The 72089-nt window shown below is 33.3% G+C and overlaps 4 protein-coding genes across 5 annotated transcripts in view; 2 read left to right on the top strand and 2 right to left on the bottom strand.

The window, feature by feature from the left end:
* The window catches only part of LOC126817762 (growth arrest-specific protein 1), a 2646-nt gene extending 795 nt beyond the window's left edge, over positions 1-1851 (top strand). The window contains exons 1-2 of one of the 2 annotated variants that reach the window (XM_050544907.2): positions 1-445; positions 910-1851. The exon at positions 1-445 is cut by the window's left edge and continues 785 nt beyond it. In XM_050544907.2, coding sequence (XP_050400864.1) covers positions 1-445; positions 910-1082 — 618 coding nt within the window. In that variant the 3' untranslated portion in view covers positions 1083-1851. The other variant, XM_050544908.2, reaches the window with a different exon arrangement.
* Positions 1852-20614: 18763 nt separating this feature from the next.
* On the bottom strand, positions 20615-45721 carry LOC126819060 (serine/threonine-protein kinase ULK3). The gene is made up of 15 exons (XM_050546875.2): positions 45562-45721; positions 44204-44344; positions 43338-43458; positions 41994-42098; positions 41399-41542; positions 40634-40716; positions 37975-38130; positions 33441-33546; positions 32934-32974; positions 32192-32348; positions 31098-31165; positions 30491-30566; positions 29369-29409; positions 28599-28710; positions 20615-21240 (listed from the first exon to the last, which is right to left on the bottom strand). The coding sequence occupies exons 1-15, from the start codon at positions 45673-45675 to the stop codon at positions 21221-21223; spliced, it is 1485 nt and encodes a 494-aa protein (XP_050402832.1). The 5' UTR covers positions 45676-45721; the 3' UTR covers positions 20615-21220.
* Positions 45722-45751: 30 nt separating this feature from the next.
* Positions 45752-59746, top strand: LOC126819059 (zinc finger protein 474). Its single transcript, XM_050546873.2, has 6 exons — positions 45752-46082; positions 46653-47606; positions 48105-48312; positions 51766-51928; positions 52314-52512; positions 56406-59746. The coding sequence occupies exons 2-6, from the start codon at positions 46676-46678 to the stop codon at positions 56561-56563; spliced, it is 1659 nt and encodes a 552-aa protein (XP_050402830.1). The 5' UTR covers positions 45752-46082; positions 46653-46675; the 3' UTR covers positions 56564-59746.
* Positions 59747-60425: 679 nt separating this feature from the next.
* LOC126819061 (NBAS subunit of NRZ tethering complex) lies at positions 60426-69509 on the bottom strand. Its single transcript, XM_050546876.2, has 11 exons — positions 69484-69509; positions 69131-69213; positions 68669-68828; positions 67968-68110; positions 67517-67606; positions 67024-67132; positions 66678-66764; positions 66341-66477; positions 65596-65722; positions 64887-65015; positions 60426-64028 (listed from the first exon to the last, which is right to left on the bottom strand). The coding sequence occupies exons 4-11, from the start codon at positions 68087-68089 to the stop codon at positions 63744-63746; spliced, it is 1086 nt and encodes a 361-aa protein (XP_050402833.1). The 5' UTR covers positions 68090-68110; positions 68669-68828; positions 69131-69213; positions 69484-69509; the 3' UTR covers positions 60426-63743.
* Positions 69510-72089: the final 2580 nt, after the last annotated feature.

Raw genomic sequence — 72089 nt, 5'->3', positions numbered from 1 at the left:
AGCGGTAACAAATTCTGTGAAGAGAGGAAAGTTCGGGTTGAGATCTGTACCAAAGATGTCCTACAAGCCATGGCAAACATGAAAAACAACAACAGACCGGTCAGATGTAACCTGGCCCAATGGATCTGTGAGGCTGACACTTCCTGTTTAACGGCGTTGGATTACTACGCTCGGCATTGTGGACGACTTCTTACCGGGGATACTTGTTCGTCTCGATGTAACAATAGCTTAGAAATTCTGTATCGACAGAAAAATGCCAAAAAATTACCCTCCTGCTACTGTGACGGCACCGAGGATTATAATTGCCAGAAACTCAAATATAATACCGAGAAATTCTGTTTCCTACGTGAACCCCTGGTGCCGTACGTCAGTCTTACACAGAAACCACTTCATCCCAAAGAATCTTGGAATTCAGGGGGAAAGAGTCAATTCCAAACTTTGACAGGTATAGAACTTCTTCTACTAGTAATCTTAGTTCGTCTCACATAGTCTTTCTATTATATATAAATACTTACTTTATATCAACATGGGATTATCTACATTATATTAATATTTTCTTACTTTAATATCAAGATGGGATTAAAGACGGGATAGTATAGAATGTGATAAGCAAAAGATGAACTAATCGATATATAATTATTATTTACATACAAACTATGTATACTTGCATATTGGAAGTTTACATCTGTAAACTGTGACCATTGACATTTATTTTTCTATGTATATATATATGTATGTCAGAAAAAAAAGGAAACGTGTTCTAAAGAGAAGTATAAAATGTGGGATATTAGTGATACATTGTGATAGTGTTTATTATATTGTGCTAATGATGTAGTGATATAGTGATAATAGTGATATAATTCTGATGTAGTGATAGTGAACTAATTCGGCTCCCTTTATCTCCGGCAGGAAACCCACATAAAAGACGCAGGAGGCGTAAGTTTCGAAGTGGTCGTCACCGCCTGAGAAAGTGGGTGAAACAATTATTAAGAGGAAATCGGAAGCGCCGGAGAAGCAACGTCCGTCGACGGAGAGAAAAGTTACAACATCACAAGAAGAAAAGAAGACCAAATAAAGGATGAATCAGAGTTATGAAAGAGAGGGACATTGGTTATACCATATATATTATACATTATACAGTCAAGATACATAATTTTAATCTATTTATATAAATTGTTATGTGGAACATTATTATATCCAAATGTTCATTCTTTAAACATAAAATGTTCATTGAACGAACATAGCCGTTTAACATTGTGATGTAAACCAAGGATTATTACTAAAATGTGGAAACTTAATTTCGAAGAAAAGACCCACCCCACCCCCAATACCACAGAGCAAAAATAAAGACGCTGAATTAACATACCCTTTAATCAACTGATATCTATTTTATTTTGATATTTCTACTGGTTTCTATCTTTGTTGTTGAAATTGCTGATATTGTGAACTCAGTTCGAAAAGCTGTTAATATGTGCTGAAAATAAGATTTTTTTAATGTGTAAAGCTTATATCTATCTAGATACAAGGGGATATAAAAAGAAACGATATATTTATTAGAAAGAAAGTAACGGTACCATTGTTGGCACCCGTAGCTTCTTATATACACCATGACCTCGGTACAAGAGGTCACCACGTGAAAATCCATTCCAGATATTGCAGATTTTTGTTACACGTGATGTGTAAATTCCATGTGTTGTTTGTAATGTTTTATGATGGCGTTTGTATGTCTATACGTCATCAGTTTTTGTGTATAGTGTTGCATAGTTTTGTATGTATAAATATGTACGCAAGACATTGTTTACCTAATGTATGTTGGAAAGATTTTTAATATATAAGTAATATGTTTTGTGAGTCATGGCTTATGTTATTATTGTGTTAATTATTTTGACAATAAGACATATAGAGAATACTTTAGGTAAAAGAGCTGGCTGTTCTCGCTATAATATTTCAAAAAAAGAATATGTTGAAAATTTCATTCAAATTACCTTATTTTGAGCGAAGTTATCAATGGTTGTAGTTTTGACAAGATGTGTGCATTGATCGTAACCACCGTATACTGGCCATTCGAGAGCCTAGCTCGCTTCTCCATTTTTAAATTAAATCATTAAATGGCTGAACCGTTCTAATCTACTTACAGTCGGAGAGGTCAGATGGCATCGATAGTTGATTATGGTCTTGTCATGTTAATAAATGTTTAATTAATAATTTATATAACATTTAAGACCCAAAGAAGACCTGCAATAGGAAGATTTAGCCCTTGGGTCTTACATAATGTCCGTTTAATAGATCAACGATAGCAGTATTTTATACTCACACTGATAGATTTTAGTGACACGATTCGAAAATTCGCGGCCCTTCCACCGTTATGTATACCCATGGACATACTCCGATTGTACAAGACTGTGAGAAATTACACTTGATTATAATTTTAAAAAAATATCTTAAACGAACAAGTGTTTCAGTATCAAGTTACGCAGTGCCCATTTTGAAATGATGTACGCCTATTAAGGCGATGATATTGTAATGGGCTCCGTTTTGGCTGCTGATTATATTTTGACTTTGCAACTCGATGAATGGGGTTTTAATTGATATGGACCATTAAACATTTTCAGTTTTTTTTTTATTCCCTAACTTATAATTGTAGTCTATTCACATTCACACCACGGCAATTGATACACTTTCGTGGTAACTGTTACTATTAACTGTAATTAACCCCTTGTTCATGTGTTCAAACTGATTTTAAAGGCCCTTTTATACGTCTTGTTTCGTAGAAAATTACAAACCTTTAAAGCTTACAAAATACATTCACGTTTGAAAAAAAGGCTGGAATCCGCCTCATAATTGAATACAAAAATATAGACTAAACCATAGAATTAGTGTTATAATTCTTTGCCTAAGCAGATCCTCCCAAATAATTGAGACATGATATCCGGTGTTCTAAAAAGAGTTAGATTACTGACAAGATTTGTTAACTGGTACAATAAACATCCACTTATAGTATAAATAATATTCATTAACAGGATTTGTTAACTGGTACAATAAACATCCACTTATAGTATAAATATTATTCATTAATGGGATTTGTTAACTGCTACAATAAACATTATTAGTATTATCTTGCAAACCCTAATCATTGCCTGTTCTACAATCCAGTTTTTGTGAATAAATATTGTTTAGAAAAAAATTAATAATATTTATTAAATTGGGTGTATTAACCGATACAATACCTTAATATTATGGTGTACACTGTAATTATGAATAATATTCATTAATGGGGTTTGTTAACCGGTACAATAAACATCCACTGCTAGTATAAATATAATTCATTAATGGGGGGTGTTGGTGTTAACAATAAACAATATAAGCACCCACTTGTAGCATTAATAATATTCATTATTTGCCTTTGTTAACGGCTACAATAAACAGCCATCAAGTATTATCTTGTATATTGTAACTATAAACAAGTCAACAAGCATGAACTGTACGTTTCAAGAGGGAAGATCTCGAGTTAAGATGAACTTTTCTTCAAAGACAGCTTTTCAACTATTTTCTTTTCTATTCGTCAACCGTCGTACCAGACGAATTTAAAATCACAAACTAGAATACAAACATCATGATTCAAATACAACGTTTACTTTTATTCAATAATACAAATATTAGTCCAGTCTGTATATTTTCAAAAAAATATATATATAATATACATTATAAGATGTAATATTTGTTTAAAGGCATGTATATATTACCTTTAAAGTATATAACATGCACATGGGATGTTAATACAATAGATAAATCCAATTTATAGATACACGATCATGAAAACAAACATGATAGACCAAAAACCATCTCCACAGTTGTGAGTAATTAAGCTAGTATATCATGACATATTCCATCTTGACTGGTGCAAAAATGTTGTTAGAAACCTGTAATAAGGCCAATATTCATGTGGACATCGTGCGATCATCGATGTCCGGGGGTCACGGTGGCTAAGTGGGTAAGACGCTGGCTCTCTAGCCTGGAGGTCTGGTGTTCGATCCCTGCATTGGCCGAGAAAGTTCATCCAGATTTCCCAGCGTGATTCTCCCTTGTCAGTGATGCAGGACGGAGGGCCTGGCAAGGACAACTGTCTAGTCGTTCGGATGGGACGGAAAACCGAGGTCCCGTGCACACATTGGCGTGTACGTAAATGATCCCTTGACTGTTGGAATTCGATATAAGAGTAGGCCGTAATGCCGCTGCTCGGGCAAAATTTCCCTCATAGGACACTGTATGGCGTATGCCCGTCTTCATTAGCCCAGTACGGAGCAGAACAAACCCCATTTCTTTTCATTTCATCATTACATCGATGTCCATAACCAATCAAACCGCTATATTTCCATAAAGTAAAATACGTCGCGCTTGACCGTCGAATTAAAGGAGATAATCGTGCAAGTGGCAGCATTCACGGGAATATGCAAATCTGGTTTGGTGAAATGAAATGAAATAGAGTATAACGTCCCACTGTTCTGCACCGATTGGGCAAATGAAGACGGGCTTACACCATACAGTTTGCTATGAAATAAATTTTGCCCGGACAGCGGCACTATACGGCCTGCTCTTACATCGAATTCCAATTGTCAAGGGTTTGTTTACAGTTTTTCGTCCGATCCGTACGTCTATACGCTGTCCCTTGCCAGACACTCCGTCCTACACTACTGACAAGGGGGAACCATGACCCCGGAAAATCCCGATGGACTTTGTCGGTCAACACTGGGATTGATCACGGGAGCTCCAGGTTAGCGGACCAACGTGTTATTCACTGAGCCACCGTGGTTTGGTGGTTTATCTGCTATAGTATTTTCGTTTAATCAGACGTTAGCGCATTTACCTGCTTATATACAGAGCAATCAAGGCAAATAAGTACGCGAGACAACTTGATAAATCATTTCGCACTGGTATGCAACGAACAGTCTTAGGACATACTACATCGCTTCAACAGTATGTGATGTATGTTAGACTACTAGTAGATACTACAGAGATAGTAAGATGATTTATAGGATAATCTCTCAGGACACAAACGATTTAATCTCAGGTCAGGAAATAATCTTACAATCACACAGAATATAATTTCGATTTCATTGACATTTCTCCAAAGATCGCTATATAGTTTGCGACTGTTTTGATAATATAATAATGCGCAGAATGCATTCAACAGTATACTTATGAACAGATATATACGTCTGAATTCTATGTAAGGTCTATAGTACCTATTCCTGTCGCTATCGAAAGTTGCTGATGCCACTACTGTGGTGAGAGCCCTTTTCATGGTCTAAGACAAGAAAGTTGTTCTAAACATCACAGGAATTGTATGTTACATTACTTTGTTGATCAATTCAGGCTTCATGTTTTATAAATTTAATGGTACACCCCCTCCCCTAACACACTCGACCAATCCCCGCTTCAAGTACTATAGGTATATTGCAGAAAATCATTCGAAATCAACTTATGGGAAAATATCGCCCCCATCTTGACAATAAAGACCTTCACTGCTTTAACTTTATAGTCTCATGAGAATTGGTGTGTGAAATTAAAACGAAACGAAATAGTAATAATTTCGACTATCATACCACATCAATCTATGAAACTTATTAACTGGCAATATATCAAAATGATGCATTATGATAATTCGCAGTTAATAAATGCTTGAAAAAGCGAAACATAAACTTGTTTTCTCAAAAATTAACATTTAACTGAATTCCATTAACCCGGCTCACTACCTCTGTAAGTTTATAAAGACGGGATAATCGCCAATCTTCATGTATCTTTTCGTGCAGAAACCTAAATTAAAATGGCTGCTAAAGACGTCTGAGCTTCAAAGATTTGAAAAGGATTGAGAACTGTGACCGCCTTTCTACTGATTGACTCGGGTCACATTCTAACAGGTGTAGAACAAGGTGTACTGCTTACTGGTGGAATGTTGTCTATTATTGACAGACGATTTGTCAGCTGTAGAAAGCGTTTATTTGACCGTAAGTTGACAAAGATGCGAATACTTGGGTCAAAATGATTCTTATTGACTATTAGCTTATAGTTTAAAATGACGATATATACAGGATACGATGGGTTGTGGGATATTTCTCTGTCTGTATGCTTAGACACGTTCTTCTCTTTAAAGAGCATTAAACTGATGTCCTTAATTAACTCATTCATTTTCTCATGATCTTGGGTGACTGTTGTTAGATGATTTATGGTTACCGACATTTTGAATCTGTTACGTAAATCGTAATGACATAAAATGGGTGCTTGTAGTTCTGTTGACTGAATGCTCAATATATTATTGCAACGATTATACAACACATTTCTGAATGATAAAGAATAATATCATTACTAATACCTTTCGAGTGACGATGATGTAATTTTTTGCTGAAGATGATGTCGTCGACAATGATAATGGAGATCATTGTGATGATTCGAGGATGTCCAGCCTTGGCAGCCTTGGTTTTTGTGAGTATGCACTGACTCTGTAACCAGGAGGTGCCGGGTTCGATCCCGATGTTGGCTGAAAAAGTTCCTTGGTATTTTCCAGCCTGAATTCCCTATGTCAACGGGAAATATCGTCTAGGCGTTCGGATTGGAAGTAAAACCGAGAGAGAGAGAGAGGGTAGAGAGAGAGAGAGAGAGAGAGAGAGATGGTTTAACGTCCACTCGACACAAACTAGGTCATTTCGGGACTAACACATGGTTCAATTTTTTATTTCAATAATTCGCTTGCGCGTAGGGGTCTTTAGCAGTGGGAGGAAACCGAAGGAAGTAAAACCTAGTTCCCGAGTATATCATTGGCAACACGGTTAAAGGAGCTAAATCGCTAAAATTTGGGACCAAGAAATTGACACAAATGGGTCGCAACACATATAATAATGTAATATGAATGTATATAAACTGATTTACATTCAATCGTTTCTGTTTTTATTGTAATTTCTAATCAGTTATGTTCGGCGAAATGCGCCAGAAGTTTCAATTGAACAACAATCTTTAGCGTCTGGTTATTCCAGTCTACACCGATGGTATTTATTGCGCATGCTCTCCAGATAAGAATTTAGCATCACCATTTGACATGACTTGTGGAATATGTCTAGCCTCGTTCTTTGAGTCCCTTGTTCCTAATGGCACTGAAACGCATTATGGTACACGATTCGTGTACCAATGGTTAAATGTTTATTTTGTCTTGAATATTGGATATCAGAAGCCCATCTTTTCCCTTTAAGATCACAAGACCAATGTTGATTTGAATTGACAAATAAATCTTTTTTTCAATATTGAAGATTTTTGATGATATTGAGTTAGAGACTTAGCTACTTTAAGATTCCCTGACAGTTGGAAAGCGAAAAAAGAGAAGGCAGTCTGTCCATAGTTTCCTTAAAGCGGCATTATTTAAGATTAGATAGAGAGCTGACAGTTCTGGCTATAATAGTTAAACATAGATAATGAAAGGAGAATATGCTGAAAATTTCAGTCAAATTACTTCACTCTGAAGTTAGCGATACAATTATAGCCCAGCCTCGATTGTCATTACTACCGTTGTTACGATAATAAACAAAGTCTCGATTATCCACCTATTCATAGTTTCGTTAATTATCTCGGTTGTTGCAGACATACAAGTAAGACGTTAATCCAGCTATTTCATTTCATTTCGCCTCTGACGTATCAATTCTATTATCTTTATTAGTAAAGCTTTATGTGTATAAAGTATACATCAAGTCTATACAAAATTAGAGTCGAGGGAATACAAAAAAAAAAAAAATAATAAATAATTTATTTATTTACCTAGACAATTTAGTCAATTATATGCTTTGAGAAGATTTGCGTCTAACCAGGTGCTATTAATTACCATAACTATAAATAACTCAATATCATGTTCATGTATTATAGTAAATAGTGAGATAATTGTGGCATTAATTAGTACGGTAATTAGCCGAGGAAACACTTAGAATTCTTGAACTAGAGCCCAATGTGTGTATATAAATTATACAATTTAAGAGATTTCGGCTTACATGTGTATCAGATATATGTTGTGAAGTTTTACTGATAAAAGTCGTATATACCTATATAAAAAGACTTTCTATTTAATTGAGTTTATCAGTCAATATCTATTCATAACATTTTATGATAGGCTACATTCTTGTCATATTTGTATCTGTGCTAGACAAGTATGTCAACTCCACCCCATCCCCACCTCCACCCCACCGCTTGTCTACACTTCACACTTCTGAGACTAACATATATATGGTTAGATCTAAATATTAAGGCCACTTGCAGATTTTGTCAAGGTCACGAGATGTAGGGCTGGCGCTAACCGTTACCTAACCCTAACCCGCAATCCTCGGGAACAATCACGTGCCCTACCCCTGTTTACATCTCGACAGGTGGCCTTAGATACTGTTAGTTTTATTTACTATGGTCACGTGTGTCGATGATAATTTGGCTTGGACAGAATCAAATTTCAAATGTTGGGTTCTTTTACGTGCCGGCATTAAAAACACCAACACATTATTTCAACTGCTTTCGCCTTACTTGTACAGTCGATCGTCTTCATTATCCCGGTTGGTGCAGAAAAGTGGGCCGTTAAACACCGTTTTACATTCGTACAGTCGGCCGTATCCTGCCCGAGAAACCTGTTTGTAACTCGTTTTCGCTGTGTTAAATATCTTTGATTTCATTCTTCAACGTTCTACGGAGGGTCTGACAAGGACAGCTGTCTAGTCGTTCGGATGGGATGGAGAATCTAGGTGCGTGTACACGTTGGCGTGCACGTAAAAGATCCCTTGACAGTTGGAATTCGATATAAGAGTAGCCCGTCCGGGCAAAATTTCCCTCATAGCACACTGTATGGCGTATGCCCGTCTTCATTAGCCTAGCCGGAGCAGAACAGTAGGACGTTAAACCCCATTTCATTTCTCTCTATGACCCCCAACTTTCTGTAACATAACAAGACGATAACTTAAACATAGCTACTACCTAAAGTAATGTAATTTTGATCGAGATTTCATCGTGTAAACTGCGCGTTAAAACGTTTTGACATAAAGTTAAATGGTCCTTACAAAACCATCACAACCACAAGAGGATTAAAAGTTATAAAAAAATGTTTCTCTTGATAATAAATTTTGTAACAGGATCTTATCTTATTATACTTACAATTAACTTACATGTTTATACTTAGGTGATATTTTTATAGTCTGTTTACATTGAAGACTTTCTAAACATTTTTCTGTTTTATGGAAATAAACACACATTAAATTTAAAGAGTCAATAATTCTAAAAACGCTTTAATTAAGTGGTAACTAACTGTAAGTGAATCTGTTTCGAATTCAATCGAGGGTTTATGGAATTTATATTCCTTGATTAGAACAGGGCGTTATATACTTTATGCCCATAGATTCAAACCTGGCGTTGTAGAATTTATATCCTTGGATTCAGTCAGGGCGTAATAGAATTTATATCAATGGATTCAGTCAGGGCGTTATAGAAGCCCCGAATGGTTAACGCGTGCGCGTTGCATCATGAGGTCTGTCATGGAATCAAATGGCGTGTTTCGATTCCCTTGTCCAACCTCGTATGGGTTTTCTCCAGTTTCTTCCCACTGCTAAAGACCCCTTCGCGCAAGTGACTTAATGAAATAATACTGAACCATATATTAATCCCGAAATGACCTAGTTTGTGTCGAGTGGACGTCACCCCCTCCCTCCCTCCCTCTCTCTCTCTCTCTCTCTCTCACTCTCTCTCTCTCCTTTCAATGAACGGGGGCAGGGGGGGGGGGTGGATGGCTGAATGGTTAGCACGTGCGTGCTGTATCATAAAGTCTGTCATTGAGTCAACTGGCGTGGTTTCGAATCCCCGGTTGTACGTGACAAGGAGTAGGGTCGCCTGTCCAACTTCGTGGGTTTTCTCCGGGTCCTCTGGTTTCCCCCCACTGCTAAAGACCCCTACTCGCAAGCGAATTATGAAAATAAAATTGAACCATATGTTAGTCCCGAAATGACCTAGTTTGTGTCGAGTGGACGTTAAACCCCATCTCTCTCTCTCTCTCTCTCTCCCTCTCTCTCTCTCTTCTCTCTCTCTCTCTTTCTCTCTCTCCTTTCAATGACGAGAACTTGAACGCAGATTTGAACGCAGATTCTCTTTATCTCCCATTTCAGACCCATCCATAACTCAAAAATATGAAAATGGTCAAAGTTATAGCAAGTACTCATATTCGCCCAAATGATCTTAATCTACATAATATAACAATAACATAAAGGTATATCTGTTTCTATGATTTTTATTATTATGTAACATGATAAGTATATAATATTAATATACATTTATTCAGTTGACATCTGACAGTGAATTTATATACTTTTATATACATGCTTAACGACAAATCAAATGATATTATGTTTCCCGTGATGTAGTTTTAGCCACGTTGTTTTCATAGGAGTTCATCTTTTATTGAAGATTTGTAAAGATGACGTTTGTGTAAACCGTAATAAATCATAGAGATTTTTAAGGCACACAAAAGATAGATGCTTCATAAATATTTTAAAAATCAAAATCTAATTAGGCAAACACGAGCACAAAAAAGAACACGTATAAAGAGTGGCTGTTTTGTAATGTATGGGATAGGTTTCAGAATTAAGTTTTTTTTTGGTACTCAAACAAATAAAAATGGCGGCATGAAATCAATAGAAAGGAGTTTTTGACTAGTATTTTTTTTTAGTAAAAGTAGCCCACTTGTGTCTCATTTTGTATGATCATAGACTTTATTTTTGACTGTTATTTCACCATGGTGTCTCTTTGAGGGAGCTCAAATGGCTTTTAGGTGAAAAAGTGTATATACATTAACATATTTACGCAGTTTTTTTTCTGATGGAGGATTAATTTCTGGTAACAAAACAGTTATACAAGTCTAAATAATGACTCATTATTAAATATTCAAAACATAAAAACAGAACAAGACACTATGTATGTGTCTAAATATAAAAGTAAGTACTTGAACGGATAATGAGATCTGATTTCATGACGTTTTCATATACGTCTACATGAAAGCTATATTTTCAATAATAATTGGTCTAATAATGTTCTCCAAAACCTCAGCTACCCAAGTGCTTCCCCCACCGTATAATTATTATATGCTAACGCAAAAGCAATTTAGATAATTATGAAACAAACTATCATTTTGAAAAGGATTAATAATAACTTTTAAAAAGTTTGTTTCCCCAATCCATAAAATACACGGTGAACTGTTTAGTGCAGGCAATTATTCGATAAATTAATTATTCTAATGTAAGACTAGCAATGGCTAATCGTTGGCAATGCTCGTAACCATTGCTTGAGGAATAAGTAAACACTGTAATATCATTGGCAAACTTTTTAGTAGCGGAACTTATGTATACATATATACATAGTTTTTGACGACAGGCTGACTACCATACACTTATAACAATTTCCATCTAATTGGTTGCACACGTGTTATAATTCCCTAGATCTATACTAGAGCTTATAATTAATCATTATAACTATATTACAATTTGCTATCTGATTTGTTTTAAATTTAAGAATACAGTAAAGAAATGTTTAACAATTTGTCACATCTTCGCAGTGTACCGGAGATCTAGTGCGAAAATAGCTCGTTCGTTCAAGAATTATTGCTCGGACTACACGACAAAACTTATCATTGGAACTGAAATGGGGTTTAAAGTCCTACTTTTCTGCACCGACTGGTTAATGAAGACGGACTTATCATTGGAGAAATAAATGGTAAACTTTCCCTTCCGTCACACTCAGATTTTTAAACAAGATTTGTTATTTATATAAATAAAATCAAAGATGTGTGCGTGCATTTTCGCCCATCACGCTTCGTCGCCGCGCTCCACCTCCACATATGTGGTATCAAATTAACCAGCATGACCCCATGAATGTTTTAGGCGGATTTGGGCCCCCGGGCGAATTTGGGCCGGGTGTCCTGCTTGTTTAGAATATTTTATAAACATATCTATGCGATGTATATAATATAGAGAAGACACGACCTATATCTGTGCGGTGTATATAATATAGAGAAGACACGACCTATATCTGTGCGATGTATATAATATAGAGAAGACACTACAATCATGTACGTACATATATGTATGCGATGTATATAATATAGAGAAGACACTATTTATATCTATTCGATGTTTATAATATAAAGAAGATGTATATAATATAGAGAAGACACCACCTAGCTAGATGTATATAATATAGAAAAGACACTACCCCTATATATAGGATGTATATAATATAAAGAAGACACTACCCCTATATATAGGATGTATATAATATAAAGAAGACACTACTTATATCTAAACGGGATATTGGTAATTTAATATGTTATAAAACTAAACTAGAAGTTGTGAATATACTGATATTTGGTTTTCTTGGATTAACAGCTGTGAATTGAGATGCTCATTAATTATATCTATGTACATGTAGCTCACATGTTTTTAGTTAACATCAAGACTTAATCTCGGTGTATTTTTACTGTGCTGATTTACCCCTGGCCTTATCTTTAGATTTTCGTACGCCATGTTTGTATGATCTATCGTCTATACTCGGTGCGCTTCCTGGACCCCCGACATCTTAAGTGGTGATTTTAAATGTTGTTCGTCGATGATGTATTTAGAGATGAACTATTTCAAGATGTAAATTTGTAACTTCTGCCCAATGTTTGATATGTTAACTGATTTTATAAATGCTGTATTTGAGGAATGTAATATTTCCCTGGATTTATATATTATATATATATATGACTGCACGAGACACAATAAAACACCAATCACAAAAATGTTTAGTCTTTAGATGGCCAATGTTTTTCAACTCAATTCCTACACAAATTTCCTACAATCGTTCAACTGGAAATGAAATACACATTGTTGGACTTGTTGACAAAAACGTGGGAACTGATAAAAATGTGGACACGGATCAAGATCTTTTATACGGGAAACTAATTCCCACTCCCACTCCAGCCCATCTCACCACGAAGTCGCATACACATAAACGATTAAAAACCCAAAGAAAAAAAATTGCACGCAATGACATATTTAGTAAACTTCCGTTAATTTTCTGTTCGTCTAATTTTATTCTGAACACATGTAGCTAAAGAGGTGCACTTTTATCCAGCAAGGAGAGGGTGGGTTGGGGGCATGCACTGGACTCCACACCGCTACCGCCATCCTCACATCCACCTGGCTTGCGAAGATGTGAATGTGATGTATTGTAATTGATTAATAAGACAATCTCTTTACTTACACATAATTATAATTTATTTACCACCGGGTTTTTTTGGACAATAAAACGAGAATCATGATCATATTTACTTCTACAAACATAGGCTATCGAGTTATCTTCACAGGTTATAAAAAATAAATACAGATAATCATCCTACTCCTGCTCTGATTTCATCTGTCAATCATCTTACTGATTATATAGACGTACAGCTACTCATAATTATATTTTATAAATACAGAAATATGGTATGTATTCCAAAAACTACTTCTTTGATAATTCTTAACTAAAAAAATATACCTCGTACTTTTTTCTATACCTAAGATATATTAATGTCTTAATGAATAACATAAGCACCTAAAACTCTCTTCAATCAGTGCTATATGCTGTTTCCTTTTAGAGAAAAATGTAATCATTTCGAAAAGTTAATTGGCACTTTTGTTTAAATTAATTTTTGGCATTCTTTGGGATATGATTTATTTCATTGTAAACTATTCTTATTAACCTATATTTTTAGCCGACACGTGACTCGAACAATGTAACACTTATTAGAACGGATAAACACAAGAAGACGAAGGAAAATCCACGAACTACCATCAAGAGATACGGCTGGAGGGCTTTCTCTGTGGTTGCCCCGTTCTTGAGGAACGAGCTTCCACGCAGTGTGCGCCAATCACCAAATCTATTGACTTTCAAATCCAGACTAAAAACATTTTATTTTAAAAAACAATTCAATTTATAGCTTAGTCAGTCGTTTGTTTTAATTTGGTTTTAAATGTGTAAACAGTCTTATTTATATTTGTACAGCGCTCTGAAACGAAGTGTAGATCGCTTTAATCAATAAATATTATTAAAATATTATTATATTCCCCAAAAAGTAAAAACAACATACTGGTGATATGAAGTCCTAATAGCCTCCTTGATATTAATGTATTTTGCCATGGCAGCGCCATTTCACTCGAATCTTTATTAGGCTGGAGTTTTGATTGCCCTGCTCTAAGTGTGACTCGGTGATAGTGTCATCGACTCATTTAAAATTTCTCGGGATATACCAACATGGTTTCCCCTGGTCATTCATTGGTGTAGGGCGGAGGGGGAAACGACTAGTCCTTCGGATTAAGAGAAGGCCGTAGCGCCGCTGTTGGGACAAATTTTCCTCATAGCAAACTGCATGGCGCATGGTACATTATACAGCAAAACGTTTAACAACATTAATTTTAATTTCATATTTTGCTAATCCATTTCATGTTTTTTTTATGTGATTATATGTGTAACATAACCATTTCCTATACTTTATTTATTTATTCTTCACAAATCTGTAAATTTAAATACAGTATAATTATAGTGGACGTAATATGCGAAAAAATCTACAGCATATTGAGGTGCAATTACTTTCTTTTATCAAACACCTGGTCCAAAATTCTTCATTTGACATCCTAATAAAAACATGTAAAATTATGTATCGACATTATCTAAAACCATATTTATAGAGGTCAGGGCAATATACTACTTATTTCAACAAGAATTATGCACTTTACATACATACAGAAAAACATAATAAAATTCTAGTTTTAATAATCATACATAATTTGTTGATTTAAGAGAAATGCAATAAGCCAATAGAAACTATGTCAATATGTGTTTAACTTGGTCAACATGGAGTTATTATTATTTTATAACAGGTTAAATAATAAAATCACTAGACTCATACAAGAAAACAGAACACGTGCACAAATAGTTATTTTCAAAGAAAATGCATTTCGTCAATTTACAAGTTCAATTATATTTTACTTTACAATTAATCCCTCTGAAGATGGTAATTCAAAATATAAAAAAAGATGAACTCAAGTGCTTTTCTATTTACGTAACTATGAAGTGAATAATATGTCGAATCCATCCGTAGCAAAATTTAAAAATCAAACAAGTTATTAGAAATAAAGACACCAAGAGGGAACTGTTTAGTTAATCCTGCTGACATTGTTGAATTTATACAGAATTTACAGGTGTGACTTGGGTAGTTATCAGGACCGATGTGTTTTCTTTTCATACGCCCACATTTAATGTGGACGTATGTGCACAGTAACAATTTGCGGTTTGATTGTGGGAATTGGGGATTTCGATAGGAATTTTATCAGAAGCAACGTGAAATGGTCATACTTTTTCTATTAGTGCTTGGTTTCGTTTTCATTTTTCACTAAACAATGACTTTTAGTCCAGATTGGGTCGAAATTTTGTTATTACTCATTGGTGAAATGAAATGAAATGGGGTTTAACGTCCTACTGTTCTGCTCCTAAACTGGGCTAATGAAGACGGGCATACGCCATACAGTGTGCTATGAGGGAAATTTTGCCCGGGCAGCGGCACTACGGCCTACTCTTATATCGAATTCCAACTGACAAGGGATCTTTTACGTGCACGCCAATGTGTACACGGGACCTCGGTTTTTCGTTCCATCCGAACGACTAGTCAGCTGTCATTGCCAGGCCCTCCGTCCTGCATCACTGAGAAGGGGAAACCACGCTGGAAAATCTGGATGAACTTTCTCGGCCAATGCAGGGACCGAACACCCGACCTCCAGGCTAGCAAGTCAGCGACTTAACTCATTGGTAATAATGGATGATTTACAACAGGCTGCTATATATTGACTACCGACAAGTCTGGAAACATAACAGAAAATCTGAAAAATAAAATCCTCCTAGAAATAAATTGAAATGGGGTTTAACGCCCTACTGTTTGGCTCAGAGTGGGCTAATGAAGACGGGCACACGTCATACAGTGTGTTGAGAGAGAAAATTTACCCGGAAAGCGGCGCTAGGGCCTACTTTTATATCGTATTGCCATTGCCAAGGGATCTTTTACATACACATTGCACGCGGGAACCATGCCGGAAAATCACGAATGAACTTTCACGGCCAACGCAGGGATCAAACACGGGACCTCCAGGTTAGCGAAACGTCTTACTCACTGAGCCACCGTGGTTCCCCCAAGAAATAAAGTTTGTAAAATGGTCACAAGACAAGAATTTGTGGACGGAAACGGGTGACGCCAATATATAAAATGATCTAGAGACACGTCTCTACATCAAATCTCTGGTTCCGTGATTACAGTAAAATATTATATTTTTGGAACATTCCTTTAACATAATGTCATGATATTTCAAAAGTTCACGTTATTTAGGTTCAAACAAAAGAAAATATGTCAAATTATTCCGGTTGTCCGAGGTTTCTATATAAGAATAAATACTAGCAGATGTTGGTAATAATAGTACTAAAGTTACTTTGTCAAAGATGAAAAAAAAATCCCCTTTGTTTTTATATTAAAAGAATTAAATGTATCATGTTCTATGAAATGGCCAGCAATAGATTAAACTTTAACCAGGAATTATTCACACCTGTATACAAAATTAGTACAGCTAAAAATATGAACTGAGAGGGGGTTGGAGTGGGGGTACTTTGGAGCGACGGTTCGGGACATCCTTTTCTAGGAACAGGGCATTCAATAAAATAGTGAAATTAAAATCAAGTTTTTTAAAAATTTGAAATTATCACTGTTCAAGGGGCTAAATCTCTATTCTTTGGCACCTACAAATGGACACAAATGGACACAAATGCCTATAATAATGTAATATGAATGCATATAAACTGATTTACATTCAATCGTTTCGGTATTTACTATAATTTCCAATTAGATATGTGCGACGAAATACGCGAAGAGGCCAAATTCTGGCGTGCGATTCTTGTGCCAATTTTAAAATTTTCATTCTGTCTTAAATATTGGATATCAGAAGCTCATCTTTTCACGGTAAGATAACAACACCAATGTTGATTTAAATTGGATGATATTGTGTTAGAGATTTGCCTCCTTTAACTATGGGAGCCACGGTGGACGTGGGTAAGCGTTGGATTTGGAGGTCCGGTGTTTGATCTGTGCGTTGGCCGAGAAAGTTCCTCCTTGTCAGTGGAGCAGCACTGATGGTCTGACAAGGTACAGCGTATAGTCTTTCGGAAGGGTCCAAAACCGAGGTCCCGTGTACACATTGGCATCCCTTGGCAGTTGGAATTAGATATAAGAGTAGGTCGTAGCGCCGCTGTCCGGGCAAATTTCCCTCATGGCAAACTGTATGGCGTATGCCCGTCTTCATTAGCCCAGTCGGAGCAGAACAGTAGGACGTTAAACCCCATTTCATTTCTCTCTGTGACCCCTTGTTCCAACTTTCTGTAACGAAACAAGACGATAACTTAAACATAACTATAGAGTTTTACTATCTAAAGTAATGTAATTTTGATCGAGATTTCATCGTGTAAACTGCGCGTTAAAACGTTTTGACATAAAGTTAAATGGTCCTTAAACCATGGTGTACGACTGTCCTACTTAATTGAATAAAAACAATTATTTCATCTATTCTTACATATTTAAAATGTGTTCCTTTCTCATTTTTTTGAGTACCAATTAAGCCCAGTACTTGAGTCTTGTGAATATAATTAAAGAATTCGCCCCGAGCGTCACCAAACAAATTCTAAATATTATACTTTTTGACATCGTCTAAAGAAAAGAGCAAATACGTCCCGATTGCAGATTTAGGATTTTTGTTTAGTAATATGGAAATTGTTGCCAAATGGCAAGCAAAAGTGGGAAATAATTAATAATTAAGTTCTCCAGATGTGGAAAGTTATGGGAGGAAGGTATTAGTAATTTTTGTGTAGCTCGTTGTGCTTCACATAAGGCGAAAACATGCACTGACCAAAAATAGCATATTCCATGAAACTGACACATCTTGCTCAGAATATTTTGTATTTTTCTTAGCATTTATTTCAACCATGTAATTTTTGAGATATCTTAACTTCTTTTAAAAAGCCGTAATTTTTGGTCATATGGGTGGTTTATTTAAATAACAATGACATTAATGATGTTTGAAGTCTACTATTTGTTACAAATTCAATTCTAACTAAATCCAATAATCTCTAGACCATAAATAAACACCTTAAATCTGGAACTACCAGTCACATCAAATTATAACCCCTCTGATGAGATGTTACGGACGCCCATTTTACAGTTATTGAAGGCTTGTTAAACTCCTTTAATTCAAACATTTAGGTATACATTTAAGCTGAAACATGCATCTGTAATTCTTCAAGTAAACTCAACAACTTTGTGATACATTTCTAAGTCAATTCTTCTATGTAAAATACGAATACCAAGACATCGTGAATCTAAATGACACTAATTAAGGCAGTTTTTAAAAAAAGTTAATAAGCACTGGACTTGTTTTAAAATTCACTTTTACTTTGTTATAGAAATGATTTATTGAAGATAATCGTTATATAAAGATACATAATATGAGCTATAGATTATCGGTGGTAGTACGAAAGCCCAGAAGGCGCATTCCAAATTCCAAATGCGAAATTCCAAATTCATGTCTTACCGATAAAATAGCAAATTGGCAGCCCCCCCAATTAAACAAATTAGAATTTATATAAATTGTAATTTTACACAACTAATTACTTCTAGTTTACCTATCTGGGCCGGATAAATACCCGTTCCAAATTACTAGATTCCAAATTCCAGATTCCAAATGCGAAATTCCAAATTCCAAATCTGATTCGACCAATCGGATCAGGTTTTTGCTTTTGACTAATCAGTTAGAGTATAATAACAATATTCCAGTTCGGGTTTGCTTCGGCAGATGTGAACAGTTTGGGGCAAAGTTCCTCGGCAGTGAGCTACTCTGCTACTCGATATCCTAGGACTGGCTTTTTTTTTTTTGCTACAGCAAATTTGCAATTTGGAATCTGAATTTTGGAATCTGGAATCTGGAATTTGGAATGAGCCTTCTGGGCTTTCGTAGTGGTTGGTATCACATACAACCGGGTCTATTTTATCTCTGTTAAACTTTTGATTTATCGGAGACATGAAATGAAATGGGTTTTAACGTCCTACTGTTCTGCTCAAGCTGGGCTAATGAAGATGGGCATACGTTTATCGGAGACGTATAAAGAAACGAACTATTTGTACTTCAACAATTATTTCATAGTACATGACGTAACAGCATTGTGTGTAATATATCAGAAAGATAAATGCAATAATAACCAACAAAACATACTGTCAAAGATGAGCACACTAACATGTCAGACAGTTGTGCCAAGTTGGGGTGTATATAATATACTAATATTCGATTTGTGATTCGGAAAACTGAAAACAAAAACAGGGCCATTTCTTTCTGACCACAGCCCTTCCTCGGGATAACTATAAAACTGACATTTTGGACTACCTTGCGCACATGTTTTTTTTTCCGCTTGTTGAAGCAACGAGCTGTCGAAATGACGACGAAAGCTAGCTTGCGCGTACCAAACAATTTGCAAGCGACGGTTTAGGGGTTGCCAGTATTACGGCAATCATGCATACATCCCAGACATTTCTGAAAAGCTTAATCGGTGCCCATTTCTAATTTGTATTGGTCGACCAATCAATATAGTTCATACGAGTCTGGTGTTTTTTTTTAATGCTTTATAATTTCTTAAACCTATCATACAAATTAGAAATGGGCATCGATTAAGCTTTTCAGAAATGTTTGAGATTATAAAGCATTAAAAAAACACCAGATTCGTATGAACTATATTGATTGGTCGACCAATAAAAACTATCCTCCATAACTGCAGCCAAAATTTGGTAATGGTAAATAACTTCTGTGCCATTGCTTTGAAATATGGAGTCCATGATGCTGGAGAAACAAACTTGTATAATTTATGTTTTTATTTTAGCACATAGTTTTATGTTTAATATACATAGTTTACACAAATATACAAAATAAAAATATACAATAAAATACATGTCCAGAGAGCTATACAATAAGTAAACTGTGAATAGTACACCAAGGAATGAATATTTATATCAAAAGTAAAGATGATCAACTACAGTTAAAAGTTTCAGTGATTTGATTATCTTGAAACCTAATCCCAGATAGAATGGAGGCCATAAATTTGCCAACATTCATAAAATTATACAAACAAATTGTATTTTAGAAGTTCCATACACACTTGATATATTCATACATATAATGGTACCCAAGATGGTGGACAATATTAATAAAAATTTAACTATTTTTGATGAAATGACATTTTCTTTTTTTTTTGGAGAAAGTTTGACATTTTTTTTACAGAAAAATAGTGTTATTTTATGGGTCACTATGCCATGCACTCAAAGAAAACATAAGGGATATTATTTTGTAAAGCTCTATAGCTGGTCTTATTATAACCTATTAACTCACGGCTTCAAGTACACTCACAGAATGTTCTAATATTTTAAGTAAAGTGGAAGTATTGTATTAAGCTTTTAATAATTTATGGTTTTAATAAACATAATGTAGTGGAGTTTTTTTTATATGGTGCACCCGAAAGTCTTACATGAGGCGTTAAGCCACTAATACAACCCAATAAACTGAATATATAGATGATAGTATATATGATGTTTAACTATTTCAAACTTATTTTTTTTGTCAATAAATAGTTGTTATGATCAGTTCAACATGATCTAGGACTCTAAGACTAGAGAAGAGTTAAGGTAGGTATTTGTACCCTATTTTCCCACTTTTAGACACACCTTTTGCGGATTTCCATGTACTTGTCAACCGCGTGTTTAATACATAATATGATATATGTCAACTTAAAGAAAAAGGGCAAATGGCTTAACATATCAACAAATTATTATTAAACAATTCATATGTGAATCATTTAATCCATCATTATGCATTAAGCTTCTTCTTATCACTGTGAATTATTGAGTGAGTCAACAATTATAAGATCAATATATCTAGTTTCATTCATCCTCTGGTTATGTACTCTTTATAAAACATTATTCTGATTCCAATACTTATAATTAAACAGTCACATGGCAAGATTTACCTGATACAGCCATCATCTATACAGCTGCATAATTACTGTTTTATATTCACTGTACATTACACTGATCTGTAATAGAAAACAACCCAGATTAGTATAGTTTATACACATTATTCCAACATTTATACCCACACCCTTCAAATTAAGTAAATGACTAACATAAATAGTGATCCATCAAATTAAGAAAATGACTAACATAATAGTGATTAGTGACCCTTCAAATTAAATGAATGACTAACATCAATAGTGATTAGTGAAAACAACATTTATACCCACATCTATCAGATTAAATAAATGACTAACATAAATAGTGACTTGTGACCCTTATAATTAGATAAATGACTAACAGAAACATTGATTAGTGAAAACAACATTTCTACCCAGTGACCTGAAATGCAGTGGGGTTTAATGTCCTACTTTTCTGCACCGACTGGTATAATCTAGTCAGGACTAGAGACCCTTAAATGACTAACATAAATAGTGATTTGTGAAAACATTCATACCCAATGTACCCATGCCTCTTAAATTAGATAAATAACTAACATAAATATTGATTAGTGAATACAACACCCCTCAAATTAATTAAATAAATGACTAACATAAATAGTGATTAATGTAAACAACATTTATACCCTCTCAAATGAAATAAATTACTAACATAAAAAGTGATTAGTGAAAACAACATTTGTACCAACACCCCTCAAATTAAATATATGACTAACATAGTGATTAATAAAAACAACATTTATACCCACATCTCTCAAATTAAATAAATGACTAACACAAATAATGATTATTAAAACCAATAATGGCAAATGACAACTTGATACTCAGATATGTACATGAATCTGCCACAGAGTTGGCACAAATAGCAGCATAAAAAAAAAAACAACCCTAAAACATTTTTTGCAGTGTATGGCATTATTAATATCATGACAGCATTCTTTACATATAAAATAAGTTTATTTTACATGTGTTAGTACTTTTCATCAAAAAACCTCTCTACAATAAACTGACTTTTCTACTCTATTTTTGATAGCTTTCACATGACAAATGTAAAAGGCACTTTCTGTGACCCAAGATTCAAACACTAGCCTGGGTTTAGGTTAATAGTTAACACAGGGTTTTTATCCACGGCTAATACTCCAATATGTTGATTCAAAACAACCAAAATATCACTCAATAATTCAAACATACAGTATTAATCATTCTGTCAAATTTCTTTTTCTATTCAAAATGTCGTAAGATGTGCATATCGTTTAGAACAGACCCTTCAAACAATTTGCTGCAACTCAAAACACAATAAAATGAATCTGAAATATTTCAATTCTCAAAAAAACAAACTATTTGTTGAAATTGAAAACAATGAATATTTAAATAGGGGGAAAATATTTGCTTTGACAGGCATTTTCCTGTCTGCAGAATTTCACATATGGCCAGCAATTCTCTACACAAGAGTTGTATATGAAAGCTGGTTATTGTGCATATTGTTCCTTTCCTTTTATTCATATGTTTTGTCTTGGATTTCAAAATGATTGAATATGTCGAGGATTACACAAGAAAGACACAAAACTTTATTGAAAAGGTCAATTTATGGCTTACGCTCTTGATAAAATTAACTGATTTGGCAACCTATTGCCATCTTGGAATACATACAACAATCTAAAAATCAACCAAACAATTATTTTTTTTTGACTTATTTTAAAAAAAATTTGGTTGCTAGCTATATTACTGTTTGTATTATAAATCAACGCAATCTAATGATAACTGTAGCATCTATAGACATGATTAAAAATGGTCAAAAGTTAACCAAAGCTTGTTAAAAATGCATTATGCAAGAGCTAAATCTGCCTATTGCAGGTCTTTTTTCGGCTTCAAATGTTCTATAAATTATTATTTAGACATTTATTCACATGACAAGCCTATAATCAACTCTCTATAGGAACGGATGTCTATGATATTTAATGGATTAGAACATCTACGCCATCTAATAATTTAATGATAAAATGGATAATCGAGACTTTTTTTATTATCGTAGCAATGGTACTTGACAACCATGACTATCTTGTCAAGATTTCAAAGTCATAACTTTGCCCAGAATCAAGTAATTTGAATGAAATTTTCAATATATTCATTTTGGATTATTCTATTTTTGAACTATTATAGCAACAATAGCCAGCTCTTTATCTAAATCTGACATACATAGAAGTACCTTCTTAATTCTTCTAATTATTTTTCATTCCCTGTAGTTCTTTTATCTCTATATATGTTGGACCTTTAAACCACTTCAATAAAATGTTTATCATAAAATGACAAATTTAGTATTCTTAGATAATATCAATATCAAGAGGCTTTGTAACAGTTTGTGCTTGACTGTCAAAAATGTCCAATATCTACCATTTTGACTAAAGAATATAAAACAAGTTTTCCTACTAACTGATATTTTAAAAACTAATGTGGATATGCACTAATGATTGGTATGACCATATACAATGTAACATTACCTTTCTAAAAAGCCACTTTTTATGTCATTTTATGATTAGAAATTTTATGATGATAAGCATTTTCTTAAAGCAGTCTAGAGGGATGTGTGTGGGGGGAGGGGGAGGGGGGGATGCGGCTCTTTAAAGAGAATAAAATAGTCAAAAGGCATCAGAGCTTCTACTCCCTTTACTTATACTACCAGGTTACGCCCGTTTAAAATGGCAAATGAGAATCTAATATTAGCCCAGTTACTCGTTAACATAGTTATTACTCTTATCCAGGGTTAAATAGTTTAGCTCTATACCAGCAACTGATGACATCATAAAATGAGAGCATATATTAATAAAATTATGAAATTTTCTAAATCTGACTAGAGTTACCTTTAATTTGAACATTTGGTGTAGGTAAGTAAGTACTTACAAAGTACAACATATTTAAGTAATTACCTAACTTTCTCAACATCAAAGTACAATCTTAACCATATTTTTTTTTATAAATAATATTTTGTAGCCATATGTTTACCCCATAAATAATGTCACTTGAAGATCTTTAAAGGTGAAATAACAGACTACTGAATTTTGTTTTCAGAAACTACACACGAAATAAAGCTGTGTATGGTAATAAAAATGATGTCTTAGTATATTTCAGGTAAAAAGTTAGCTAATTTCTGATATTTATATTAACAATATTTATAGACATGGAAGCAATTAGTAATCTATCCAAACTTTAACAAGCTAACAAACAATAAGCCTCTAAACACTATATAGGTATTCATGTTCCTTGTTTAGACAAGTGAAAAACACTTTTTCCATGTGTCAGCCATTAGCCCCGCTTGTTACACACACAATGACATTTGGTGCTCTTTATTAAGTTAAAGTTCATTATGTGCCGGTACTTTTTGGCATGATTTAGCTACATGTTACTATTGTTCGTGTAAATATAGTATGACTACATAGTCGTCTACATAACTACCATTTTTATTTCCTTTCTAGCATTTTACACACACCTTACATCAACAATACACGAAACATTTTCTGAAAAACCCTGCATGTACACTCTTCTCACTTCCACATTCAAACAATCATCTGCTTCTACCAAGCATGTACCATAAATATTTTGTTGGAAGGGTGGATGGATTGCTTCTTGCTCAATTTCAAAAGAAAGCAAATTTCTAACATTTTATTGGGCAAAAGAAAACATTAGAGAAATGTATTGCCTGGGTAACATAATGAATGCCATAACCAGGTATCATATAAAACATTTTATTGACAGAAGTTAAAACCAACTGTAAACAATCAAATGACATTGTATTAAAACAATTTACATATGTATTGTCCTTTGGAAATATTTTAAAATGTCACAAAGATTTTAATTTTTTCTTTTTTAAAGCTGCAATTTTTAAGATAATATCTAACTTTTCAGGGCTTTATCCATATAAAATGTACCAAGATTGATTATTTAACATTTGCTTAAAGCTACAATTTCATATTTTTAAGTTATATTTTTAAAATTTATTAAAATAGAGCCTTAAAATAGATGGTATCCATAAACCGTTCTACCTTGTTAAAGAATAATCCTATTAATCCTATAATTCACTATTGCCAGCTGAGAAATTGGCAAAAGTATCATTTTCAACTTCAAATTCCAACGTTTGAAGGTAGCTAATGCATGGAGGCAATAGGAAAACACGGGAGGTAATTGTGTTATTATTTCCTGTGTCAATGATTTTTAAGGGTGGTTAAATAATGCCCATGGTCGTATAATAGTGAGTTGATAACCTATTGAGCAAAGGACAGAAATAATTATGTTTTGACTTTCTTAGAAAATATGAATAATATGAAATTATCGCTTTAAAGAAACCTAAACAAAACTACCGTCGGTAGATAATTTCCCGCCTTGGATGCAATTGGATTTAAAGAGAGGACCATCCAAAGATTTTATCCAACACTTATAGGTGCCCTTGATTTGTTTATACTTTATTCATCATATCTTTCTAATAACAGAATGAAATTATTGAACCACCTTTTGATTGATATTTCTATTAAAGATTCAACTTTCACAATATCGTAGTTTGCAAGAGATTCAAAATACCTCAAATGACATCTAAAGCTTTAATAATGAATATTTTTATTTAAAGATATTTTGAAACAGAGATTGGAGAAGAATCACATGTAAACCCCTCTCCCTTAATTTAATGCAACATTTTTCAGACAAAAATGTTGTTAACCTCCATGCTGTGATGAGTTATCAAGTCAATTAAATATGTCAACTGAACGATAACCAACAGACTGTTAGCATTTTTAAATGAATCTTTATGTATAGACAGTCAATTTGAACAAAAATATTTCATTCATATAACCTCATTTCTCTGGTGAAAATGGAATGTTTGTCTATCAAAACATGCCCAAATGTCAAGGTAATAAAATTTGATTAAAATAAATAGAAGGTAAGTTAATTCTGTATATAAAGTATGTAATAGAGATAATACAGGAGATTAATATGTTATTTAATAGATTTATGGATTAACTTAAAATTTTATTATCACTAATAGTGATAATATCATTATTTTATAATATATAACTATTATCTAATCAAATAAAAAGCACTGATAAAAAAAAAACCCCACCAAAAAAAAAAACCATGCAAAGTTCAAGATATCTTATCAAGTTTTCTAATTTTAACCTGCCATATTTTGATACATATAACTATAAATTAAAGATACACCAAGTTATTTCTAATGTGTGTTTAATCATACTTTGTACTACTTGTCTTGTCTAAATGATTTAGGTACAAACTAATAACTACATGGAGTTTAATTTAAAATAATTATAACGCTACAGGAGTTTAAGTATGGTAATAGTACATTATGTGTGTGGGTATGAAGAGAAAACACAGATGGAGGTTTGTCATGCCAACCACGATCAGATTCGTCCATGCTTGCTCTAAAATCCTCATCCCCAGATCCCACAATCCAGTTTAAAAAAAAAAAGAAAAAAAGAAGAATGTAAATGTTAGGACAACTGTACAAACTGTGTTCAAATTTATGACCCAAAATCAATAGGACTCTTCCTAATATCCCACCAGGTTTTAAGAATGAATAAATGAAATTGAGGTTTAACGTCCTCCTGTTCTGCACCAACCGAGCTAATGAAGATGGGCATATGCCATACAGTGTGCTATGAGGAAAATTTTACACAGACATCAAGGGTTGTTTTACGTGCAGGGCATGGTGTACGCAGGACCTTGGTTTTTTGTACCATCCAAACAACTGTGCACTGTCCTTGCCAGACCCTCTGTCCTGTATCACTGACAAGGGGTAACCACACCAGAAGTTATATCAAGTATTTTATAGGGTCTTCTGTATATCCTAATACACAATTCCACCAAGTATTTGTAGACACACACACCAAACCATTTTTAAAGGGGCATTATGTAAGATTAGAGCTGGCAGTTCTCGCTATATTATTTAAAAAAATAGATGATGTAAAGGGAACATGTTGAAAATTTCGGTCAAATTACTTCACTCTGAGCCGAGATATTCTCATTACAATAACCTGTAGTCTCGATTGTCATTGCTACCGTTTTTACGACAATAAACAAAGTCTCGATTATCCATTTTTACGGTAAATTATCAACAGCCATTGAACCGCAGATCAAATTTAAATCAGTTGAAAATCTAGACTATGCGATGGCATTGAGAGTTGATTATGGTCTTGGTAAGTTGATTAATGTCTAATTAATAATTCATATAACATTTAATGCATAAAGAAAGACCTGCAATACGCAGATTTAGCTCTTGAATAATGCCTGCTTAAATGTGAGTATATAAACAGGGCTGCTAGACAACTAAACATATGCCTAATAGTCGTGCAACTTTGTCTTTCTTGTAACCTGATATTAATTGATGGATCCTGTGTGTCAATCATATCAAAAACAATAGTCAACAAGCCAACAGTGAGGCTGATGTCCCCCACCGAAATCCCAAAATAAATAGATGACACATACTAATTAATCGCACATTTATTTTTTTCAAAAGTATCAAGCAATCAAACTGATTATCAACTATACACTAAGTTTCATCATTCTCTATCAGATAGAATCAAAGTTATCTTGTCCCAAAGCATCGACCAATAAAATTGCTTAGCTCTGTTTAGCTTTAGCTCGAAATGTTAATCAATGAACTCAGTCAAGACACCCACCTAATGAACATCTACATCAAGTTTAAACATTCTACCTCAATTAAAAGCAGAGATGTCATGTTCCAGAGTCTTGACCAATGAAATTGCTTATCGATCCTTAGCCTAGGCCGAAAATTCTCATCATCAAACTTAGTCATGGTAATGATAAAATGTGAAAAGCTTACAATTAGCCATTAATTTTATTCATGTTTGTTTCTTTTATATTATTAATAAAGTGGGGTTTAACATCTTACTCTTCTGCTCCAACCAGATAATGAAGACAGTCATCTGTTAAATAGAATGCTATGAGGGATATTTCTTCCGAACAGTAGAACTACATCTTACTCTTATTTTCATTTCCAAATGTCAGGAGATCTTTAAAGGGCTAATAAAGATAGGCTTTGAGGGCTTTGAGGGTAATTGTGCAGGTCTGCAGTGTTACGATGTAATATTATTCTGATTTCCAACTATTAGGATATCTTTAACATGCTGTCATTGGTATATACAGGACCTCCGTTTTTCATCCTATCCAAACTCCTAGACTATTGAAGAGCTGGTTTATACACATATAGCATGATGTTTGTACTTGATAACAATAAGAGAATACTTGTCGAAACACTGTGCTATATGTGTATAAACCAGTGATTGTTTTCTATATAAATTGTATTGTGTTTTTTAATGTGCTAAATTGCTAAATGCCACTCAAGGATTATATTGAAGAGCTATATGATATTTAAGTTATAAGAATATTAATAAATAACCTACTCATATAACTTTGATGAGTTTCATCCTCTTCTTGTGACGAATTGTTCGTTTTTAATCTTTGAACAGATAAATAGGACTTGATTGATTCAGCTTCTGACATCCACTTCTGTATCTGAAATAACATTCACACAAAATTCACTAACGATTAACTAATGTTTATTGAATAATAAAACAATAGTCAATAATACCAGTATAGTTCAGATATTCAATATTTTACTTCAATCAAATATCCATTAAAGCTGCTAAGAGTTATCAATTGTAGTTTTCAACAATATCTAATTTTTCACAGCCTAATTGATACTAAAATGGACTTACATGTAACATTTAATTAAAAAACCAAAATATCAACAGTCTATCTCCCAGCTTTGATTCGATTAGATTTTAAAAGTCCATCAAAAGATTTTATCCAACAATTATAGGTGGCACTAACTGGTTTAAATGTAGCAGAAGATGCTGATTGTTTCACAATTTTGAATTCATCATATTTTGTACATACAGATTGAAATTGAGCATTTTTTTTACCTATGTTCCTTTTATATTCAACTTTCACAATATAGTAATTTGCAATGGATTCAAAATACCCCAAATGACGATCAGAGATTTTAAGGACAGGATATTTATATATGCACACAATGATAACAGGAACCGTATCTCAACAACAATGTATATACTGTCTATCATGTATGACCAGATATAAATATTACAACTTTGATTTAAAATAAGAAATAAAGTGTTTTGCGTTGATAATTATCAAAATTAACTTAACTGACCTCAATATTTAACATATCTTTTCTAGGACCAGCAGCTTCACCTGTATTATATATATAGAAAATAAAATATTATATATACAACAAAATATACTCTTTCTGGTTTACAGACATTACAATAGTTAGTCTATTAATTATCAAATTTGATCCAATATAGAGGACCAATAGGTCAGATCAGCCCACCCCTTTTTGTCACCCTATTGTCCCAATAAACAAATCTTTCCAGTTTTAAACAAATCTATTGAGAACTTTGTCCTCTATTGCTTTAGATGTCAAAATGTAAATCATTTTCGTACAGAACAATCCCACCATGGCTATAGTTTTAAAAACTTCATTGAAAACTTCAAAATAAAGCCACAAATGTCTACAAATTCTATCTAAAACCCTGTACTCTATCAGGATTACAAGACTTCATAAGCTGGAAAATAAATTGGGAGATAACACTGACAATTATGACCACATGAAGCACCTCTGTTAATTTGAAAAAAAATCTGACACAAACTCTGACATGTAGTGTGTTCACAAGAAATTGTGATACATGCCTATATCCATACTCCTTGCAGTGTTTCGTTTGATTGGAGTTAATCCCACTACTCACTACTCTAAAGAAAGCAAATTCTTGTTATAAATTATGACTGGTCAATAGTCCGATTAACAAACAATAGCTAACTGCGTAACAATACCAAACAGAGCTCCAAATTGGACCAAATATGTTTACATAACGTTACGTTATGACTCATGATTTTATTATGACCAATTAACAAGTGCATAGCAGAATACTGCAGAAAAACTAATTGTGTGACAAACGAGGCTATCAACACGGATATAATGTAAACAATATTGTTTTGAGACGAACAACAGGTTCACCATTTTTAATACCTTAAATCACTGTCCAAAGTTTTAGGGAAGGCCCCTGATTAAAAGAAGGGCTGTCATGTTGCTGTGCTTGGGGATAGATTTGATTGACCAGGTAGAATAGCCATGCTCCCTCCAAAGTTCAAGTATTAGAAGCTAATCCAGCAATGGCCAGAGAGGGATTTCTCGGGCCATTGCTACAGGAATATGGCCTATATCAGACACTAATTGTTATTATAGTAAATGTAATATTAGATTTGATTGACTAACCTGGTAATAATTTGAGTAATGCACCAAGTGACATTTCATAATGTTTTAAAGCTTGTTCAAACTCTTCTTTTTCTATCTGTAATACAAACAATATATCAGTAGATACACGTAGTTAAGCTAAACAAATCTCTTAAAAGTAAAACAGAATGACTTGACCACACGGCTGACTTGGTCACCAATAACATTTTTCTTTCAAACTACATTCAATATATGGCACAGACTGCAAGGTGACATCTTCATAACAAAATGGACATCAATGGGCGTCAGACTTAAATGGCTTAAGTTTTATTAATAAGAAAATTTCGCTTTACAAAAATTATCCACCCTAGTTTTGTGTATTAATTAGTTGTTAAAAATTCTCGGTGATTCTTTCATCAAATAAATCTTAAAATTAAAGTCAATTTTGTTTTTAAAATGAAAAGAAATGTTGTTACAGGTTGGGGTGACTTAACCATTTTGGACTAATTATGTTTTAAGCACATTGCACATTAAAAAAATTGAATCTTTTTTGGTTTTGTCCATTAATTATAACGTCCGTACCGGTAGTAAAAAGAAGACACTGTAAGATTAGAGTTAAAAAAAAACATCAAAGGATCAAACTCTTTACCTCATGATATGCAGCTTTTATAAGTCGTAAAGCGGCTAAAAATTCACTGTGATCACTACATAGTTCCACTGTAATTTAAAAGTACAAAATGATATGATTAAACATCTTTAAAATTCACTTACATCAACTTTAAAATCAATCTGATTAAAATACAGATCTATATTTCGTTTTTTTTTTTATACTTTCGATGGCCTAGAATACATGAAGATCTGACTAGTTGTACTGGGAGGTCGTATCAGGGGGGCATACAAGCGGCTTTTGACCCTATGATGTCAGACATTGATTAATCAATCAGCGTTGACATTTTTAAGGGATTACCCACAGTTCCGTGCAGAGCATGCCAAGAACTCTCCATAACAGCCCGTTTCATTGGCTAATTCCTCGCATCAACTAGAACGCCTGTTATATATCAACTCTTCCAGATCCTAGTGTTGAGAAGACAAGTAAAACAAAATTTTGAACAATAAAAAAACGAAACAAAATAGGATCTGTGTTTGAATCAGACTGGTTCAAAATATTTATATATAATGAAATGGAATGGGGTTTAATGTTGTACCTTTCTGCACAGACTGGATGAAGACGGGCATATGCCATACGGTACGTGTGCTTTGAGGAAACTTTTTACTGGACACAGCGCTACGGCCTACTCTTATATCAAATTCCAACTGTCAACGGTTCTTTTATGTGCATGCCAACACTTTATTTTTTTGTCTCATCCAAACAACTAGACAATGTCCTTGCAAGGTCCTCTGTTCTGCACCACTGACAAGGGTAAACCATGCTGGAAAATCCTAATGAACTGTCTCGACCAACACCTGGATCGAATATTGGTACTCCTGGTTAGTGAGCCATTATCTTAATCACTGATCCACCGTGGGCCCCATATTTCAACAGTAAAATTAGCAATCACTGTTACCACTAGTCTATAACATTACAATAGACATGCACAGTTACTCTTATTATATACTCTTAGTATAGTCAAAGCTGACTGAATCAGCAACCTAATCAAATTATCTCAAGATATCCTCAAAACATGCCACTCTTAATTCAATATCCTAAAATATAATGATATTAATACAAAATAAAATGCTTACTTAATGTAGATAATTTATCAGAATCCATTGACTGTTGTGATTGTTGATTGGTGGAATCTGTTAATTCTTGTTTTATACCTTGTAATGTATGTTCTGGTGAATGACCTGGTTTTAATAACTGTTTTAATACTTCTGCTCTCTTCATATATTCTTTAACCTTTAGAAAACAAAAATATGTCAACCCTACACAAATAGAAGTGGTATCAGGTGTTCTAGAAAAAGGAAGTACACAAAGTCTTGTGCACAGCACTTACTAGTACCTGCAGCTAAATGAAACAATAGTTTGAACTAGGATATCTTAGCCAAAGCTACTAGGTAGATCGATGATACTAAAGGTTCAATTTCGACTCCAAAAGCAGCAGAACCATCAGTCCAGTTTTTATTCATACCACTTTATTAATTGAAAAATTGAAAACATTTATAAAACAAATTATCCTGATTTATTATTACCACAACGCAAATATTGAAATACAATCGAAAGAATTTTACAGAAAGAAGGAACTAGTATAGCTACTTGCTTTTTACCGTGCACTTGGCTCCATGTTATATTATATTCAGAGATACTGCTATGACTGAATTACCAAAATGGATCCAATTTTAGGCATCTCTAGCACTAAAATTGGGGACTTCTAGCGACTACCAATGGTCGTTCGGTTGTCACTACCCCTGTTCAAGAAAAATCTTGGAGATATTGCTCCATGTTCAATGTTCAATTCTTGCAATTGTCAAAATATTTTCCTACCTTTCTACGTAAAATATTTTTCCTATTTGAATCTTCTTCATCTGTTAAGAAATATATACAAAAATGTGATAACAAGATTTTCAAGCATTCAATACAACATTCTTTGTAAATGTTTTTTAACAAAAAAAAAAAAAAAAGTATTTGGGTAAAATCTTTTTTTAATTTAATTATGTTTGATGTGTTGATATGTTTTTTGAAGTGTATCTGTTTACACTAGGTCTCCAGACTGGGATAGTACCATCAACGGTGGTAACATGTCTTTCAATGAATCCTAATCTAACACTTTATTTTGACCTAAATCAAAATGTTTTAGCTTGTTTATTGTGGCTCAAGGTAAACATAAAATGGTACAAAAGAAAAAAAAACCTTACAGCATAAATCATCCATAAAATTATAATTTGATAATGAAGGCTATTAATTATGACTCATTTAATACTATCATTATTGGATAATTAATTTAACATTCCAGCATAGACTTGATAAAAAAAACCTAAAATACAAACTTACAATGAATAGCTGGTATAAAATATTCTAAACCTTCAAAATATAATCTAACAGCAGCTTCATATTCACCGGCTTTATCATGTTCACAGGCTTTAGTTACTAATGCAGTCTGTAAAAATAGAAACAGTTACTGCATCAGCTAGTTTAAAGAAACTACAATCTAATAAATTATTTCTTTAAAAATAAAAAAAAATTATAATTCAGACACTCCTTTATTCATTTACATACATACATAATAAGTTTAGTTCATGTTGGTACAATTCAATCAGATATCGGTATCTAATAATCATTTGTACCGGTAAATGTGATATTTGTGGTCTAAGGGGAGATAATTCAGGGAGTATCTAATTAAAGTTTAAATTAATATGTTGTTCAACATTAAATAATCAAAACTTGGTACCTTGATTTGAGAAATAGATTTAACATATTTTGTGGTCTAAGGGGAGACAACTCTTTGAATATACGGAGGCAGACCACCATTAATTTCCCCATTGACTTCAATGTTAATTCTGGCCTCTTTGCCCACCTCCAACTTTTCCCCAAATTTTCGTTGGGCTGAATGCTTTTCACTACAGACAGAGGAACAAATGGTCATGTCTTTGCACTAAAATTTGTATGAGGTTGACCACCAAAATTTTGAGATACACAAACTTGAAGAAGCATACTAAAAACATGTAACTAGTTGCCGTACATATCGCCGTAGCTAACCTGATAACCCTCTTATCCTTCCGCCTCAAAATCATGAATATTTACCAAAACCTGGCAGAAAATGTTAATTCAAACCCTCTTCGTCCATTCTAGACCAGAAAATCAACACAAATGGGCATGCAAAAGGGGAGAAAAGAGAGAGAGAGAGAATTGCTATAAATAGACGAACTACAATTCGTGGGTACTGAGATGATGAAATTTAATGGTGGTCTGCCTCCTATATGGTTTTATAAGTTCATATATCATCAAAATTCTTTTCTTTATAGCTTCACATTTATTTTTGCAACATTATTATAATACAGAATCAGAAAAAAATAATTACTGCAGAAATGGTGACCCTTTAAAGTTATGTAGTGTTTTGTATACCGGATTGCAGCTCAGGTCCATGGGCCTTTTGTTCTAGAATTGAAGATTCTTTCTTAATTTTGTCGAAATGTGAGTTCTGCGAAAAGATTTAAAGAGTTTCAGACAAGTCACATCAAAAATATTCAAAATATTGGAATATTTTTCAAAAATTGACTTTCTTTTACCTTTTTCTACAAAATGGTCCATTTTTGACACTTTGTATGCCTCAAAATGCTAATATTTCCCTATTTCTGGGAAAGTCTGAGATGAAAAGCATTTATTTCTAGAAACCTTGGCCGGTATACAGGAAGACAAGCTGCAAATTTGTTGCATTGAAGGTAACTGTAAGGAACTATAGTGAAACCTGTAAGCCCACCCCCTAAAAATGTTGGTGTGGTAACAAATCCCACTTGTGTCCACATAAGTAATACTGTTGATGGAATATGGCTAAAAGCCATGTTCTTCTATCCCTGGCTTATATACATACATATAAACACAGTTTGTTATAAGAAGTATGAATTATTTATTAAAATATGGATTGATAAATGTAAAATAAATGCTGTATTTAGGTGACAACCAGCCACTCTAATAAAAGGGTCGCAAAGCACTATTTTTTTAAAAAAAATGGGAATATTTCAGTTTTTAAAATACTTTAACAATCAGAGGTATCCTTGAAATTACATAGTGTAAATATTATGTGGAAGCAAGTTGTTTTAATCTTTACATCAATGTCCTGACAAAATGAGATGGAAAAAGGGAGTTCTGACATAATTCAAAGCATAAAAGGGGTATGAAAAGACTATTAATTAATATTTTATTGCCCTGTAAGTGCTACATTTTCAAAGATCACCACAAATAATAGATTTACATTCAAAATGTAAAACATTAAGCTGCAAAAAACACATCTACAACATATCCATTTTGGGGTGTGGACTCATTTGGAAGAAATGTCATAGGATTACATGTTTGACCATAAACAAAAAGTCTTAGAAATCCTTGAAATCTTATATGTAACTATTTGTTTGTGTCAAATAAAATGCTCGGTTACAATTCAAGCACAAAATCAGATTACTGCTAATTTGGAGTCAACAAATGTTCAATTGAATATCCAAATATCATCTTCAAGAAAAGGGGTGGGGTGGGGAGGGTGAGCCAGTCTAAATGAAATGAAGACAGAGAAATTTCCCTGCAAACACATAGATTTTACTTTCTCGAGAAGGGAAATGCAACAATTTCAGGTTTTGAAAGATTAAAATTGTGTTAACCCTTTCACTGCGTATACCCGGTAGTACCGGGTATTATAAAATGTCGGTAAAATGCCCGTACCCGGTATTACCGTGTACTCAGTAAAGCCCTCGCTAAAATTAGTACCGTAACTGCAAGTGCCATCTTTTGTATTTTCTATACACTAGAACATATTTCCACGTGTTTCAAAGCAGGAAACCGTAAAATGGCGGAGTGCATTGTGACAACGTAGACGATGCACTCTCGACGAAGTCGTGAATGACGTCTTGCTGACCAACATGTGGACAATTTCGAGGCGGGTTTTACACATAATTCGTTTCCAGTTACTTGATAATGATAGTAGTCAGGACAGTGATTGGTATTATGAAGTGTGTGATTTTTTGCGCGACGTTCCGCCCATGGCTAGCTATGTCTCCCGTGCATGATGAACAAGCCCAATGTGAACACGATAGCCCTGTGTCTGCAGTAGATTCTGACAATAATTCTGATGTTGATAATAATGCTGGCCTGCTGGATCGTAAAATACGTAGGTAATTCCTGATTCCCGAACGTGTAGATCTATTGACTGACTATATTGATAATGATATGGGACTTGGGGATGAAAGTGAAAGTAAAAACAAGGTATTGCAATCCGCACGTGGTCATGGCAGCGGGAGACGTGATGCGCGTGTTCGCGGCGGCATTGCTCATGGCTGCTATTGATATTTTTGTTCATTTTATATATCTTTATCAAAATCCAGTAAAAAAAACAATATCTTTTAAGTATTTCATGGAGAAAAATTCGTTTTCGTGTTAGCTTTAGTGTGAAATGAGAAATCCAAAATGGCCGCCATGACGTCACGTGACTACATTATTATGCAAATTTCCAAAATTCTATTTTTTCCTCTTAGCCCAACCTCATGCCCATCCCAACAGACAAAAAGATTTTTCATAAAAGCTTCCATAAGTACTGCTTGGCATTCAGTTCCAACCTCCCTTTTTTCCTCATTAAAGGGTCTAGCACAGGCAGTGGATTTACGTCTAGCATTGAAAGGGTTAAGCCTGAGGAAAACAGCAGCAAAATGCAGTTCACTCATGTTTTGAAAATTCTAACACACCTAAGCAGAACATAATTAGACTAAATTTCTTAATTTTTAAATTTTTGACAAACACATGAATACTTTTTCAATATCTGACAAACACATGGATCCTTGCCAAGTTATTTAACAATGAAAATAAAGACATGCAAGACATTTTGGGTCATTTTACAACAGATGAATAATTAAAATTTTGACAGCAATATTGGGGGTAATCTGAAGAATTTCAGACAATTTATCATGATTTTTAGGCAAAATTGAGTGAAATTATGATACTTTCTTCCCGTCTAACAATTATAATGCAGAAAAAGTAAAAATCATACATTAAAATATTTTCCACTAATTTTGAAAAGTAAGTAAACACTGAAAATCACAAAATTTTGACTAAAATCAAAATTTCCCCTCCCAAATTTGTCAAATATTTTTTGAAATTTTACCATTTCACATTTTTTACTATCAAAATGCCATATATCACATTTTCTGACAATTTGGAGATCATATCATCAAATTTAGGCCTTTCATCCACTGTCAGGTTGTTTTCATATAGGAGGCAGACCACCATTAATTTCCCCATTGACTTCAATGTTAATTCTGGCCTCTTTGCCCACCTCCAACTTTTCCCCAAATTTTCGTTGGGCTGAATGCTTTTCACTACAGACAGAGGAACAAATGGTCATGTCTTTGCACTAAAATTTGTATGAGGTTGACCACCAAAATTTTGAGATACACAAACTTGAAGAAGCATACTAAAAACATGTAACTAGTTGCCGTACATATCGCCGTAGCTAACCTGATAACCCTCTTATCCTTCCGCCTCAAAATCATGAATATTTACCAAAACCTGGCAGAAAATGTTAATTCAAACCCTCTTCGTCCATTCTAGACCAGAAAATCAACACAAATGGGCATGCAAAAGGGGAGAAAAGAGAGAGAGAGAGAATTGCTATAAATAGACGAACTACAATTCGTGGGTACTGAGATGATGAAATTTAATGGTGGTCTGCCTCCATACATACTCATAAATTCAATATAGTTAATTTGTATAGCAAAATGTTTGATTTACATGTATATACGGTACATGGGATTTGTGAACCAGGAGTCTGTACTGGCATATTTAAATTTTGGACAGGATAAATATGTAAAAAATAAAATTTTATACTAACAGCTTTCTCAAGGGCCTTGGAATTTGGTGTATGGCACAGATCTACAAATGGATGTGCAAAGAATTCCTCAAATGATATTCTGTCATCAGGGTTTCTCTTTAATAATCTAAGTACGAGATCTCTAGCTTTGTCAGATATATCTACACCATAGGGTAACTGAAAACATATAAAAAAAACACGCCAGAATTAGTGATCAAATATATACTCTTCAAAAAAAGTAGGGGATATTGAAATGCAAATACCTATGAACGTTATGATATGATAAATAGTCATGGTCACTTGACATGGTTTGACACTATGTTCACAGATGAAGAACTTATCGCCCCAAACAGAACCACTGAGCTGCACATGCGACACACAAGAGCACCATACACGTGGGAAGGGTTCATTGTCAAATTTGACACTGCAAGGAAGGGTTGATGAAAACTGCCGCTTGCTGGTTTATCCTATCCATGTTTACTTTCCTATCGGTTCTTGCATAAGATTTATGTTTTTAGCGTAACTTTGCTATAGTGTGTTACGTTTAATTTGATCGGGAGACGTGTTCGTCGACGTCAACATCAACCGACAACACTGCAAGAATTGGCCGTGGCACTGCAAGAGGAGTGGGTCAGATTGCCCCAAATCGTGATTGGACGGTTGATTAGGAGCATGCCACGATGAATTGCTGAATGTCTGAGGATTGGTGGAGCAATTACTCATTATTAAGACAAAAATCAAAAACGTCCATTTTCACTTTTGACAGTGTATCTCTTTGCGAGTGAAATGGGGCCGTCAGATAAGCCGCCCATATGAACTGTTTATGTTCATGTGTAGGCAATTGGCCTGTTATTAACATACACTGGTTATCTCTAATAAAAACAGCAGTGCATTTCGGCAGTTTCGTATTGTTTCTGGATATCCCCTACTTTTTTTAAAGAGTATATAATCTTCATTATTACATATTGGGTTATTCACATAATTAAGACCAAAGGTCCAATGTCATTTAAGGAGGTTCATTTAATTGGTTGATTAAAAAAATACTTCTTATTTTAATATAGCCTAATTATACTTTATGTATACATGGAGCAGTGATGGGATTTTGCCCGTATATTTCGGACTTGTCCGAATCTTTTTTCCAAACGCCCAAAATTGTCCGACCGGGAATATGCCCAATCAGACATCAAGACATGGTGAATAATATTCAAAATTCTGAAAGTAATAGTTTACTGATTGTATAACTACCACTCAAACCGATTATCGTCGATAATATGCTGGATTGATTAGGTAATTAAGTGATCAACGTATTTATCGTTTTATACCATCTATTAATAACCTACCTTGATTAACTACTTAATCTGCCTTGATTGACCGACTTAATCCTTTGTCGGACAGTTCATCAATCTAGTTCTAAACAGAAGTCTTTGTTTCCCCTTTGTCGGAATATTCATCAATCCAATAACTGATTATAATTTTAATCCTTGTGTTTACCTCGTGGTTTCTGCATTGTCGGACATATTAATCGCATTGATGTGAGTCGAGTCAGCCCACAATATGTATAAACTATAGATGTCACATATTGTAATAGACATCAATAGACAGTCATTATAACTTTCAACATGCTTCGATTCAATATACATTGTATCCGATAACTTGTCTGTGATATTCCTTCGGTGGAAGCCAAAGTTAAATAAAGCTATTTCACACACACGCATGGTTCTAGTAAAGTAACTCAAAATGAAAGTAGTCATCTCGCGAGACACGTGAAATTAAGAGATTTATGTTTTTAAATTAATAAATAAACACGCTAAGAAATGTTGATGACTATGTCGATTGGAATAAGGTTAGTTAATTGTTTTAGTAAAGTAACTCAAAATGAAAGTAGTCATCTCGCGAGACACGTGAAATTAAGAGATTTAAACGTGCCGAATCAAATACGCCTGATGTGAGAGAAAAGATTCTATTTTGATGGCATATTGTCGGATTTATGATCATATTTTGAGTGGGGTTTATGTTTTTAAATAAATAAATTAACACGCTAAGAAATGTTGACGACTATGTCGATTGGAATAAGGTTAGTTAATTGTTTTAGACGATAGCGCGTGCTAGAGTCGAATGTGATTATTTAGCTGCAGTTGGTGTCCCTCGCTCGTTTTTGAGCGACGTTTACTACGAAATAAATTTCGGGATGTCAGATTTTTCCTTTCGTATATAAATCGAAACGGAGTATGAGATGAATGTCGGTCTTTGCTGAAAAATGTATCGAAATATGACGCGAAAAATACGGTAATTTGGGGGGAATTTGAAACAGGTACCGATCGACAGTAGTCGTCAAACTTTCATTCTATGGTATTACGATGTCATGTAATTTTGTAAGAATATTATTGACATAAATTTTAATACCGTACGGGAATTAAGCATGAAAAATAACGAGGTGAAGATATTTTTTTATTACGTATAAATTTGAATATTTTGTTGACATGTGATTCTTAATTGTGGTTTAAAAACGTCTGCTTAAATAACGATAAGAGTTATGCCCCTTTATTTTCGGGAAAAAAATGTCCGACAAGAAAATTTTTGAAATCCCATCACTGACATGGAGGCAAGGTAAAAGAAATTGTATATATTTGTAATAAAATCTATAGCAGTTGACTTTCTTTGTGCATTTTATACTACATACCTCAACAGACTTATGATCCCAAATCTTTGCTCCTAATTCCTTAAAACTTTTTGATGCAAATGGTGCTCTTCCAAATAAACATTCTGTAACAAAAAAGTAATTACCTTTCATTTATATAAAGTTAATGAATTTTGCTTCAGGACTGAAACATCGATTATAAATAAGTTACTAAATTAAATATGGACGACATAACACCTATCAAATTTCAACAAATATAAACATGAAAAAATCTGTCCTAGTGAACTTTGACCTGTAAAGTATGCAGAAGAAATTGTGGACAGACATAATATAGACATAAATATGTGTACATAAAACTGGCAGTTGTAAAAACATTAGGAAAGATCTGCTGTAAGACTCTTTAAAGATAAATTCTCACAAAAGTATTTATCGGTGGTTATTTTCATTAAAAGTATGGTAAATTTGGTATAATTGGAAAGTAGAGATGCCCAATCTTACTACAAAAATACCAGCTTCTAAATATAGACTTTTTATGACAAGGGGTATTTCTATTAAAAGTATGGCAAATTTGGATAGTAGAGATACCCAATCTTTAGAAAAATACCGGCTTCTAAAAAAATATTTTTTTATGTCTTGGGGTATTTCCTCACGAATACAATGTCTTGAGAGGGATTTGAAGCAAATTTTTGAATACGTGTATGTTTTTAGTCCAAATATTATCATCAAATCACCCAGTTGATGCGGAGAGGCATCTAGAAGAAATTGATGTATAGGTATTTTTATCAAGAAAAGCTAATAGTATATTACCATATAAGATGACTCCTATAGACCAGAGATCTACTCTAGCATCATATGTACCATGACAGATTATTTCTGGTGCCATATATAATGGTGATCCTCTCATTGTATACAATGTATCACCATCATATAGATTCTTAGCAAAACCAAAATCTGAAAATAATATAGAACCTAAGGTATTATCTCCCTTTTAAATGCAATTCAATAATACATTTTCCTAAACGTAAATAGGCATTAAACATAATTACTAATACTTTAGAATAATATTGATCATATTGAACTGTCCTATCGAAAATGCAAAGACTGACCTAATTAGAAAAAGGTATTTTTCACGAGTGTGCGTTATGCTCCTTTAATTGAAATTTTAGATTGAAAATGACATGCATATAGTTGTGACTTAAATGGTGATTTAATTGGCAGATTTGTATCAAATTTTGCATAAAATCTAATTTGAACACTCCTGATGAGGCAACTGTATAATCAAATCAGGTAAAATAAATTTTTTCCTACTGTACCGTAAAAGACAACAAAACTTGAGTAGATAAAATTAGTTTTACTTATAAATGGCATGCAGTTCTAGCCACCGGTAATTGAAGTATGTTACCTGCTAATTTTAATCTAGGATTAGTTGTAGACGTTAGAAGTATATTTTGTGGTTTTAGATCCATATGTGCCACATTGTTATCCCATAAAAACTTCATAGCTTGGGCTGCAACAAATAAAGTACATATTGAATATTTTGTGGTTTTAGATCCATCTGTGCCACATTGTTATCCCATAAAAACTTCATAGCTTGGGCTGCAACAAATAAAGTACATATAGAATACTTCATAAAAATCGTACCCACTACGATAAACTCTAAAAATATTAAAACAATAAGACCATTTTGATTAGGGTCATAAATCAAAATTGTTGATTTTACTTAAATTTATGCATTGATTTGTTTTGTGGGATGAAAATCTGTCATCATTGAAAATGTTACATTGCATAAACTAACATAAGTGATCAAATACACTTCTAAAACATCTATCGATTGGGATCCTGAATAAACAAAACAAGTAGTTGAATCGCATGTAAGATTTAGATAAAGTGCTGACCATTCTTGTATAATAGTTAAAAAATAGATAATGAGAAATTAAAATATTGAAAATTTCATTCAAATTACTTTATTCTGAGTTATGACTGTATTAAGATGTAGTGTAGATTGTCTATCATGGTAGCAACTGTACTTGGCAATCGAGGTTAAGTCTCGATTATCCATTATATTGTGAAATCTTTAAATCTTGCAGGGCCCTGTTTCACTAAATCTTGAAAATACAGTTCTCACTATAATAGTTAAAAACTAGATAATGTAAAGGCAATTTGCTGAAAATTTCATTCAAATTGATCAACTATGAACTGAGAACTAAGCGATTGAAATTTACGCCTAGCCTCGATCATCATTACTTAAGTCAGTACAATAAACAGCCTAGTCTCGATTATGTATATATGTTTAACTAAAGATAAAATCCAAATTTTAGTAGATACTTCAATTTTGATTGGCTAAGCACTAAAATCAGTCTAATATTATCCAATCAAATTACTAAAATTTGGATTTTATCTTAGTTAAAATTTCATGAAACAGGTCACTGGTGTTTTAATCCATTTAATTCTCAGCCATTTGATGGTCTAGGGAATTGATTATAGGCTTGTCATGTGAATAAATGTCTAAATAATAGTTTAGAGGACATGTGAAGCCAAAAAAAAGACCTGCAATAGACAGATTTAGCTCTTACATAATCCATCGTTAATGAATGAATTATGTTTTCTTCTGACTTTAAGAGAGATCAGAGATGTTAGAATTGTTTCCTACTACTTTCTTGTCCAGTATTATCTAATGGCCCAAGAACATAGATGTTCAAGAACATAAGATAGAATTATACATTTTAACTACTAAAACTTTCCATACCAATTTGTTGTAGAAATCGTCTTACAATCTGCTCAGGTAAAGCTCTCTTTTTCCTAATAAAATGACTAAGGTCTCCACCACTGCAATATTCCATAATAAGATATATATACCCATCATCCCACTGTAATAGAAAATTGAACATTAAATTAAAAAATTATTGGTTTGCATATTACATATGCTGTTCTGCTCCAACTGGATTAATGAAGATGGGGTGGGGTGGGGGGGTGGATACGCCGTACAGTGTGCTCAGAGAAAAAATTTTGCCTGGCGAGCAACAGCCAATTACTATACATTGTCCCTTGCCAGACAATGGAGAACCATGCCGGAAAATCCTGATGGACTTTCTCGGCCAACACAGGGATCGATCGAACAGGGGAGTCCAGGTTAGTGAGCCACATCTTACTCACTGAACCAACATGGCTCCGTGGTATAAGTCAAGACATGATTGTAAAAATCTATAAATGATTTAATAAAAGACATCAGATCATAAGTGTTGTGTTTCCCTATACTCTGTATAGCAAATAAAAGTCAGTATTGTACCCAAATATTCTTAAATAAGGACACTGTAGTATCTATCCTGGAATATAATCAGAGATCCTTCAGGAACTCTTGGAAGCAAAGGTACACTATAATAAGCTGCATCACCCAAAACTTTCTTTTGGAAATTCATTGAATCAGTATCAATGATACAGGAAAACAATCAAGAAACAGACTTAGACCTTTCGAAGTTTGTTTTGTCAATTGCTTTTTTAAAAACACTTCGCCTTCAATGAATTTTAAAGAGGTGATTCCTTCAATGCCTGTCTGTGTGTCGTGTCTGAAGGTTTTGGTTTACAGTAAGAAACATACACACCAGATAGGCTTACCCTGAAATCTTTAAGTTCCACTATACTCTCATGTTTAAGTTTTTTAAGTAGTTCAATTTCTGTAAGCAGATTCTCGGTTGATGTTTTATTCAAGCTGCTCTTTAAAACACATTTCACTGCAACAACTTCTCTAACACCAGTCTGCAAATGTATAGACTATAAATATTAGAGAGACAGAAATGAGGTTTAACATCCACAGTCTTCGACATTGCAAACAGGACTTATTGGTCAGTTTAAATCAACATTAATGTTTTTATCTTACCGTAAATAGATGTGCTTCTGATATCTAATATTTAAGACAAAATGAACGAATCACGTGCCAGAATGTTTTCGAGCGCCTTAATTAATGAAGTAACTTAATGAACGAGGCTAAACATACCCCACAGGAGAATGCTACTGGAATAACCAGATGCCTAAGACTCCCATGGAATTTGGCTGCTTCGTGTATTTCGCCGAAAATAACTGATTAAAAATTACAGTAAAAACAGAAAAGATTGAATGTAAATTAGTTTATATACATTCATAAATAATACATTATTATATGCGTTGCGACCCATTTGTGTCCCTTTCTAGGTGCAAAAGAATAGAGATTGAGCTCCTTTAACATTTATAACTTATAACAACTATGAACTTGATCAGTTTGGTACTACTACTAATATATTTATTCATGGAATTTCACGAATGACCCAGGCAGGCATGCCACCCCACTCCTTATTGTTGGGTCTATTAACAGGATTAAATTCACATCAGACGGACATAGATGACAAACTGTGAGCCATAATGCTAAGTCTTACAATACAATCCTTTTGACTATTAACTCTAATCTTTTTGTTTTTAGCACATTACCAATTATGAAAGTTCCTGGGTTCCACATAATTCTTTTTCAATTACAGGTACATAGAAACTACAAACATACATTCATGTACAGATATAAAAGAGATATAACATAAGCATAATTTGGGGCTAGTCTTTCAGTATGTCCACCACTGAACAACCGGGATAGAGATCAGGCAATGTGCATAGTTTCACTAGTTTCAGCAAAATGATGAAGACATTCATTAACAATAATATGCTCCAAAGTCAATCATATCATATGAATGAAGTCAACGTTATAAGGATGATTTTGGCAAAATCATGGGAATCGTCATATGTAAAAAAATAATGGCTATCTAACATGAAGAGTTTGAAAGTGTAAGTCAGGACCTGATGAGTCATACAAGTAAGAACAGATTGAGATAGAAAAAAGGGAAATTGAATGGTTACGTATTTCCCCATTTTGTTAATAAACAGTGTGGGGAAGAGAAGAAGTTATCCTTTTGTAAAGCACCAACAGATATAACTCTAAAAGATAGCAACACCTTTCTGTAAGCTTTATAAACAGTCGCGTATGTTCCACTGCCAAGTTTTTCTGTGAATACAAAGTCTTTTAGTTGTGGAATAGCAGTAGGAGCAGACGAAGGTCTGCCCGCCATCTTTCACATCACGTGATCTTGATTGAGTTTTCTACTCTTATCGAATTGAAGAGCACCACAACAAATAGGTCCTAGTGTCAACAACTTTTAACGATTATGTTTCTTAACAAAGCCCTTTAACATGAAACGCAGATAGATACAAATCCAAGACATGCATCTTTTTAGAAAGAAAACCTATTCCCTTGCCAGAAACAGATTATTTGAGTAAATATGACATATTTAGATTTATTTTTCCACAGTGAAAGGTCGTAACCAAGGCGTTGCTGACGAATGCATTATGATTAAATAGTCTATTCAATACACATGGGCTATGTACACGGAGTTGCTATTTATAATAATAGATCTACATTCATTAGTCCATTATAATATTCCTCTAGAGAATAGTTTAGGATTTATTAACTTTTAAGGTAAGTATAAATGGTACCATTAATTTTACATGTATTGCGTGCAGAGTTTCAGTTCAAACAACAGTAGGCTACAGTACTCAGTAGATTATCACTGCAGATATCAATGATTAGCACATATCTGAATGAAGACACCTTATGATTTTTTAATCATAGAATAACACTACTGCACTAGTTGAAATGTCTTTTTTATTGGTAAGTGGTGTGTTAAGTTTAATAATAATTGATTATAGCTATGACCTATATGCACTGCCATAAGTTGTGGAGGGGGGTTTTTTTTCGTGTTTTTTTTGGCTATAAGCAAATTAAGGCATTAACACAAATATTAAATCTTATTGTATTGATTGAAATTGGACTATATTACTATTAGACAAGGATGTATCAAGCTGTAATTATAATACAAGCCTATACAGTAATATACTGTATGATAAATAACCTTTATTATAATCACACTTAAACATTGTTTGCCTGTGAAAATAATGTGATTTACTAATTTTGATTTCAATCTACTGTTCCATTTGGATACTTTTAATAAACATTTAATGATTTTATAATTTTTTTTTACGTTTTCAGATGGTTGCGTAAATAAAATCAAGATGAAACCGAGAACAGTGGTCTGCTATATTTGTGGTAGAGAATTTGGAAGTAAATCATTACCTATCCATGAACCACAATGTATAAAGAAATGGCAAATGGAAAATGACAATCTACCAAAACATTTGAGACGTAAGCCTCCTGTAAAACCAGAAATTCTGCCATCTATAGGAGGGAGCGGCAGTGACACTCAGCGTCTGAATGAAATGGCATGGCAGAGTGCCCAGGCCAATTTATTAGCTTGTGAAAATTGCGGTAGAACATTTAACCCTGACAGACTTCCAGTACATCAGCGAAGTTGTCGACCAGGTAAACCAATGAATCCAATAAAAGGAAAAGATAGCGGAGGACGAGAAATTCTGCGCCCTAAAACAGCTACATTAGATGGTCCAAAGGTCATTGATAAACAGTCGACCCAAGATCTAGCAGGAAGACAACCCTCCGATAAGTCAAGTAATAGAAGTGTAAATAGCCAGTCCACCTCTCAAAGGGTCAGTCGACAAGAAACATTTGTTGCCAAGAATCAGAAAGAACCACCGAAAAAACAACAAGCACCTAGATTTGTATTGTGTTATATTTGTGGACGACAATTTGGTACACAATCTATAGCTATTCACGAACCTAAATGTCTAGAAAAATGGAAAGCAGAAAATAAACAATTACCTAAAGAGCAGAGGAGACCTCTACCAAAAAAGCCAGAAGTTATTGGATCATCAAATGGAACCGTTGATTATAATGCTATGAATGATGCTGCGTGGCAGGCGGCACAATCAAATTTGGTGCCATGCCCCAACTGTGGTAGAACTTTCAACCCTGATCGTTTACAAGTTCATCTACGGGCCTGTAAACCTAAAGATGGCAGCTCTCCAGCAGTACAAACCACACCGTCTGGTTCTAGTAATGTTGGCAGTGTCACTGGATCAAGTTTTGGAGGTGACGTATTGACCTTTTATACAAAAATGATATTTCTAAAATTTGATAGAGGGTAACATGCACTTGAAAGATGAAATGCTTTCATCAAAAAAAGGCCCAAATGGGAAACAAATGAATAATGTAGAATTTTTGAACCCTCATATGTTTATTTCTGAGATATATGAATTATTTGTAAGAGACTTTTTCAAGATTTGTAAATGTTATTTCAGGAAATGGGGGGTTGGGTGGCCAAATGGTTAACATGTGTGCGTTGTAACATAAGGTCTTTCATTGAGTCAAGTGGCGTGGTTTCGATTATCTTGCTTGTACGTGAAAAGAAATAGGGTCGCCTGTCCAGCCTCTTGGTTTTTCTCTGGGTCCTCCAGTTTCTTCCCACTGCTAAAGACCCCTACGCACAAGCAAATTATTAAAATAAAATTGAACCAATTGTTAGTCTCAAAATGACCTAGTTTGTGTCGAGTGGACCTTAAACCTCATTTCTCTCTCTCTCTATTTCAGGAAAACAAAGAGATGCATCTCCGGAGAAAGGACCTCGTACACTGGTATGTTATATTTGTGGACGAGAATTTGGAACAAAATCTCTACCCATTCACGAGCCTCAATGTCTAGAAAAATGGAAGGTCCAGAACAAAAAGTTGCCTAAAGAACAAAGACGACCATTACCCAAGAGACCTCAAGGTTTGGGAGGAAATGGAGAAATAACTAGGTAGGTTAAATACAGGGTATTATCTATTACACATATTCACAAAATGATTCAAAATTTTATGAGGAGATACTAGAAAATATATCTTAGTCCAATCGCTAAGGTCAATGTTTTCATAGAATCATTCACTTTTTGACAAAAGCATGAAAATTGGCATATAGGTAGTTTTTGATGTTCTCTTTCGAATAAAAGCATGACACACGTGATCTGACCTCTATTGGACGTTAAATCTGTAATAAACAACAACAACAACGATCTGACCTCATTTTCAGCCGCCATTTTGAATTCAATAAAATTGAACAGGAGGATCAACTAACTTGAAAATTCACCCACCATGTTCATTCTGTTATTGGTCACGTTTGAGTTAGTTGATCCTCAATTTTATTTCCTCCGTTTATTCAAGTTTTACATGCTCATCAAGTTAACTAGTAATCTAGAAATCATTTATTATTGTTAATATTTTAGTGAGTTTAATCCGAAAAACGCATGAATGTCGAATTCAGTCGTTTTCTAGAGAAACTCTGCAATTCTTGAAAGCTAGGAGAATGAAAGTCGGATATGCGTGTTTTCAGTAACTACACTTGAAAATATGACAATGATAGCACTTCTGGTGAATTCAGTGGGTGCTAAAACATAGATTTCGACACTAAGATCAAGTTTCTATCATATCGTGAAGCCAAAATCTCATATTTTGGAAGCAGACAATTTAATTCTAAAATGGTGGCCGAAAATGTGTGTAATGCTCTTATTCATAAGAGAACGTCAAAAACTATATGCCAATTTTCATGCTTTTGTCAAAAAGTGATGATTTTTTTTTACTTAAGCGACCCGACTATCTATACTCATATTCACAAATCCATAGATCTGTTTTCTTTAATTTAAAATCATTTTTGAGGATCTGAAAATATGTAAGTGTAACTGAATAAACATCAGTAAATTAAATAAATCCTCAACTTCTTTTCATAAATTACGAAATGGATTCCATCCAGAGTGATTATTCATATTTGTTCAAATGAAATTGATGAGGTCTGTAACTGGGCACATTTTCACATTTTTGTAGACTAATTCGCCTAAACTACGTGATGGATGAGTATTTTGGTTGGATGGTGTTGACAGATTTGTTTAAATGTTGCTTTGCACTTCTGTTATGGGACAGAAGCAAATTTTGACACTGTTAACTTTTCTTCTAAACCACTTAACTGATTCCAACCGAATATTACCTGGTAGATATATGTTGCTTGAATGGTTATTATTACAGTTCTTGCCTGCGATATCGTGGAAGCGGACGTTAAAAAAAGCTATTTCACACACACATTATTACAGAGTGTTGGCTTTTCATCTCTTATGCATATATGAGTATAGAGTAGCAGGGCTGGGGTAATGGTAATGGTAATGGAATGTAATCATTACATTTTTTAAGTAATGGCCATGTAATGAGTAATGAGTAATGGAAATGTAATTAATTACATTCCAAAAATCATGTAATGGTCAATTACATTTCAATTACTTTTCAATTACATTTTATGACATATATAAATATTTCCAATATGACAAGCCTCAAATTTTATAGCACCAAAGAAGTAATTAAGTGTATCTGACACAAATCCAATTCATTATAATTCTAAAAAAAAAAAGATTTAAATCAGTTTTAAAAAATTATAAGAAAAATAAGAAGGCATTAAACATTTTCTTTATTACTTTTTATGTAGGAACCTTTTTTAGACATGTAACCTAAGAAGTGGATTTCTGATAAGATGTATCTTATAATCAAAGATTAGTACTAATTTGCAACCAATCACTCAGTCAATCAATCAATCAATCAATCAGTCAGTTAGATTAAAAGACAATAAATAGTCTTACTGCACTTTAATCTTAATCTCAAGGTAACAAGTGACAAACCAAACAATGACCTTCAAGTATCTCATCATTTTGGTTACATCTCACTGTGCCCACTTTTGATTAATCCAATTAAGGTCTAATTAGGATTAGTGTATTAAGCGGATTAGGAATAGGTGTTATAGATAATTAGATGGAAAAAAACAAATATTGAAAGTGACTAAATATTCAGTCTTATAATTGGTGAGATGAACTCACTGTAATCGTTAAAGTGATGAATTTTATTTAAAAAATGACACTTGAATATAATATGAATTATGTTCAGTAAGCCTACACATTACACGGTCTTTATAAGGACACACATGGCAAACGTTCAAGTAAACATCCAGTACATCCCCAATGCTCAAGGTGGAGAAAACTTAGTCCATGAAGAATACAAATTCCGAGTGAAGAATAGGAAGGCAGAACGAGTATACTGGAGATGTTGTATAAAAGGTTGTCCAGCAACATCGAAAATTCGTATATTTTCATTAAATTATAAAGTGCTAATGTGATGTATGATATATCCATGTATGTTATATTTTTATTAAATATATATAAAACATCGAAAAATAAAAAAAAAATTACATAAAATATTTGGGTTTTTTTTCCATCTAATTACCTATAACACCTAATCCTAATCCGCTTAATCCACTAATCCTAATTAGACCTTAATTGGATTAATCAAAAGTGGGCACAGTGAGGACACACCATCATTTTATGGTTACTTAAAACTAATATATATTTTGTTTAGAGTCATGCTGAATAATTTACCATTTATTATACAATATATTATAGAAAAACTATTTGGACTGATTAAAATTTTTTAAAAATTACTTAAAAGAAAATACAGTTAATTAACTATAGTTTTGATTCATTTTTCAAGTCATACAGTGAAAATGTCAGTTTTTGTCACCACTGCCCGTCACTATAAAATTTGCCTTGATGTTATAATTGCTAGAAATAATAATTCATAAACAAATATCTATTAAGTGAATCAAGGATTATTTTGAGTTTGATTTTGTAGGTACTTCATGGCAGAAAAATAATGTTGTCTTTTTTATTTCTATGAAAATGTTTTTTTATTTATATAGTCATAAACTAATGGGTAATGGTAATTAATTACTTTCAATGTAATGGATAATGGTAATTAATTACATTGCTAAAAATGAGAAAGTAATTGTAATGATTACATTTAAAAAGTAATGGTAATCGTAATGTAATTAATTACATTGGCAATGTAATGGCCCCAGCCCTGTAGAGTAGGGTTGCTAGACTCCAAGAACAGTCAGATTAGACATTTTCTCATATTGATATGTATTTATTGATATCCCAATTAAACCCATTTGGGCTCTTGTTTTCTTCATTAATTTCAAGCTATATGTAAGTTAATGGCTTGATATTATAAGTAGGCTATCCTACGATTTGGATAAAACTAATTTCCAACTTTTAACTTGCATTACACCTTTTTAACTACACTATATATGGTGGTTGGGTTCAAAAGTCCTACATGTTTGGCATTTAGTAATAAACCCAGGTCAGTCCCCCAAAAACCTATTATAAATATTGTTTATATCAAAGGGATCAGATGAATGAAGCAGCGTGGCAGGCATCGAAAGAACAACTGGTTCCATGTCCAAATTGTGCAAGAAGATTTGCTCCTGATCGTTTACCTGTTCACTTACGTGCATGTCGACCTAAAACAAGTACAATACGTAAAGGTGGAGGACCTGTCGATAAGGAGGTTGGTAGATTTTTTTTGGTTTTTAAAAACTCTAGCTTTATGAGACGAGGAATAAGTAGTATTTATAGCAGATTCAATGCGACCACATTCTTCATGCGTTCACAATCATGACTAAAGCTCTGTATTGCTGAAATTGATAAGAGTTTAAAAATTTAAAACAGAAAACATATACATATTTATATTTATGATACATCTTTTCTATTCGGTTCTATGGCAGTGATCAGATGTTGAAAACAGGACATGTACTTGAAAATGATAGTGCTGTATTTTAACAGTGAAAATAATCTTCTTCCATACAAAGACTAGTCTAAGTAGTAATTTGTAGTTAAAGGTGGTAAAATTATAACATATTAATTGGCACGATATATATCGGTACTTTTTACAGCCACCTCCAGCACCTAAAACTGTAACCTACAAACCACGACCAACTGTTGTCTGTTATATTTGTGGAAGAGAATTTGGATCCAAATCTATATCAATCCATGAACCACAGTGTCTTATTAAATGGCATAACGAAAATAATCAATTATCAAGGGAATTACGGCGCCCAGAACCTGTTAAACCAGAAGTACAGACAATAGGAGGTAAGACAATTTCAGTTCATTATTAAAGCATTGTTTTAGGAATAGACAAAATATTGTTTGACCAGCTGTGTATGTTTTCCACATGTAAGTCTGTTTTTATACGCCCACATTTTCATGTGGACGTATATTGTCGTCGCCCCTGTTTGTGAACAGGCTACAGGTCACAATTTTTATCCGATTTCAATGAAACTTGAAATATAGGTTTATCACCCTAAGACCTCGGTTCCTTTCGATATTGGCATGTATCGTACTGTAATTTCATGGATTATGGCCCCTGATTGTACGTAAAATCACGTTTTTAGCTTGTGAACACTGTAGAGGCCACAATTTTTATCCGATTTGGTTCAAACTTGAAATGTATGCTTATAACCCAAAGATCTCCGTTCCTTTCGATATTCGCGCATATCGGAACGTAACTTCCTGAATTATGGCCCCTGATTGTACGAAAAATCGCATTTTTAGCTTGTGGACCCTATAGAGGTCATAATTTTTATTCTTTTTAAAAAACCGTTTTATTATATCACCGTTTCACCCTAAAGACGACTGAGTTCAAATTTCGTGAAAATCGACCCAAAACTGACAGACAAAATGGCCGCCCTTCGTTCTCAAATCGCGTAAAAATATGGTATATCAAGGTTGTGGACCCTATAGAGGTCACAATTTTTATCCGATTTTGTTGAAACTTGAAATGTAAGTTTATTACCCAAAGATCTTAGTTCCTTTCGATATTCACGTATATTGGACCGTAACTTCCTGAATTATGGCCCCTGATTGTATGAAAAATTGCGTTTTTAGCTTGTGGGCCCTATAGAGGTCATAATTTTTATCCGATTTAAAAAATGTATTATTAAATCACCGTTACACCCTAAGGATGGTTGAGTTCGAATTTCGTGAAAATTTCGACAAAATGGCCACCCTTCGTTCTCAGATAGCGTAAAAATATTGTATATCAAGGTTGTGGAACCTATAGAGGTCACAATTTTTATCCAATTTTGTTGAAACTTGAAATGTAAGTTTATAACCCAAAGATCTCAGTTCCTTTTGATATTCGCGCATATCGGACCGTAACTTCCTGAATTATGGCCCCTGATTGTACGAAAAATCGCGTTTTTAGCTTGTGGACCCTATAGAGGTCATAATTTTTATCCGATTTAAAAAATCATATTATTATATCACCGTTACACCTTAAGGACGGCTGAGTTCGAATTTTGTGAAAATGGGCCCAAAACTGACAGACAAAATGGCCGCCCTTCGTTCTCAAATAGCGTAAAAATATGGTATATCAAGGTTGTGGACCCTATAGAGGTCATAATTTTTATCCGATTTTGTTGAAACTTGAAATGTATGTTTATAACCCAAAGATCTTGGTTCCTTTCGATATTCGCGCATATTGGACCGTAACTTCCTGAATTATGGCCCCTGATTGTACGAAAAATCGCGTTTTAAGCTTGTGGACCCTATAGAGGTCATAATTTTTATCCGATTTAAAAAAACGTTTTATTATATCCCCATTACACCCTAAGGACGGCTGAGTTCGAATTTCATGAAAATCGACCCAAAACTGACAGACGAAATGGCCGCCCTTCGTTCTCAAATAGCGCAAAAATATGGTATATCAAGCTTGTGGACCCTACAGAGGTCACAATTTTTATCCGATTTTGTTGAAACTTGAAATGTAAGTTTATAACCCAAAGATCTCAGTTCCTTTCGATATTTGCGCATATCGAATTGTAATTTTCTGAATTATGGCCCTTGATTGTAGGAAAAATCACTTCCTTTTTAGCTTGTTCTCTATCAACTCTCGAAAATGTGGGCGTATCCTGCCTGGCAGCTGCTGGTTTTCCTGTTTGGTCAGACAGCCATATTTCAAAACCAGTTTAACTGTTCTGACAGCCACAGGTTTACACTTAATTATGCTCACATCCTTGACGCAAATTTTCACCAAAAATAAATGCAATTTTAAGCAGACCCATTCAGACATTAAAATAGGAAACTTGGGTGAGTTCCTACACTGCATGGTTTATTTGTGTAAACATCAAATAGTGGACAATTTTTAACAGCCATATCAAATTCTATATTCATAAAATATATTGGGTCATATTTACATGTACCTTATCAATGTAACAGACAAATTAAGTGATGTTGGGCACATGAGGTACTGATATACACGACGCAATATATTGGGTAAACTAAATTGAAACATTCATCTTTTTATATTATCATAGATTTAATATTTTATTTCCATTAAATGTGTTTATATATGTCATATATTTTCTTGATTTTGGTTCTTTGATTCTTTGTATGGGAGTAAAAATTGAGGTCCCTTGTTCACATTTGCGTCCACTTAAAAGAACCCTTGACAGTTGAAATTCATTACAAGAGTAGGCTGTAGTGCAGCTGCAGTCTATGCAAAATTCCCTCCTAGCACACTGTGTGAAGTATGCCTGTCCTCATTAGCCCAGTCAGAGCAGAACAGTAGGACATTAACCCCTTTTCGTTTCTATGGACTGAGGTGAACTCAATGTCATTTAGTTTATGTAAGAAAGATCAGTCATAATGTAAATATTTTGAATGAAATATAACACAGGGCAGAGTTCTGATTGAATAGGAGTATCCAAACTGTGAACTTTTGTACTAAATAACCTTTAAACATCATCACCAGTCATGCGTTAAAAGACTTAATCCCTATTAATAATAATATAATATCAAAGATCTAAATAAAATTCTAAGCTTATTGAAATGTTTGTACTAATACAATACTTGTACATGTATTTTGAAAGAAATGGTACAATTCTTGTACTCGGTACATTTAGTTTGGAAGTAATGGTACAGGTATGCCCCCCCACCCCCAAATTCTTTTTACAGTGTTATTAGAAATGTCATAAACTTTTTACTTGTTTTAATAACAAATCAGTTTTTGAAAGTAATAATTTATTGATGATTGTAAGAGAAGAACTGAGTGTTTAATGGATATCACTATGGTTACACAAATGTTGTGTTTGTTTATTGAGGTCAAGCATCTAGAATAATATGCTTAAATAGTTATTCAAGTCTGAAATCATTGATTGATTCTCCCTGGAAGTGGTCTTTGATTGTAATTATAAGATTGGACCACTTTAAGTATTGATGATACACATTATTTAGGATGAAGTTTCAATGTTGGACATATTTCTTAGATCTTTAAATCAAGATCTGCGAGTGTTATTACATATACGTCAGAAGACTATGGGTCATATTAGATAGTCAGTCAAGCTTTGCTGTGAATTTAAAGGACAATATTGGTGCCAGTCATTATCACATATGTGATAGAACTGGTGAACACATCCAAATATTATTTTATCACAGAGATCATTGCTACAATAGATGCGTAATCAATGCTTCAACAATCGGAAGTGACGAACGCAAAAGAAAAACACAAGTTATCCCTCTATATAACTGACTGAAGTGACGAGTGATATCCTTTCACAGTCTCACACAACAACTTTTGTTCTTCGAAGGAATTATTAGTGAGCAGAAATTCGGCCATGTATCTGTTGTCAACCGTCACTTCAGCCAATTATATAGAGGGATAACTCATGTTTTCCTTTTGCGTTCGTCACTTCCGATTGTTGAAGCATTGATTACGAATCTATCATTAATGTAATTAAAATTACATTAAATACAGTTAGATGTATAGTTTTCTGTGTATAATGCTGAACAATAGGTTTATTAATTGAGATGATGATAAAAGTTGTCATATTCCTGGCAAATCTAATAGGTAAATTTTGTTTTACATTTCTTTTCTTCTTAAAGAAATGTGAAGCTGTTTAATAGCTGTTCATGAATAACAAAAGCTTAAATGTGTGTGGCCTTCGGAATACATGTAATTAAATCATTATTATTTTATATTTTAGCTTCAGGAAAGTATGATATTGAAGCTGTAAATGAGGCAGCATGGAAAGCATCTCAGGCTAATCTGGTGCCTTGTCCTAACTGTGGTCGAACATTTAATCCTGATCGTCTAATTGTTCATCAACGAAGCTGTAAACCTAAACCACCAAAAGACGATTAAGATACCTTATTGCACTTAGAGCTTAGATATATGTGTAAATATGTAATTAATGCATTTGATATATATACATATATTAATATTTAGTACAGATAAACTACAGACTATCTTTCCATTGACATACCGTTGTTCGAACCATTAACACCAGAGGTCCAAAAGAAACTCGACTTTTATTGAAAATAAAAGTGTCGCAATTACCAACACATAGGTAAAGAGCAGTGATGGGATTTCGCCCGCATATTCCAGACATTTCCGACGTGATTATCTAAACATCTTAAATTGTCTGATCAGGAATATGCCCAATCGGACATCAAGGTATGGTGAATAATATTCAAAATTCCAAAATTAATATAGTGTACTGAGTGTATATCTACCACTCAACTTGATTATCGTTGATAATAGGATGGATTGATTAGGTAATTAATTGATCAACGTACTTATCGTGTCATACCGCCTATACACCTACCTTGATTAACTAGTTAATCTGCCTTGATTGGCTGACTTAATCCTTTATCGGACGATTCATCAATCCAATTGCTTCTCCTTTGTTGGACTATGGATCAATCCAATAAGAGTGATTATTTACTTAATTACATGATTGAGCCATGATTTCTCCATTGTCGGACTTTTTAATTTCCTTGATGCCTGCCGACAACACATAGAAATTAGTCATATATGTCACATATCATGATAGTATATAACACCCCAAAACAATATACATTGTATCCGATAACTTGTCTGCGATATCACTTTGGTGGAAGCGAGTGTTAATTGAAAGAAAGTATTTTGGGGGTTTAGTATATGAAGGGATCATTTGTTTTTACAAAACCACAACAAACTCTGATCTTAATTTACTTTGATGTATATTTAATGAGTGTATAATTTGTGCCATAATTCCAATGATTATATATTTCAATTTTCTGTGATAAAACTACTTCTAATTAGAACAAACTGTAAATATATATACTCTGTACAAAGATATATATATAAGCTAAAGTATATATTTATGGTTTGAGGGCTTTAAAATTACAATTTATTATGGAAAAAGTTTTATTCAAAATTACATGCCAAATCATGTTATATTTTTATTCATTGAGTCACCTTGTAAATGCATATTAACGTCATAAATTGATTTATTACCATAAAATAACTGATATTTTGATGTTCCTCAAGTTTAATACCACATAGAATATATGTAAAGGAAATTGTAACCTGTGTCATTGATGCATTTCACTGCTGTATTGAAAAGACAAATTAAAAAAAACATGGTCCTTTACACATAGGGGCTTTATTAAAGAAAACTTAAGTGAGAATATTTTAAAATTTGTTCTATGATTTTAGTGCTCAGCCAATGAACAATCAGTATTTTTAAAATATTTTAGTTTTAATTTTCCTGAATAGAGCCCCCTCACTTCACTATAATCTGTGATATACAGATATATTAGTTCATTTATACAGGTCCTAGTGCAGGTGTGTGCATAAAAGTGGACATGGTCACATTTGATGTTTTGAATATGAGTATTTGTTTTATATTTGTATTTTCTTTTTAGTTTTCCAAAATATTGCGTCCAACCATATATATAAAACCGTCCTAAGTGACAATTATTATTTTGTCATTTGTATTAAATCTGTCCAAATCTAATCTGCTGTATCAATTTATGTGATAATAATTATTTATGTTATAATATTGTTGTATTAAAATCATGTACAGGTAGTGACATATTACCATAAGTTCAAATAAGAGAAATGAATACTTGTTATAAAATATAAATTTATACGGATACCAGTTATTTATATTATATGTATAAAATATTATTATATTAAAAATTTTGTATAAACGTATTAACTACATGTTCAAGATAGCGGAAAAGGTTATAATTAAATATTAATTTATATGTGATAACAATTATTTATATAAATGTATCTACAATATTGTTGTATTGAAAATTTGTATTAAAGTATTAACAATAAGTTCTAATAAGATAAAGTAAAAGTTTATGATTAAATATAATTTCATGGATGTATTAATATCAGTTATTAGTTTTTGTTTTATTGATCAAGTGCTATAATAGTATTATTTGTATTAGGAAATATATTCACTCCTTATGCCATTCTCAAATTAAAGCCCATCCATTATTAACAAAATAAGAAGTTCACAATAAAACAGTTTTTTTTAAAAATCTGACAGATTTATCATCTTCATGTATTTGAATATCTACAGCACTCCTAATTAATATCTGGAACTATTATAGTTCAGGTGCGTTTGCGCAAGACTTAAAGATGCATTATGTAAGATTTAGATAAAGAGATGGGTCAGCTGACCATTCTTGCTATAGTTAGTTCAAAAATAGGTAATGAGAAATGAATATATTGAAAATTTCTTTCAAATTACTTTTTTCTGGGCAACTTTAACTTTCTGATCTATGGAATTATTTCTACCACATTCTAATATTTTAAATTTAAAAAGAAAAACAACAACTTTAGGATTTCTTAAAATGTGATATTAAATACAGTATTTACACAGCCTTTATATACACCAGTGTACTATATATGCAACTGTATTTGTCAATTTTTGTTGATTATTTGTGACCAGTTCTGGCTAAAAGTGAATGAATTTACTGGATTTCTTTAGGTTAATTTGTTTTGTGGTATGACATGTCTTCATTGAAATTTTATGCCTCTAGGTAAACCCAGTGTGTTCTACAATAAGCCAAAATGAAACTAAAATTATTAAATAAGCAGACTTCTGCTTAAACTTTCCAACTAATATTAGTAAATAATCTGATTTCTGCTTAAACTTTCAAACTAAAATTTAATCATAAAAGACTTGCCTCATCAACTCAAAATCAGTAAATGCCATTTGTATATAAAGTAATGGACCAATGACTTACTTCTCAGTTATCCAGAACTGATCACATTTTGTTGTATGATTATTATATCTTAATTGTTTGTAATGTATACTAATTTGATTATATTTAGAGGTCTGTTATGTTTTTATATTAAATATTTATGATTTAATTATTATTTACATTCACATAAACACAAGACAGTTTGTCAAATGAAGTTTGGATTAAAAAATATTTATGAAAATATTATTGTACTTCTTAAATATTTGTTAAATTTAGAAATGTAATGATTAGTTTCCTACTGTTATCCATATAAACAATTTCAACATTCAAAAGTGTGACACAAAATCAAAACCTACCATGCAGTGAAAGTCTGAAACAACATGGGGAATTTTGCTGTATGACACCCAAATTTCATGTTTTAAAAAAGACATTTTTCCCCCAGAAAATGATATAGGTTTAACTTAATAACCTCCTACTGTTATACTCCGACTGGGCTAATGAAGACGCTCATACGCCGTACAGTGTGCTATGTGGGAAATTTTCCCCGAGCAGCGGCCTTATTGCCTACTCTTATATCGAATTCCAACTGCCAAGGGTTCTTTAATGTCTATGCCAATATGAATACAGGACCTCAGTTTCCCATCATATTGGGCTGACTATACATTGTCCCTTGTCAGGCCCTCCATCATACACCACTGACAAGGTGGAACCACGGCGGAAAATCTGGATGAACCTTCTAGGCCAACACCTCCTTGTTAGCGAGCCAACGTCTTTTCACTGATCCACCACATTCAAGATCCCTGTGCTAAATATAACAAAATAACACCCTCGGTTGAAGTTAAACACTAACAACAAGAGAAGTTTCAAGGTTAGGATCAGTTTAGCACTAAAAGAGTTATGTCCCATGTTACCATCACATTTATTGTTGACTTGATCATAGTTTATATGAAGCAAAGAAATTTTCGATGACCAGAATGATATAAACAGTAATAAACAGTATATTGACAATAACTTGATATATTTTACGTTTTATTGAAGCTAAACAAGTCCATAAAAATCCATTTAATTTATAGTTAGTATATATATTTAACAACTTTCATTAAAATTATCTTAATTTAATCAACAGTAAATTTTTATTTTCACATAATGACAATAAAAAGTATAATTTCATTTAAGAAAGGGATATTTCAAATGTGGTAGCACTCCAAAATATAGCAATGTAACACAAATGAAAATGTAATAATTCACACATAACACACTTCATTGTGATCAATTTTAGTTGATTGAAGTTAAAGCCTCTTTTATCAGATGGAGAAATGTTGACTGTGGTTAAGTGTCGATTATTAACTTCCTGGTATTTCTTTTATCAGAATAATCACTTCTGATTTTTAATAGTAAGTGCAGGACCTACAGACAACATAAACTACAAAGACATGGCGAGAAATACACAACAAATATCCGGGGGCCAGTCCTAAGCGTCCACTGTGATATACAGTCCCGGGCCTGTAATGATGCAGGCTTAACTCAAAATGAAAAAAAAAATATTTACAAGAAAGACCGATCTTGACAATGATCGTCTCTTGAATGGCTATAATAGGGGCCATAATCCAGATAGAATCTTTCAAAACGCTAAAAGTATAAATAATAAAGTGAGCAAACAGGAGCAAAGCCCAACCACGAGAATATTCTGAAGTATGAAGGGCTAAAATTCTACTGTAATATACTATTCAAAAAAAGTAGGGGATATTTGATTTTGGGGGCATAATACTAAAATATGCAAATGACTACGAAAAAAGTCACTATGGAACCTAACAGAAGAAACATTTCCAGTTACATGTGACGCCCAAACGCACCAATAGCTACCGCATGGAATGCAGGTGATGCTTGGGATCATCATGGGGGTCCAACCCAAGATTTGCACGACTCTGACTTTGAATGTTACAGTCATTGTGGCATTGAATTCCAGGGTGGAAACATCAGTTTAATTGTTTTAGTGACCAGAAAACAAATTTTGATATGCGTCGGCTTACCCAAAATGAAAGGTTACGTGCCCTTGGCATGCTACAGATCGGCACAACACAGGCGGTTGTGGCGCGGACGATGAATGTTTCTCAGTCTGTCATAAGCAGGCTATGGTCCAGATACCGTGATACACAATCTGTACAGGACAGACCACGCTCAGGTCGACCAAGGGCGACAACTCAAGCCCAGGATCGATTTATCCGTACCTTGGCCTTGAGAAATCGTGTCATCACAGCAAATCAGATCAGCGCTCGTCTTCAAACAGACACTGGTGTGAGAGTGAGTGGCCAGACGATTCGGAATCGACTGCATAGGGGTCACCTTCGCGCCCGACGTCCTCGCGTGATCCCTTGTTTGAGAGATCATCACATTCAGGCAAGACGTCGTTGGTGTAGGGATCGTCAACACTGGGATAATCGACGCTGGAGCAATGTGATGTTTTCAGATGAGTCAAGGTTCACTGTTGATTTTTTGGACAGACGTAGGAGGGTGTGGCGTCGTCGAAACGAGCGCTTCCAAGACGTTAACGTCATCAGACATGATCGATTTGGGGGTGGTTCTGTTATGGTGTGGGGAGGCATCACTGTTGCTGGAAGAACGGCTTTACATGTTGTTGCAGGGCGTGTTACAGGCCAGTACTACCGGGACAACATCTTGGCAGTCCATGTTGTGCCGTTCGCACGACGTCATGGCCGCCGTTTCATCTTCCAGGATGACAACGCAAGATGTCACAGGGCCAGGATCGTTACAGGTTACCTCCAACAACAGAACATCACCACATTACCTTGGCCAGCACTGAGTCCCGACCTCTCCCCCATCGAGCATGTCTGGGACATGCTTGGACAGAGGTTACGTCAACGTCAACAACGTCCTGCCAATGTCCAAGAACTTGCTGCTGCGTTGCAACAGGAATGGGACAATCTGGACCAAAATGACCTTAGACGTCTCATTAGGAGTATGCCACGTCGGATCAATGCTTGTTTGGCAAACAGAGGAGGATTTACCCGTTACTGACTTGGTTGTGATGCTGTGGTAACTTTGCTGTTTGACCCGGGTATCATTTTACCCTTATAATGGTCAGTCTGTGCCTTACTTAGTCTAACGATCATTTGGAATAAATCGATGAATGTGAACTTCATTTCATTTTGTCATTTGTTTCTTCGTCAGTTTCATTAGGTGACTTTAATAACACTTAAAAATCAAATATCCCCTACTTTTTTTGAATAGTATAGTAAGAACAGGAGGACAGCACTACAAGCAAGACATTGCAAGAAGCAAACAACAATTAATATCAAATCAAGTCAATCTGGTAGTGAATCTCAGTGGACAGAATTCCCTTAGATCAACGTTTGATTTACATCAATTTAGAGTTTCAATTTTAAAAAAAAAATTTTCTTTTCGAAATTTTACATTGTTTTAGAAATGTGATATGATTCTAGCGCTGTTTTCAAGTCAGACACTAGTAATAACTGTAATTAGGACGTGATTCTAGCACTTATTTCAAGACAGATACTCATAATAACTGTAATTTGGACGTGATTCTAGCTCTATATTCAACACAGACACTCATAATAACTGTAATTTGGACATAACTCTAGCTCTATTTTCAAGCCAGACACTCGTACTAACTGTAATTTGGAAACAAGTCTAGCTCTATTTTCAACAGCAGACACTCGTAATTAGGTCATAATACAAAAACAGCATAATATAAACTGGTTATCTACCATGAACATACGATTTAGTTTCAAGGCAATAAAATTTAGAATAACACAGCAGATATTTAATAGAACTATTTTTAAAAAAATTGTAACTGCTTAATGATCCTAAACCACACCAATTCTGAACCATGTACATTGAGCAACACCACAGCGATGAACAGTGGGAGGCTTATTGTAATAGTTTTACTGATTTATTTACAGAATAAACTACTTCACAATATTTATTTTTGACCAATCAAAATAAATATGATTTAAAACAAGCCTGGCTGTCACTGAGTGATTTAAAAAGTGTTGCTTTATTATTGACCAATCAAAATAAACTTTTTATGCCACAATGGTTTTCACTTTCTAGTATTTAAATAATATGTACTGAGATATACTTGTATATGGAATTGTCTTATAGCAAGTTGGTCACTTCATATTTGAGCTGGTTACCACATGACATCAGATAAGCCTAGCTGATCATCTAGTGATTTGGGACTAGTTGCTTCATTAAACTGCTTTACATATTGCATGATAATAATAATAAATATAACAATCACCATTCTAGATCTACATATATATAACAAAACAATATAATAATAATAATAATCATCAAGACTTTAACCATTTCCCAACAACTCCTAAAGCTGAACCAAATGTCTGTAATAATGGGTGACTAGATCGTGCTCGTAATAACAGAGTTCCAGCTTCTGCATCATATCCAGCCGCTTTCAATTCTCTGGCAACGATATCAGCTGATAAATGGTCTGGTAGATCTGAACTACCTTGAGCATCTAAAAGAATATCCAGTGCTAATGGGTAGTATAATGTTGGTACTATGAAGGACATGAGGTGATTTTTGAGTAGCAAGTTGAGCAAATCTTTATCACTAATTGGCTGAAAGAAATATAAAAAAACAACAATTTAAAACCTTTAATACAAATCGCAACTCATTAGAATCCAAGTAAACAAATCAGATTAAACAGTTTTATTTTCCTCATCTGTATAAACTACTAAAACATCTAATTCAAATAGATATTTGGTCACAGTGGAACAATAATGAAAGACATGTTGACAGTTATCTTAAACCCATGTTACTAATTCAGGGCTTTATTTATAATAGTTGTGGCTAGATATTCTTTAGTAGTTCTGTGTGCTTAATATGTTTAATATTTGTCTCAAGTTTAATCTCGAGGTTAATTGTCAAAACCACAATGAAGAATTTATCTTCAATATGACACAAGTTTAGTGATCTATGCTGCCAATGTCTAACTGTATCTAGTCGGACAAAGAATCAAAATTTATATCAAGATTATAGTCCAACATTTACTTACTGGTATTTCTATTTTTTTCATTTCTATAACAAGACAATTTAAAATGAAATGAAATAAAATGGGGTTTAACTATTCTGCTCCAAACTGGGCTATGGGCTAATAAAGACGGGCATACGCCATACAGTGTGCTATCAGGGAAATTTGGCACAACAACCTACTCTTATATCGAATTCCAACAGTCAAGGGATCTTTTACGTGCACGCCAATGTGTACATGAGACCTCGGTCTTCCGTCCCATTCAAATGACTAGACAGCTGTCCTTGTCAGGCCCTCCGTCCTGCATAACTGACAAGGGGGAACCACACCGGAAAATCTCGAACTTTCTCGGCCAATACAGGGATTGAACACCCGACCTCCAGACTAGCGTCTTACCCACTTAGCAACTGTGACCCCTGACAATTTACAAGATATTATAACTAACCTGTTTATGATTAGTAAGAATATTAACAGCATCTGTATAAAGTTGTTTATGTTGACATAATAAAACTAATTTAACACCTTCTATATCTTTATTATTCTCTACCAAATTATCAAACACATGCTTTGTACACTGGAAAATAATACAACATTAATTAAAGACAGTTGGAAGTACAATAAACAATAATCTATAATGTGTCAGAATAAACCATGTCAATAGAGGAATTTATTTAAAAATGATGAAATTTTGTTGGTTATCTATCAATTGATCTATTTAATTGACTTGATAACTCATCACAGCATGGAGGTTAACTGCATTTTTGTCTGAAAAATGTTGTATTGAAAATACTGGAGAGGGGTTTACATGTTATTATCTCCAATCTCTATTTCAAAATATCACAATAAAAATATTCATTATGAAATCTGCTGATGTCATTTGAGGAATTTCGCATCCCTTGTAAACTATATCTTGTGAACGTTAAATCTTTGAAAGGAATATAATTAAAAAAAACAGATCGATTCTGTTTACAAAGTTATGATAAACTGAAAATTTTGCAATATTCAACATCCTCAGCTGAAGATATAAACAAGTCAGTACCATATCTTGATGGGCCTCTTTTTAATCAGACTGTAACCAAGTTGGGAAAATATCTACCTGTACGGCTTCAGAATATGAAAGAGTAATATCAAAGTTGTTGGATTAAGAAACCTACCTGTATATTTATTGGTATTACATCACATATAGTTTGTAGTATAGTAGTTGTTAAATTATCTACATTTTTATCTTTACATATCACATCAAACACTTTTACCCACAGGTTTATTTCAGGACCTTGATTTCTGGAAATAAAAAATTATTACATTCTAGTTATATAACTTATTTATCCAGCACAAAATGCCTGATATTCATGAACACTAGTACATTAATGTATAACCAAAATTATAGGGTTAAAAGTGTGGTTATTTAAAAGAGCTCAACCTCTAACTCAATAGTTTTTCCTAATATTCGAAATTAAAAACATAAATTAGAATTCAATGTTGCAGCATTTCAATCAATATTGATGTTGATGTCTTGCCAGGAAAATATGTTCTATGGTTTCGGGTGCCGTTTGGAGAAAAAAAAAAATATCCTACAAGACAATGTGGAAGTAATTAGTAATGGCCGATTCACAAAATAACAAAAAAAACCCAGTCAATTTCGACTGTTCACATATTTCATCGAACATAATTGATTAGATATTACAACAATTTATATACATTCAAATTACATTAATACTTTTACCTGCTTATAAAACCGTTTTCGTTTATCTAAAGGTTCCAAAGAATATAGCCATACCCCCTTTAAATAAACGTCTTGGTTTTAAACTCTTGGTCTATTTATAGGCTGTATAGGTTATAATATAAATACCTATTTCAATGTAATTAAGACAGAAAACAGTGGAACAATAAACAACTTACTCATATTTTGTTTGTGTTGGCCATAGTTTGAGCAGACGACACAATGCTAGATATTGATTGGCTGTTTTACTATCAGGTAAAAGCTTGTTAAATAGTAATAAACGATTTTCTTCTGTTTTAATATCATCTTCAGTTACCTGTAAAAATACACATCTTTTATTTATCATTATCTGGTAATTTCACTGTATGACCATTTCGATAATTCTATTTCACAAACTATAATTATAATTAAATTTTCATATGATTTTGATTGTCTGATGATTTCTTGGACAGTCATTTATTAATATTTATATGTATTCTATTAATCAAATAAATAATAAAGGTAATAATAGATCACCTGAATATGACTCCAAGCTTCGGATATCACAGCCTTTGTTCTATATAAATTTAATAAAACACTATCTTCATCAGATAAATGGAAGCTCTGAAAACATAAAAGAACAATATTGTTTTCATTTCAGTATTAATTTATATTGTAATGGAAGCAGGACAACCTTTTTTTGAGATTATGATAGGGGAGTAAAACAATGATGTATATAGAGACATCAAACCTAATCTGGATAACAATCTCAATCATATTTCTTTCTACATGAACACTTAAGTTGGCTACTTTCCCATAATAAGCATCAAATTATCACCAACTTAAAAATAAATCTAGAACATCATATCATTAATATACATACCTTTCCTAATATATGTAAGACATCTAATCTAGGTTTAACAGCTATATTTGAATCTGAACAAAATGGTCTTAATAAAACCATTACATCTTCAGATTTGACTAAATCACCGCTGAAATAAAATAGATTACATATTTGTGTTACTAAAAAAACATAAGAATAATTCCATTCAACTGATGATTGTTGCACAATATGGATATAATTTAAATAGAAAGACTCAAAAATCAGTCATTTCTAATTTAACTATAAGTAACACAGTTAGCTAGTGTGAAGCAAAATCAGAACTTTTGGAATAAAAGAGGACACAAAATACATGTATAAAAAGGAAACGCACCATTAAACACTATATCTTCAGACAATTAATTTAAGAACAGTTATAATATTTGGTTTCCAATCACTTTCTTTAATACATGCAACATTTTTGTTTGTTTCTATAACTAATAAATCTATTGTTTTTGTTTTATTGGATCTTTTAACTAAAAAAAACCAAACTTACCTAGTTTCTTCATGTTCTTGTACATTAGTAACAATATCTTCTAATGTCTTTAAACAATCATAACCTTCTAATTGATCACAATCTTCACCTCTGTAATAAAAGTAGGATTGTATAAATCAACATGAAAATGAAATGAATGGGGATTAACGTCTTAATGAAGACGAGTGTACACGAAAGATTGTTCTATGAGGGAAATTTGCCTGGACAGCTGTGCTACAGCCTACTCTTATTTCGAATTCCAACTATCAAGGGATCTTTTATGAGCACGCCAACGTGTACACAGTTTTTCGTCCCATCCTTGCAAGGCGTCCTGTTGTCCTGCCCCCACTGAAAAGGGCTAGGGAATTTCTCATGTAGGATTCATTCTAATTCAACTACAGTTTTCATTTATTAGTTTGTTTCTCCTAAGACTATCTCTGTCTCTTTTCAATAAAGTTGTTGAAGACTATACCTAAGTTTTAGAGCAATAAGTTTAATTGAATCTTGTAAAGCTGTTTGAACTGTGAATTCTGGTAATGGTGATACTTGTAAAACATCATCTACTAGATCTGGTGTTTGACCATCTAATATCATCTTAATAAACAACTTCTCTAACTGTAATACATGTATAGAAACATCACAATCAAATTTTCTGTCAAATGTGGTGAAATATCACTTGCTTGCTGGTTGAAATTTAATGCCTGCATCCACAATAGTCATATTGCAGACAGGCTCTACATAGTGTGATACCACTCAACAATGTCAGTAAGTATGTATAGATTCACAAACTTGAAGTTGACATAATTACTGTTGAATTGAATGAATTGAATGAAAACAAACATGCAGTGTGCTATGACTGCAGAGCTACAGACTAGTCTTATTTCCTTCCATCTATCAGGGCATATGTTCTGATAATGGTATATTTAATGTCTAATATGAACGACTAGACACTTATTTCCTTGCCAGACCCTCTATGATAAAGTAAAAGCAGTCAGGGAAAACCAATCAGGAACTTTCTTGACCAACACAGAGATCAAACCCATGACATGCAATGATCAATATCAATTTAACATTTTCTCGTTTTATAGTGTATATGTGGAGTTTCTCTATTGCAAAGCTTTTGTCTTTTATAACATATGTTTATAAGAATGTTTGAGGATGTTTCTGACCTACCTGATCTTGTCTACCAGCCGATAAATCATAAAGATCAGAATATTCTTTATAGACTGGATCATCCACTTGACTAAAAGACCTTATTGTATCATTGTTTAAATTATCTAAATGTGATAATCTATATTGTAGACTAGATGCCACATCTCCCCATGTTAATGTACTAAAAGATAAAAAACAAAGTCATTTCACTCTGAGAGTCAATTTCATTAGTACAATACTATAGAGGAAGAGAAATAGGGTTTAACATCCACTTGACACAAACTACATCTTTTTCGGACTAACATATAGTACAGATTTTATTTCAATAATTCATTTGTGTGTAGGGGTCATTAGCAGTGAGAGGAAACCAGGTTGGGAATTCTATATAAGGTGTCAATTTCAATCAAACTGTATACTTTCAGTTTTAGGATGCTGGTTTTACATACATAGATATCAATGTGTAAAATATATAATTATATTTACCATGATTTATCTTTTAGTTTAGATGGCTGTTTACAAAACTTAATAGCTCTATCAATAATTTCTTTACGATGATCCAACAGTAACTGAGAAAAAAATAATCGGAGAACAATGTTGTCAATTTTGGAGTTACTTGGGATTAGCAAGACATTTTTGAAATAAAATATAAACAAAATATCAGTAAAATCTAATATATCTATTTTATTAATCAATGAGTTCAAAATATCCATGAACATAAAAAGGAAACAGACTCCATATTAGTCCTAATCCTGAGGATAACTCAAACAATGTTTTCATGCTTTTCAGCACATATTGTGCTTTTACCATAAACATGTATTTTATCAAATTGAACTTACTGTAGTCTTAGCTTGTTTAGTAAATGTAATTTATTAACTTATTGTAATCTTAGCTTGTTTAGTAAATGTAATTTATTAACTTACTGTAGTCTTAGCTTGTTTAGTAAATGTAATTTCATCTATAAAATGTAAATAATCTGATGACAACATTCCTTGTACACTTTGTTTACAAGCATCAAATCTCTTTAACCAATCTATCTGTTAACAAAATTATAACATTTTACTGACTTTAATTACAATTGCATCTTTTATACATATAAAACATTTACCAAAAGACATAACACTGAAAAACCGCAGTAGTATACATGTACTTGTTTTATCTATGCCTTTAATACCGGACAGAACAGAAATGTTGCGTAATATTTAACATGTCCGTTGTGTACATAGGACCATGAGTTTTTGTGCCATTCAAACAAATAGATTTTTTTTCTTGTCAGGCCCTCCATCTTGCACCAATGACAAAAGGGTAACCATGTTGGGAAATCCCAAGGAAATGGTCAGTGGCTCCAAATTCAGTATAGATTAAGTTGGATGATCATAAAAATAAATCAGCCAAGATATATAATTAATTTGTTTATTGAAATAAAATATATTTTACCTGTTTTCCTGATGTTGTTTTTCCATCACCTTCCCAAAACAATTTAACAGCCCAGATACTGTACACAGAACTAGGATCTAGAAACTCTCCATTCTGAATATTACAGCAATAAAATATTACATTGCTTTCATGATGGGCATACAATACTTGTTCCAGTAATCTACTACAGAATAATCATATATACTGGATAGATAAAGATTTAATTATTCTTAGATATCAATAAATAATACAAAAGGAGAAAGCTTACCCCAATTGGTATACTAGAAGCATATCTAGCAAATGTATTAATATTATCAGCTGTCAATATTGGTTTTAATACATCTATAGCTTTATTATTATCATTCATTAGTTCTTTATAATCTAAATCTGAAATACAAATAATCTCTACATTAAAGCCATTTCAGGTATAAAGAAATATAAATAGCACAGTACAGTATCAGAGTTAATGGATTAAAACAGCTTCTTATTTGTCAAAAACAAATGCTTAACAAACCAGCTTCTCAAATAGCATGTCAAATTCAAACCTATTCTCTTTATCCATTCTAGGTAAGGACAGCATTACAAATTCTTGATCTGCCACTAGTATTTGTGAATGATGAGTAAGGATCTATTGTTTCTTTCCAATCACCTCACAATCAAAAATATCAAATAAAAGAATCTCCTTGTTAGTCGCTAAATAACCTAGTCATGAGGAGTGGATGTTTAACAATTTTCTTTGTCCCTCTTCCAGGTGAACTGAGTTCAACAGGATATATTTAAATTAGTAAACGAATATCCACTAAATAAAATCTAAGTTCTGCAGAATACATTTAAATTAGTAAACTAATATTCACTAAATATCAATTTAATTCAAAAACATATACTTACTGGGCATTTTAATTTTATTAAGTAACTTCATGTGAGCTTCTGGTAACATGTCTCTAAGTGAACCAGAAGGATGATTATTTAGTAGAAAGAAGAAATATTGTAGCCGCTGATGATCGTGACCGTCTATGCATGGATAAACATATTTATACATTCTGTTACAGAACTCTACAGGTTGACTAGTTAGAGGTTTTAATATGTCTTTCTTCTGTATTTGTTGTTTTAATTCTTCTGTCTTCAGTCTGAAATATATATTATAATCCAAAATATGATATTGTCAGATGTGGATTGGAGCTTGTTAAAAATAGTATATGGCACACCAGGTCTAATAACTTCAACATTATAGTACAGCATACCTGGTCTAATAACATCAACATTATAGTACATCATACCTGGTCTAATATTATCAACACTATAGTATAATATACCAGGCCTAATATTATCAACACTAAATAGTATAGCACACTAGGTCTAATATTATCAACACTATAGTATAGCACACTAGGTCTAATATTATCAACACTATAGTATAGCACACTAGGTCTAATATTATCAACACTATAGTATAGCACACTAGGTCTAATATTATCAACACTATAGTATAGCACACTAGGTCTAATATTATCAACACTATAGTATAGCACACTAGGTCTAATATTATCAACACTAGAATACCAGGTCTAATATTATCAACACTATAGTATAGCACACTAGGTCTAATATTATCAACACTAGAATACCAGGTCTAATATTATCAACATCATATAGTATAGCACACGAAACACAAATGGAAATTGCTAGACAACAAAGGTTGTTACTTACCCACTATCAGTGAAGAGAAATTCTAAATGTGACATATAAACATCCCATAATGGTACATCATATCTTTTAGCTAATGTTTTACTTAAATTATATACATCATCTTCTACAGTCCTAAATGTTGAAAAAAACAGAATTATTATAATTACAATTCAAAGCTTACATGCAAAATGCACATACAAATGCGTATTCTTTTTATCGTGGTATGTAAGAGATTAAAGTTTTTACAGACAAGGCTCTTTTGTTTTCTTTACCAATGAAAAGAAATTAATTATAGTGTTATTCATATATACAATATTTACTTAGTCAAGACATGTATAGTTTC

Source organism: Patella vulgata, chromosome 4, assembly GCF_932274485.2.
Source record: "Patella vulgata chromosome 4, xgPatVulg1.2, whole genome shotgun sequence".
NCBI lineage: Eukaryota > Metazoa > Mollusca > Gastropoda > Patellidae > Patella > Patella vulgata.
This window is presented reverse-complemented; position numbering and strand designations above follow the sequence as displayed.

Excerpts from the sequence above, each read along its gene's own strand:
- LOC126819060 (XM_050546875.2), bottom strand. The coding sequence starts at position 45,675 with ATGGCGGGCAGACCTTCGTCTGCTCCTACTGCTATTCCACAACTAAAA. Across the intron at positions 41,543-41,993 it reads TCCTAGATTAAAATTAGCAG|ATTTTGGTTTTGCTAAGAAT; the intron begins GTAACATACTTC and ends TATTATTTTCAG. Across the intron at positions 40,717-41,398 it reads TATAGGAGTCATCTTATATG|AATGTTTATTTGGAAGAGCA; the intron begins GTAATATACTAT and ends TTTTTGTTACAG.
- LOC126819059 (XM_050546873.2), top strand. The coding sequence starts at position 46,676 with ATGAAACCGAGAACAGTGGTCTGCTATATTTGTGGTAGAGAATTTGGA. Across the intron at positions 51,929-52,313 it reads GAGGACCTGTCGATAAGGAG|CCACCTCCAGCACCTAAAAC; the intron begins GTTGGTAGATTT and ends TACTTTTTACAG. Across the intron at positions 52,513-56,405 it reads AGAAGTACAGACAATAGGAG|CTTCAGGAAAGTATGATATT; the intron begins GTAAGACAATTT and ends TTTATATTTTAG.
- LOC126819061 (XM_050546876.2), bottom strand. The coding sequence starts at position 68,089 with ATGATATTAGATGGTCAAACACCAGATCTAGTAGATGATGTTTTACAA. Across the intron at positions 66,478-66,677 it reads AAGCTTGGAGTCATATTCAG|GTAACTGAAGATGATATTAA; the intron begins GTGATCTATTAT and ends GTATTTTTACAG. Across the intron at positions 65,723-66,340 it reads CCAACACAAACAAAATATGA|AAATCAAGGTCCTGAAATAA; the intron begins GTAAGTTGTTTA and ends TTTTATTTCCAG.